Here is a 72089-nt window from a genome sequence, read left to right as displayed (position 1 = left end):
AATAAAAACATAATCAAAATCCTACCTCAATGTATCTCAGGGGAGGCTATTGCATATGCACAAGCCAATCTAGATTAGAACGATACAACATCACAAGCATACCAGATCACACATGCATCTCACAATCATAACAATAATTAGCTAACATGCATACACAATAACATATAGACAACTGACATGCATGCATAACAATCTACATTTACCACGAGGTCTAGTGCTACAAACTCCCTCTGATACCACCCTGTAACACCCCATCCCATATCTACTTGCTTTTACAAGTTCTCTAGGGTAAACATGAGTTGAGAGTTACTATGAAATGAATCAACATCCAAGTTCTAGTTATGGAAGTGGGGTCCACAAACCAAAAACATACGAAAACCTCCCAGAATCACCACATCACCCAGATACCAGACAACATCTGTTAATGACCTTGCCTGGAGTTGGAACTAACTTTTGCTTGACCCTACATCCAAACCGCACACATGCCAAGATATGCATGCTATTGGAAGGCTCCAAACACACACACATGCCTTAATATCTCAGTTCAAAGGGTGCATCTAGCAATCTAGATCCAAATTTTCAAGTCTAGCTATAGGCCAACTACCTAGAACAACCCACAATTTTCCAAAATTCAATCTAAGATGATGATAAGTCAGTATGATGAATACTAAGGATATGTATTGCTCAGAATTTATCAAACACATGCTAAATATTTCATTAAAGACATGGTAAACATCGTAACTACAGGTCATGGATGCATATATGTTCATTGTCTTCTTAACTTCATCATAGAACCATCAAGAAGGCTCAATGCCCTCTCAAACTAGCTGCAACAACACTTGTTAGCCCATGCATTCATATACCATCGAATAACTCACTAAGCCATAAGCAAGATCCATAACAAGAGCACATTATACAACAAGAATGTACCATGCCTATAACCAACATTTAACCAGAATAAATCCATGACAAACTAGTCATAAAATCAACATAATAACCCATACAAGTGCTCATTGATCTCAATAAGAAATAACACATAATAACATATGCAAAAGCCAACCAAGTTAGGTACTTCCATGTACCACCTGACCATAGATTGGGTTGAACCAAATCTCTTTTTCAACCAATCACCCCTGTTCCATATTCCAAGCATGAATGTGGGATCATATGGGTTAAACCAAAATAGAACCAACTAGGACTTCCAAAGGCCAAACTACCTCAACCCTCAACCACAATGATTTCACCCTAACTAGTCCAGAAATCACTAACACCAAACAAGCTTGGATGCCTCTGACTTTCTACACCATACCCAAATAAATTTTCATGTCTCCACCCATTCGTCAAGAGTTCCAAGAGAAATCCCATATCCACTCTCGACCCTTGAGAATTTTCCTGAGACCATCTTACCAGGATTTGAAGTCTCTTGTCCATCTAAAGTTTAAACACAATAGGGAACCCACTACACCATGGCTATCCAATAAATGGCAAGGAAATTTTTAAACCATTGTCAATCCATGAAAATCCCGTGCTAATGATAACAAAGCAATAAAATAACCAAATGCATGTACCATGCATTCAAATCTCAACAATGAAATCACACATGCAACCTGTTACCTACAATGTTCTCCTATTGTAGCTTCTTTCGCTGCCCATGAGTTCCTTAGCTTGTTTGATTTTGTCCAAGTGCTCTCTCTCTCCTTGTCCAAGTGAGAATGCCTTAAGGTCCAAGTGAATGCTAGAATGCTCCAAGAATTCTCTAAGTGTGTAAGAGTGTATGTGTGACTAAGAGTATCTAAAAATAACCAAGACTAACCAAGAGAGGCATAAAATGTTCTCTCTCTCCTTTTGTTTCCGTTTTCCTTTCTTTTTCCTTCATTTTCCTTCACTTTCCCTTGCATGCATATTTGTGTCTCTTCATCTCTTTTTTCTCCTATTTTCCTTTATTTCTCATATTAAATTGTCATTTATATGCCATTTTCCTTTGCTAATGCCATTTCCTATTTCCATAACCAATAACAAACCACAAGTGATACCCATTATAATTTTTTCCCCTCTATTCAGCTTGGAATATGTGTCCCATGACCTTGGTTTAATTTTACGTGGAAAATAAATCTAGGGTTGTTACAAATAACTTCATAGTGAGTGTCCATTTCTTTATATTTTTTTTATATAGTAATTGAAGGAAAGAGAGTAGAGAATAAGCCTCATCTTCTAGCTGGGTTTTCTCTCATTTTAGACTTCCTAGGATACATCTTGTGTTTATTGTGTGGAAGTTGTGTTGAATTGATTTTTTCTTTCATTTGGATTTCAGATATTTCATAAATTCAAGCATTGAGCTAGCAACAATTGATCTACAATCTAAGGAAATGGTTTGCATAATCTAAATTTTTTAGAATATTATAAGATTTGTTGTGATGAATTATTCTAATGGAATATCCACAATGGTTTCCAAATCATATTAGATTAATTGGTTTTCTTTGGCCTATTTATTGAAAGTCGCAAGATCTAGGAATTTCCTTAAGAAGGAATTCATAAAACCCTAGCCATGGAAAATGAGTCTATTTATAACAACCCTCATGTTGTAGCAGAAGAGATATTCTCAAGGTTGAAAGAATGAATTACCAATATCTCACAACATGGCCCTCCTCATGGCGACTATAGTAAAGAAGTTTGGAACTTTCATGGAGGTAATTGGTGGTTCCTTAGAAGTTATTCTAAATGAGAAAATCAATAAATAATGAATACCCAAAAATGGAGTAAAAAAAGGACTTGAGAAAGAGAAACTTTTTAGGCTATGGAATAACTCCACGAATGTATGTATTTCATTAACATGAGGCATACATAAATATGTTGAGGATATGAGAATTGGTTTTATCTTCCAAGATCTCTGGTGACTTTTGATATTCACTTATGACTCTTCAAATTCCTAATTTAATATTTATAACAATATTTAAAAACCACCTCAATCCCCAATGATTAGGTATCTAACACCAACCCCCCTTCCCTTAATTTGAAGGGTAGTTTGTGAATTGAAGAATCATTTTAAACTTTTCAAAATTTTCTCATTTAAGCACTTCGGTGAACATGTTTGCAACTTGTTCACTTGAGGAACAATGTCTCAAATGAATAGTCTTGGCCTCTACATGATATCAAATCAGATAATACTTTGTGTTTATGTGGTTTGTTTGATCATGGAATCTGGGATTCTTGGCTAACTTGATCGTAGGAGCATTGTTAACCAAAAGATAAGTGAAATTCACCTATCTCTCTTGCTAATCGTTAAGTATTTTTCTAAGCCATAAAACCTCCTTTGTTGCTTTTGCAACTAACACATATTTTGCCTTTATTTTGAAATCCTCTGAAACTGATTGTTTGTGTAATCTCCATGAGACAATTTTTAATCTAGGACTAATGAGATATCATGGTTTTCTTTATTCTAATCAAAGTTTGAAATATAATATTGAACTAGGTTGAAGTCATCTACCTTAGTGTTGGAAATAATACTGAGAGGGGGGGGGGGGGGTGAATCAGTATTATCTAATCAATAAAACTTTTTCATTTTCATACTCAGATTCATATACGCTACTTCAGTTAAGTATACCCGTGTATATACGCGACTGTGTCTATTGAAACTAGCGTATAACCATTAAACTCATGATTCAGTTATGTGATCTTCAATGGATGCATCAGAACATTATTAGCCATATTAACAGTCAACAGTAGTAGTAAAACAGATAGATCAACACACATAAGAAACACACATGAACACCATGATATAAGGTGGAAACCCAATGTGGGTGAAAACCACCTGCTACAATTCGTTTCTATCTTCCTTTATTAAGAAACTTCTTTTACAATGTACTGGTGCAGTCCTTTACCAGCACGCAGGCTACAACCTGCAGAAGGCTACAACCTTCTCTCGTTCTCCAGATTCTCCTAGAAGGGAGATCCAACCCCCTTTGCTCTTGTACTAGTTAAGATACTAGTACGTAGGCGCTTGCCTACAATCTTCTCTCCTTCGGGTACCACGTTTTATACATTTTCAGACTGGATACTCCTGAAGCACAACACTATAATCTGAAGGCCACGTTTCATCAAATTTTCATACTGGACCCATAACTATCATTGAAGCTCAAAACAATCACTACTAGCATCATCAATCTCTGAATCACTGAAACACTGAAACCTTGTCAATCAACACAGTCACAGAACTCTGCAAAATCAATCAGAACCAACTGTATCATCAAAATCATGCATCAGAGTGCATACGCTACTTGGAAGTGCTGAACCTGCGTGTATACGCAACTTCATCAAGGTGAACCAGCGTATATGTCATTAATTACTTATTCATAACTTCGCTGCACTTCCTGACTTCAGACATAACCAGATCATTACATATACAAGGATAATATATGTGTTAGCACCCAGATCTAGTCCATCATATCACATAAATATGAGTCATTATGATCCTGATCCATATTAGTTCTCATCCATCACTACACAATCAACCAACCAAGATATGCAGAATACTGACACCATTAAACTGTCATCAGAACCCTTCAACAACTAGAACCACCTGTAACCTCAAATATCATAGCTCAAAAGGTATACGCTACTACAATGAACTCAACCTGCGTACATACGCGCTTACGCCAAATCCAACCCGCGTACAGATCTATAAATATTCAATCATGACTTGCAGCGATTTCAAACTTAAGTTATACCTAGTTCAGATCATTACATGCGTCAGTATACAGATCTAGAATAAACATAGAGATAGTTCATTTCAAACCATTTGATCCCGATCTATCCTTAGATCTTGTTCTCCATCCACTGGTGAGATCCCTCCTTAGCTTAGATTAAGAAATGCATCATCAACCCATAACCTGCATACTGGATCTCATACTTCTTCTGATATTCAAGACTTTTTCAATTTTTGTTGCCTAATGATCTTCTTCTCCTTTTATAGTCTTAGGCCTTGCTCAATACCATGGTCCAAAACCATAACAAGCCAATACCATGGACCCAATACTTGGGATCAACACATCTGACGAGATACTATGGTCCAAAACCATAGGTTCAAATTCCGAGGACTAACTACCACGAACCAAAAGTAAGTTCTCCAACATATACATGTTTTTCCTTGCATGAAAGTGCGTGTATATGCATACGCACCTTGGAAACGTCTAACCCGCGTGTATACGTGGCTCGGTCACAATGAACCTGCGTATATGTATTTTCTCTTCATACTTGTAGTCTGATCATCAATTCCTTGCTGCTAACCTTCCACTCATCAATTCCTTGCTGCTGACCTTCTGCACTATGATTTGACATCTGTGTGATTTGCCATCAAGGACAACACTTGTCTCATAATGCCAACAATCTCCCCCTTTGGACTTGATGTCAAGGCTAACTTGTCACACTTAGAACTATCATCTGATTCCTTTGAGCAGTCCTGCATCCCATGCATTCAGTCACATCTGATATCTCTTCTGATGATTCATTAAGTGAGATGTTCTTCTATGAGTGGGTAGCCATCAAGTACAACTCATACATCATAATGCCAACACTTAGAATACTTGAGTTTAAAGACTTGAGATCCATTCAAGTGTTTTAAAACGCTTCTCATGGTAGACCAATTTCCTTCACAAGGTTTTTGCATGAACCTAGAAAGAATCTCAACAACAAATCAGATATCTAATCTAGTGGTAGTAAGGTAAATAATATTTCCCACAAGTTGTCTTTACTTTGTTGCATCCTCAAATTCATTCACTTCTTTTTATGGGACTATAAATTCTATTCCAATGGAGTAGAGAGAGGGTTACACTCAATGATGCCAAAATTGTTCAACAATTATTAAATGTACTTCATTTGGGAGATGAATATGTACTTTGGATTTTGAGTCACTTTAATACCCACATAGTAGTGAAGATGTCCCAAATTTGTCATCTTTGTCTTTCTTCAATTATTTTTTTTGGATGCAATATAACTTTCATTATTCCTTATTATCAACATATCATCTAAATATGTTACAATATATACAACGATTTCTCAAAATTTCTTGAAAAACAAAGTTGCAACATCAATATTAAAGAGCTTGAAATTCAATTTCATAAGATGTTCAATTAGCTTTTCATACTAGGCTCACAATGCCTATTTTGGAGCATATAAGTATTTTATTAGTTTACATACTTTCTATTATTGTCCCTTCACAAAGAAACCTTTTGACTGAGACATGAAGACATTCTCCTTTAGGTCTCCATTGAAGGAAGTAATATTCACATTTTAATAAAATTTCCATCCATTTTGTATTACTAAGGAAAATACAAATAGTAGCCCATTTTGTTGTGGGTGCAAAAGTTTCCTTGTAAAAGGCATTGATAAGTTGTGGATAATTGGTTATACGTGTGACAAAAATATAACCTATTTAGTTACTAAAATTAGGTATAAAGAAAATAAAAGACAAGAAGATTGCATGTAAGCATTAACTTTAACCTTTAACAATGTAAAAAAATTATAAAATCATTAAAATGTGGACTCAATACTTCAAATGAGATTCAAACGACAAATATTTATTAGAAATAACAATACATGATTTCTAGGGACAAATCATTAGTAATAATGGAACACTTGAAGATAGTTTGTGGTAGAAAGTGTGCTTCAAGCTTTATGTCAGAGGGTCCTTTTACCTCCTTGTATGCTCAATATGCAATTTGGATTTATGTAGTACAAACCACTACATGTTGCATTATTACAAGCTAAATCATAAAGGGAATGTTTGGTTTGCAAGGAAGATGTTATGCAATCTCTTGAGATAGGTGTTGGTAATACATGTTCCATGTCGTATAAAGGATACCACTAGTTTTATTGTTGCAAATGGATAGTTGTATAGGTAATAAAAAAAATTATTAAGTGTTTACATTTGCATCCCTTCAAATGAAAAGGAATCCCTTTGAAATTGTAAAGGCTTTTACAATTTCACACATATGAATATATAGATGGAACACATGAAATATATCAATGGTGTTAAATGAAATATTTATTTTCATTATCATATATTATTGATACTTATAGGGAATGTAAGGAACATTGTTCCTCCTTATTTAATCAAGGTTGTCTTTGAACTCAAGAGATTTATGGTATCACATTTTCTAGAGATGAGCTAAAAGATTCCAAGTATCAAAGTATATCAATACTTCAAATTCCAACCTATTGATGGGAATACCAATACACGTATTATATAAAGCTCCTATTAGAGATGAAGCACAATCGCCTCCTATCAATGTGTGGTGTTTTTTTCCCAATGATTATTTAAACTTACCTAGATGGAAACCTTAGATATCACACAAAGTAAAGAAATATTTAAGGATGGAGGAAATAAAGAAAGCAATAGGAACATATAATTTCTTTTGAAGAAAGGGTATTAACAAGGGAAGGAAATAATTTTAGCATCTAAAAACAACTTATTAGGAGAATGACTTAAAGGCCTTTTGCAAACCCTTTTCCATAATGAGTGCACAAGAAATAAGATATAGCCAAACACATGCAAGATTGGGCCATCAACATTAGTACACCACCTACACATGATTTCATGGAAGCATACTTGAGGGAAAATGTTCTATAGGGGATTGCCAAATTGGACATCTATGTAAGAAACATAGAAATAAATTCTCTTCAAAGGATGAAGTTGTTGGGGGGGAAATGATTATAGTACAATCTCAATCCCACATTGTGCAATACGGTTGAGGAAGTGTTTGCGAAGATTTGGATGCTATTGTTGAAACTTACAAGGTAGACGTTCAATGGTTGAAATCCACTACAACAACAACAGAATTGATGAGACGTACAAAAAGTGTTTCTAAAATGCTAAATAGTGAGTTGTTGGAAGACAAGGGATATGTTCATCTGTGTGAATAACATCATATAGACATGGTAAAAAAATGTGGGATGTGTAGGCCCATAAAAAAATAGATGGGATGGGATTTGCATTGATAGAGGGATAATGAGAATAACTAGAACCAAATAAAATGATTGTGAATGATTATGGATAAGACATTATTTTCTAGAAGAACTTTCATCCTTGTTATTTTAAATAAATTTTATCCCGTAAGAACTTTTAAATTAGCGGATTACTTAAAAGGCTAATTGCTCTACTCTCTCTTACCTGGAGATGTCATATTTTATAAGTATTTCTATGGTTATTGTGTTATATTGTTTGTAGATCAAGTAAAAAATGGAGTCATAATCATCTTTTTGTATATATGAATCCTTATTATACTTAATTTAAAAATTTATGAAATTGTATAACTGTTTAATGCAGTAATAACACTTGATTCTAATATACCTATCCTTAATATTCATACAATTAGAAATGTATCTCATATTGACATACACCAATATTGGAGTTCAATATATTATTCACATTGAAATCACTATATTGAAATCCAAATACCTTGTAATTTATTTCAATATTAACATGTTAGGGATAAAAATTAACACTTTTGAAAATTGAATTCATGCTTTCACGAATTTTGTGAATTTGATTTTTGCCCATTTAGATTTCATATTCATACTTTAAGAGTTTGACTTTGACACGTTGAAAATCTAATATATACATTTTCAAATTTAATATTCATATCTTGTAATCTGAATTCTAACTAATAAAATCAAATTTGATGAAATAAACATTTTTTGGTTGATTTCTTTTTAATAAAAATTATACAGATATAAGTCTTTCGGATTAATCACATCGTTAGGATTTGGTCGATGTTTCGAACCAACTAATTGTGGTTCATGTTTAGGACAAGGTGAGAAATCAATCGATCTGAAGGAATAAATAGCATGGATGCATCATTTCCTAGCGTTAGCCGTTGGTAAAATATTATTCCTTCAGATCGATTGATTTCTCACCTTGTTCTGAAGATGAACCACATCAGTTGGTTCGAAACGTCGACCAAATCCTAACAATGTGATTAATCCTAAAGACTTATATCTACATTATGGATCACAAAAGTCTTAGATCTAACAAAAACTATACAATCAAATTTAATGAAATAAACATTTTTCTATTGAAATTTTAAAATATATATATTTTTAATAAAACTCTAATTTACATGTCTCTGTTAGCCCTGAGATGCAGTGCTAATTTTTTTTAAGGATGAAGGAAAGGCTCGGTTTGTTTCGCTATTCTTAAAGGGGTCCCACATGGGCCATCATTCCCCTTCTTCTTTTACCTCGCTCACACTCTACCCGTCCCATTTCCTAAATTAACCTTCATACCCCGACAAAACCCTCTTTAACCTTAGCCCCAAGCGAATTAGCCAAAAAACCCCCCATAAAACCTTACCCATTCGCCATATGCGCCGTCAGCATAGCTCCCGAGGGCACCTCGTAATTCCACCTCCCTCCGCCGTTGATCTTTTCCCGCCGATCCAATGGCCCACATTCCTCCCGATCAATGCATCATGCCTGATCGTTCTCCACCGTTAGATCAACCCCACCAGATCTAACGGTCAGCGCCCATATCACGCAGACAACAAGCGCGAAAAGTACCCACTCGATGAGGGCGGTTTTTCTCTTTCCCCGCCGCTACGTGTCATCCATTGAATGGCATCGGGCGAGTTTTGACATTTTCTTCTTACTGCTTGATGCCCGCCCGATGAACACTGTTTCCACTTAAACTAAACCACCCCGCGTGTTACTGTCCGCACATCTCCGCCGCCCGATAACCGTCCGATCTGCCTGCCGCAAGATCCAACAACCCAGACCCGTTCCGCTCTCGCCGCGACCGCTAGCCTCCAAAAAATAATCCCCACCACACATCTCCCTTGATCCGACAACCACCATTCACGATCACTCACAATCGTTCATCTACCCATGCACTCCATACCCCACATCCTGTCTATTACACGAAGAAGAAGATGGTCGACTCTGTCAGTATGGCGATATTCTGACGATGAAACTGAATTAAAAGAAGAACATGGCCGGAGGAGAAAAGGACACAGCATGATTCAGCAACCGAATTAAATAGTCATGGAACTCCACTGCCATGATCAATCCGACCACCTGGAGGACAGCATGGTACCAGAACTGATCAGGTTTTCATAGTGGAGAAAGCAACTACATTCAAAGACGCTATCAGACAATTAATGGTAGTTGGTGGTCAATTAAGACCCCTCCATCCCTAAACGGATAAGGGCTATTGTAATGATAGATTAGAAATAGTCGAAAGAAAAATGTAATCAGGGTTGGCAACTGTGTTTCGATTCAACTTCTAGAGACTGTAGATATTCTGTAACTTGCAGCGTCTCATCTTCATTTTCAGAAATGCAAGCTTATTTTTCTGTTAATTGCTCAATGCCCATTTCTCCTCTGTTCTAAGCTTGTGCCTGAAGTGTTGTATTCATGATTTCTTCTATGTCTAATGCTAGATAACTGTCATCTTATCTCTGGATTAGACAATTGAATGTATCAGTGAGTAGGTCACTCAGGTTTCTTCTGTATCTAATGCAAGATAATTGTCATCTTATCTCTGCATTGATAGATTAGATTTGCAAGTTTCTTTACTAGTTGTAGCTGGCCATCATACATTTTGTATGCATCTGCTAGTGTGGTTAGTATTCTTCGTCTATTCACCTAATTCCCAAATTGTTGAGCATTGGTGGTCTAAAGCCTTGTAGTCTGAGGGTGTTCATGCATGTCTGGAGTGAAAACAGAGTAGAAGTGGTTATCTGGCTTGAACCAAACCATCACCCATCCCAATAAGTTCCTAGAACCATATTGAAGATTATATGTTACCAGGCATCTCCGAGCTACAACCTAGGAGAGTTTCCTGGAGCCCTAACATAATTGGTGCTGTTGCCGGGGAGAGGAGATTGAAGCTCAGCTTCCCTGGGAGACGACACAGATCCAGCTTTGATGATAGACAAAGTCTGGACACATTTTTGGTTGTAATCATCTATCTGGCGACTCTACTGGAGGCCGAAACTCTTGGCAACTCCACATCATAGTTCTGGCTCAGTTTGTGAGGCATACTCGGAGAAATCCTCAGAAGTCACCAGCTGACCCAGTACCTGACCCTGAAAAGATCATCAAAGGAAGAAAGATATCACAAAAGGGAGCATTAGGATCAGGTAAACCTAAACAAGCTTATGCATCTCTTCGAGAAAGGCTTGTAACAGAGCACATACATGTTGAGAATATAGCCTTTAGCACTAGCAGTGAAGAAAAATTTTCGGAGATTCATAAAGCTCCTTATTCTTTAGGTCCTCCTTTGGATTTCAGCCCAAAGGAAACCTCCCCTCCTGTCCATCATATTCCTTTAACCCTGTCAGTCATTTCTCAACTCCCTACCTTTCAGACTGCCAGCACTCTTTCATCTACCCCAGTCATGGCAGGCCCACAAGCACCCACCAAAATGGAAAGAATCATAGCTGCTAGGTATGGGCCCTTGGTATTGCCTACTCCTTTGAATGCCATGCTTGTAGGAGAATATCAGAAGTACATGCCTAAGTTCACTAGGACAGAAGGAGTCACAGCTGAAGAACACCTCGAGTCCTTTTATAGCTATGCAGATAATGTATACATTAGTGAAAATGATGTGTGGATGAGAGTTTTTGTCCAAAGCCTTCATGGAGAGGCAAGAAAATGGTTCATAGAATTGACCCCTAGATCTATAACATACATTGATGCCTTAGATGATGTGTTCCTAAAGCATTAGGGGGATAAGAAAGATCTGCTCTATTATCATACTGAGTTTGGCAACCTAAAAAGGGAAAATGGGGAGTCATTGTCTGATTTCAATAAAAGGTTCAATCGCATGTACAACAAGATACCAGCTGAAGTGAAACCTACTCCCACCTCTACCAAGCTCACCTATGCCAATGCCTTTGATTCTGACTTCTGCCTGCTATTGAGAGAAAGAAGATGTGCTTCTCTGGCTAAGATGTAGGATGCAGCCTTGGAGGTAGAATCTAATATCATGGCTGCAGAGAAACTCAAAGGACATGCTAATCGAAGGAGATAGAGGGGTGAATCTTCTTCATCTTCAGACCCCAAGATAGACAAAATGACCAAGATGATAGAGTCATTGGCCTTTGAAATCTCCAAGCTGAAGGTTGAGCAGCATTTGGGGAAAGGAAGGGGTCCTAATACATTTTCTCCTAGAAACCCAAATCCGTATAGGAGAGCAAATGAACAATTGCAGATCATGCAAAGGGGCAAAGAGGCCAGTGAAGAACAGAAGGTGAAGACTCCTTTCCAGAACGCAGTCATGGAGGAGGAGCAGTTCGATGAGGAGGATGAGATCCACTGCATGGAAGATGAAGGCAGTGCTTCCTTTTTGACATTAGTTTCCTATGAGGAGTCATTACTCAAGGACCAGACCAGCCAAGAGTGGGACGACGAGGCTGTTCTACAAACTGAAGATCAGAGAAGAAATAATCTGAGGTCAAAGATGTACAGTGCCAAGGAGACCCTTGTCCAAAACATTGTTGTTCCTGTAGAGTAGCAAGTTAACAAGCAGAAGCGACCAGCAGCTAATCCCAACATCCTCAAAGCACCAGCTCAAGAGGTAAGAGGTCTTGACAAGTCCCCTTCCCCTTTTAGTTTTGAATAAGAAGTTTAGAAGTTGAAAATATCTATACCTCTGATAGAACTAGTAAAGAATGAGGTCTTTAAGAAACCCATCCTTGAAGCCCTTGAGCTTAAGGCCACACAAGCATCAAACGACTATGTGAATTTACAAGATGACAAACCTGCAATTGTGCTTAGTACCATGACTGAGCCTGCTGATGACAATTCCCCATCATTTTATGTCTCCTTGACCATTCATGACAAAATCATTCACAATTTCCTACTGGACACAGGCGCCAGTCATAATCTAATGCCCAAGGCTGTCATGGACGAGTTAGGCCTTGATATCACCAGACCTTATCATGACTTGTTCTCTTTTGATTCCAGAAAGGTGAAATGTTTGGGGTTAATCAAAGACTTAGCCATCACCTTGTCTCAGCTACCCATGAAGAGCATGATGATGGATATTGTGGTAGCTGATGTGCCCCCAAAGTTTGGCATGCTTCTTTCCAGGGGGTGGATAAAAAGATTGGGTGGAACGTTACAAAATGATTTGTCTTATGCCACCGTTCCAGTTTTTGGAGGAGAAAGTAGGAGATTATACAAGGAAGCTCAGTTAGCTTATATTGTCAGTGATGAGAAGCATCCCACTAATCATCCCATCTATGTTGTTGATACTGACTTCAGAGCCTGTATTCTCCAAATAGAAGAATCTCAGTTGGCCTCCATGTAGCTCAGGAAACCAGTTTGTAAGGTCACAGAGGAAGAAGGTCCACAAGTTTGGGACATGTTCTTTGATGGAGCTTGCTATAGGGAAATTGCAGGAGCAGGTGTAGTTCTGATATCCCCCACGCAAGAATGCATATATTTATCTTTCAGGCTGACTTTCCAAGTCACAAATAATATAACAGAGTACAAGGCTTTGATCTTAGGCTTGAATGCTGCTAAAGAAATGGGAATCAGAGACATACAGGTGTTTGGAGATGCCGATCTCATCATTCAACAAGTAAACAAAATGTTCCAAGCAAAGCACCCCAGGCTGAAAGCATACAAAGATGAGGTATGGAGGCTCAAAGATTCTTTTCGTAGCTTTTGTATCTCGTATATTCCTAGAGTCAGAAATCAGCTTGTTTATTCCCTTGCTGTGTCTGCTAGCATGTTCATCCCTCCCATGCCCCCTAAATTGGCTTATGAAGTTCAGGTAAAATATAGACCATCTCTGCCTGATAATGTCAAATACTGGAAAGTTTTTAAGGATGATGATGAAGTCAATAGGTTTCTGCAAGTCATTGATGAATTCTCTGAAATGAAAATTGATCAAGAGAATGAAGCCATGGAGGAATGTCACCAGTCTCAGCTAAGAAACAAAATTGGCCAAGACAGCGTTGTACAATTTCCTAGTAACCATATACCTAAAGGGTTGGTGCCTCTAGAGAAGCTATTTGACCATAATGATGTACCCTATAAGACTGCCCAAAAAGAAAATAAGTTTGCAGTCCATAGGCATAACATAGGGAGCCCAGATCATCCAAAGTATATAAATCTATCCACCCACTTGTCTACTGCCCAAAGTTCTAAATACTACACCCTAATGAAGTAATTTGCTGATGTCTTTGCCTGGGAATACAATGACCTTAAGACTTATGACAAAAACATCATTCAGCATAAGATCCCACTGGAGAAAGACACCATCCCTTTCAAGCAGAAGCTAAGACCCATAAATCCTCTGCTACTCCCTTTGATTGAAAAGGAAATTAAGAAATTGTTGGCTACCAAGATCATAGTTCCCCTGAGGTATTCGAAGTGGGTAGACAACTTGGTAGTCATGAGGAAGAAAAGTGGGGAAATCAAGTTGTGTGTTGACTTTAGGAACCTGAATAAATGCTCTAAGAAAGACAAATATCCCCTGCCCAAGATGGAACATTTGCTGCAAAAGGTTTCAGGGGCTAGAGTCATGTCTTTCTTGGATGGATTTTCAGGGTACAACCAAGTTGCTGTACACCCAGAGGACCAAGAAAAGATTGCTTTCACCACTCCTTGGGGCACTTTTATGTACTCCAAGATGCCCTTTGGACTGATGAATGTTGGGGCTACCTTTCAGAGGGCCATGGATATAGCTTTTGTGGGAGAGAAGGACAAGTTTGTCTTGATTTACCTTGATGACATAACAATTTTTTCCAGCAGTCACCAGGATCATTTGCAGCATTTGAGGAAGGTGTTTCTGAAGTGCAGAAAGTTTGGGATTTTAGTAAATCCTAAGAAGTCATAGTTTGCTCTAGAAGAAGGCAAGCTTTTAGGACATATCGTTTCTGCTGCAGGTGTTAAGATTGATCCAGAAAGGGTTCAAGCAATACAGACATTGTCCATCCCAAGATCGAAAAAGGACATTCAATCTTTTATGGGAAAGATTAACTTTGTGAGGAGGTTCATTCCAAATTTTGCAGAACTAGTGAAGCACATCACCTCCATGTTAAAGAAGGGGTCAGAGATGAAATGGACAGAGGCTGCAAGGAGATCTTTTGAAGCCATCAAAAAAGCTATCATGGAAGCTCCCACCTTAGTTAGCCTAGACTATAACAAGGAGTTCCATATCTTCTCTTTTTCTTCTTGTGACACCCTTGCAGCAGTCTTGTTGCAGAAGGATGATGAAGGTACAGAGCACCCAGTGACCTTTTTCAGCAAAACTTTAAGGGATGCTGAATTGAGATATGACATTATTGAAAAGAAAGCCTATGCTCTCATAAAGTCTTTAAAGGCATTTCGAATTTACATTCTACACTCCAAGGTAGTTGCCTATGTACCTTCAGCTTCAGTAAAGGATATCTTAACGCAGCCAGATGTTGATGGAAGAAGGGCCAAATGGATTGCAAAACTCATAGAGTTCAACATAGAGGTAAAGCTCACCAAGCTTATCAAAGGCCAGGGCCTGGCTAAGCTTATGGCTGAGGAAAATTGCAGTCTGCTGGACATAAATTGCATAGGTGCACATTCAGAGGTTGAACAAGTAGAGGAGGCAAAAAAATAATGAAAGCAGAACCAATCTTTGGCGGAAAATCTGGCTTCTTGCGAATGGTATTCTAGAATAGCTCACTTCCTGTTGAAGCTAGAAGTTCCTCCGGGCCTTAGTTCAAGCTAAGCCAAGACCATTAAGCTCAAAGCAGCCAAGTTTTGCATCAATAAGAACCTGCTTTATTGGAGGGACCCATCCAGAATCCTCTTAAGATGTCTAGACAAAGAGAAATCTATGGAATTCATGCACCAGTTCCATTCTAGCATCTGTGGAGGACATCATTATTGGAAAACCACAACCCACAAGATCCTGAGAGCTGGGTATTATTGGCCCACTCTATTCTCTGATGTGTTTTCATTTGTGAAATCTTGTGACAAGTGCCAGAGGTTTGCAGGAAGGCAACAACTGAAATCTTTGCCCCTGAAGCCAATACATACCAGTGGCCCTTTCCAGCAGTGGGGTTTGGATTTCATAGGGGAGATTAATCCCCATTCCAGTGGCTAGCATAGATGGATTTTAGTGGCCACTGATTATTTTACCAAATGGATCGAGGCCATCCCCACTAAGAAAGCTGATCACCAGGTTGTCATGAAATTCTTGACAGAAAACATTTTCACCAAGTTTGGCTGCCCAAACAAATTGGTTACAGACAATGCAACAACTTTCAGGGTGAAAGAATTGGTGGACATGTGTGACTCAATGGGCATTAAACTAGTGCATTCCACCTCATATTATCCTCAAGGTAATGGCCTAGCATAATCATCCAATAAAAACCTAGTAAGGATAATCAAAAAGCTGTTGGAAGAGAACAAGCGGAGCTAGGATTCCAAACTAAAGTTTGCATTGTTGGCTGACAGGGTTACCACCAAGAAGTCCACAGGAAATTATCCATTCAAGTTGGTATATGGCAATGAGGCTGTTTTCCCAATCCAATTGATCCTCCCTATGGCCAAATTATTGCAAGAAGTGCAGAACGTGGAAAGTGACATGGCAAGGAGGATGAGTGACTTGGCTAAAGTTCATTAGATCAGGGATCAACTGATTGAGAGATCTACAATACATCAAAGGAAAATCAAGGAAGCTTTTGACAGAAAGGCAAAGATGGACAATCTTCAGGTTGGTGACTAGGTCCTCAAATGGGATGCATTGAAGGAAAAGAAAGGAAATCATGGTAAATTTGATGCTCTATGGACAAGACCATTTGTCATCTCTCAGGTCCAGGGAAACAATACTTTCATGCTGCAAAGTTTGGAGGGGGAAACTGTTTTTAGTGGTCCAGTCAATGGGCAGTTTTTGAAAGTTTATTTTGTTTAAGGCTTTCAGGCCTCAGTATTGTAAATATGTTATTTTTCAAAGTTTTAGTGTAGGCTTAGATAGACTCCATGCCCAATGGAATACTAGGTAATATTTCTAATCTTGTTTCTTATGTAAAAGGCAGTGGTCTACGGTTCTTGAAACCTCATAGGGAGGATTTCATCCCTAGAAGGAGCCAGTGTTAGCCTTGAGATGCAGTGCTGATTTTTTTTTAAGGATGAAGGAAAGGCTCGGTCTGCTTCGCTGTTCTTAAAGGGGTCCCACATGGGCCATCATTCCCCTTCTTCTTTTACCCCGCTCACACTCTACCCGTCCCATTTCCTAAATTAACCTTCATACCCCGACAAAACCCTCTTTAACCTTAGCCCCAAGCGAATTAACCAAAAAACCCCCCATAAAACCTTACCCATTTGCCATACGCGCCGTCAGCACAGCTCTCGAGGGCACCTCGTAATTCCACCTCCCTCCGCCGTTGATCTTTTCCCGCCAATCCAACGGCCCACATTCCTCCCGATCAATGCATCATGCCCGATCGTTCTCCACTGTTAGATCAACCCCACCAGATCTAACGGTCAGTGCCCATATCGTGCAGACAACAAGCGCAAAAAGTACCCACCCGATGAGGGCGGTTTTTCTCTTTCCCCGCTGCTATGTGTCATCCATTGAATGGCATTGGGCGAGTTCTGACATTTTCCACTTACCGCCCGATGCCCGCCTGATAAAAGTTGTTTCCACTTAAACTAAACCACCCCGCGTGTTACCGTCCGCGCATCTCTGCCACCCGATAACTGTCCGATCTGCCTGCCGGAAGATCCAACGGCCCAGACATGTTCCGCTCTCGCCATGACTGCTAGCCTCCAAAAAACAATCCCCACCACACATCTCCCTTGATCCGACGGCCACCATTCACGATCACTCACAACCGTTCATCTGCCCATGCACTCCATACCCCACGTCTTGTCTGTTACGTGAAGAAGAAGATGGCCGACTCTGTCAGTTTGGCGACAGTCTGACCATGAAACTGAATTAAAAGAAGAGCATGGTCGGAGGAGAAAAGGACACAGCATGACTCAGCAACCGAATTAAATAGTCATGGAACTCCACTGCCATGATCAATCCGACCACCTAGAGGACAGCACGGTACCAGAACTGATCAGGTTTTTGTAGTGGAGAAAACAACTATGTTCAAAGACGCTATCAAACAGTTAATGGTAGTTGGTGGTCAATTAAGACCCCTCCATCCCTAAATGGCTAAGGGCCATTGTAATGATAGATTATAAATAGCCGAAAGAAAGATGTAATCAGGGTTGGCAATTGTGTTTCGGTTCAACTTCTGGAGACTGTAGATATTCTGTAACTTGCAGCATCTCATCTTCATTTTCAGCAATGCAAGCTTCTTTTGTTGTTAATTGCTCAATGCCCATTTCTCCTCTGTTCTAAGCTTGTGCCTGAAGTGTTGTATTCATGATTTCTTCTATGTCTAATGCTAGATAACTGTCATCTTATCTCTAGATTAGACAATTGAATGTATCAGTGAGTAGGTCACTCAGGTTTCTTCTGTATCTAATGCAAGATAACTGTCATCTTATCTCTGCATTGATATATTAGATTTGCAAGTTTCTTTACTAGTTGCAGCTGGCCATCATACATTCTGTATGTATCTGCTGGTGTGGTTAGTATTCTTCGTCTATTCACCTGATTCCCAAATTGTTGAGAATTGGTGGTATAAAGCCTTGTAGTCTGAGGGTGTTCATGCATGTCTGGAGTGAAAATAGAGTAGAAGTGGTTATCTGGCTTGAACCAAACCATCACCCATCCCAATAAGTTCCTAGAACCATATTGAAGATTATATGTTACCAGGCATCTCCGAGCTACAACCTAGGAGAGTTTCCCGGAGCCCTAACAGTCTCAACAAATTTTATATAAATAATTTATTCATTAAATAAGTTAATTTAATTTTCTAAATTTATTTTTTCAATGCAATCTTAAAAGGATTGTAGATGTCTCTAATTATCTATTAAAATTAAACATTTCTTATTTTTATAAGAACATACATTAAGCTTGTTGTTGTTGTTATTTTTTTCTTTAATTTATTTATTGCGTCAAGAGGAGATGTGTAGGAGTAAATGTTTAACATTCAACATTTAAAAGTAATATAGAGCCAAGTATGGTGGAGATGTTATAGTTTAAAAATTCAATAATAATAAAGAGTTAAAAATAATAAAAATCATTTTGTTATATTGTAATTTTTTTGGTAGGGAAACTTAGCCCCTCCAACTCAAGTTAGAAATTATGCTCACAGAAAATTTGCTAAAATAATTAGAAATTAAATTGGTCAATATTAAATTAATAATGGTTGATAAACAATCATTAATAATGGTTGTTAAACAAATCATCCTATAGTCTTTGGTAGTAACTAATAAATTCAGAAGTGAAGTGGATAAGTTAATTGCTTGCTCAAGCATAAGAACTTGCATAAATTCTACACATTTACAATTTTACTCCTACATAAGTGCTCAAAAAAACATAAATAATGGTGGGGAGCAACTCCTGTAAGTATATTTTTTACATCTTATTAAATTGGTCAATGTTAAACTAATAATGGTTGTTAAACAAATCATCCTATAGTCTTTGGTAGTAACTAATAAATTCAGAAGTGAAGTGGATAAGTTAATTGCTTGCTCAAGCATAAGAACTTGCATAAATTCTACACATTTACAATTTTACTCCTACATAAGTGCTCAAAAAAACATAAATAATGGTGGGGAGCAACTCCCGTAAGTATATTTTTTACATCTTATTCCTATCAATTTTCTAGGCAAAGCCTTGCTTAAATTATGACAAATTATGGTGTGAATTAATTGATGGTAGATTTTATTTACTTGATAATAAGTTATTTTCAAGTATTTTATTTTTGGATGGTTTTCCTACAAATCTTAAGAATAAAAAATCACTACACAAATATCTAAAAATCATACATGAATATTGCAACTATATCGATACAAATCGTGCCTTGGCAATTAATGCCTTGGAAATGACTAATAACAATTCCATAACCATATTGAATTTTAAATAAATAAGTACATAAAAACTTAATACTTACAATAAACTTACAATATATCAAGTTTCTTAACCATGGATATCCACCCCCCACTCACTATGGATATTATTAACTTGTAAATAGGTTTTGTTACAATACCATGGGCCAAGTTTCTTAACCATGGATCGTGGATATTATTACCTTGTAAATAGGTTTTGATACAATACCATGGGCTAAGTTTATTAACAATGGATATCCACCCCCACTTTACCGTGGATATTATTAACTTGTAAATATGTTTTGTTACAATACCATGGGCCAATACATGACTTTTCAATGGCACATGTAGAAAAACCATCTCATTTCACAATTAAAAAAAAAGAAATTATGATGTGACATTACATATAACATTGATTACATAGAGTGAAAATTATCCATCATATGGAGGGGGGGTGAGGGTGGGGGTTTGAGAGAGAGAAGTTTAAGAGAGAGGGGGAGAGAGAGGAATGAAGAGAGAGAGGAGGGGAGGGAGAGGAGAGAGGGAGGGAGAGAGGGAGGGAGAGAGAGGGTGGAAGAACAAAGACAAGTGAGATAGAGATAGAGAGAGAGGGAGTGACATCAAAGAGATGGACAAAGAGGGAGAGAGGGGAGGAGGGAAGACAAAGAGAAGGATAGGGGAGAGAGGGACAAAAAGAGAAGATAGAGAGGGGGGAGAGAGATTGTGACAGAGTTAGAGGGTAGAGAGAGAGAGAGATGGGGGGGAGAGATACTAGGGAGGTGGGAAATAAAGGGAGAAAGAGGACAAAAGAGAGAGGAAGGAAGATATAGAGGACTTTGAGAGAGAGAAAACGAGAGGGAGAGAGGGAGAGTAGAGTAGGAGGGGAGAGAGAGAGAGAGGAAGAGATGGAAATGAGCCTAGATATGGTATGTGTGTATATAAAAACCAACTTAGATCCATCTTAACCTTAGATCTATCAAACGTCAAGAGAGATCAAATTTCTTTTCATTTAAAAAAAGATTTATATCTCAAAATATTTGATCCCTCTCAACACTTAAATCCAAAGTTAAAATAGATCTAAACCAGTTTATTATCTTTTAACAAATATAACATGTCTCTATCTTTATAATGATGTATTAGAAAAATTCACATTTATGAAACATAATACATTATTATATATATATATTATTAATAATATATTTTAAAATTATACTTTTTAATATATATATTTTTTTTCTCTGCAAATACTAACTTCTATTAACTGGAAAGCAAAATATTTTTACATATTGTCAAGGCGTGGTAGCACCCGACAGAACAGAATTGCCCCATTACATCCCTAAGCTGGGGAGACCAGTTACAAAGTGCAAGAAACTAGAAATCAGACATAGAGAAGGACCACTGTTGCCGAGGAGTAGAATTAAGCCGGCATAGAAAAACAAAAACAATGCAACCCAACATATAAGTGTCACCAGGAGTCCAACTGGGAGCCAAAAACAGTAGGAAAAACAACAAAGAAACTTGACCATGCGCCTGAAGCAGAAACCGAGACAAAAAGAAACAGTCCCAAGCGGTGCTACTTCTCCTGTGCTGGACCGCTGTCCTTCTTCTCATCTCGACCAATGTCACCAGTCTTCAAACCTTCATTGCTGCTTAAATCATCGTCAGGGATCAGCTTCGCCATGAATCCTGTCCTCAGTGTTCGGTCCTGTATCTTCCAGGGGAGGAAGACTGTTAAGACCAGCTTCCTGTTCAACTTTCTCTTTTTCCCAAATCTCCATACTGTCTTCGTCCGAACAATTCTCACTGTTTGGAGAAGGATTAGGGGCAGTGCAGGCCAGGGGGGTGACAAGATTTTCCTCTTCCGAGAGAATGAGAGTGATGTGGGCAGTGACCAGGGGGCGATGCAAATTACTTTGGAATTTAAAGTGCGTTGTTTGGAAAGCGCTATTCGGCAGAGGTTTACGACTAGAACCAACAGAGGGTCCAGCTTCATGGACGGGAGAGGGATTGAAAGGTTCCGGCGCCGTTTCCATGGCGTGACCAGCGGGAGGATGCAGGCTATTGTTACGACGCCCCTCAGGACAATGCCTCTTACCCGAGCGAACCATGGTGATGGACAGGGGATTGGACAGAGAAGGGATGTGGACGGGATGACCAACAGGCCGGGGGCGAATGAGGCAAAAGGAATGCCCAATAGAGCTTGCGACCGACACCACAGAATAACAGAGCTTGTAAATAGCCACAGTATTACAGAGCTTATAAACATCCACAGAACTTGCGGACAACAACAGAAAGCAGGAATTCAGAACAGGTGAGAAATTACCCTGGAGATAAATGGCTTGGAGCTCGTGGTCGTGAACGAAATTTAAACCCACACCCACAGCATCCTCAGACCAGAATCCATTATCGCGCAACTGAGCACCAAGCTTGGTGAGAAAGCAATGGAGCGTCATGATTATAACCGGAGGAATTTTGCGTCGATCCACGCAGAGCATTAATGCAAATCCGCCTCCCGATCGCACATTAAAACACTTCCCCTGCTCGCATGAGTTAACATCCCAGGAGGCCACGCTGCTTTGCAGCTGACAGTACTGGGCATTAACTGCTGGCATGGATAACTGTGGAAGCGGTTATGCCACCCGGATCCGGAATACTTTTTAATATATTAGAAATATATATTTTTAGAATAAAATTTAAATATTTTTATATTTTTTATAATAATAATAATAATAATTTATAACTTAACGAAAAACTACAAAAACAACCATCTTTTCTTATTTATTATCTTTTAATAAAAATATAAAAAATCTAATTTACACATCTCCACAAATTTTATATAAATAAAATTTATTTATTAAAAAAAAAAATTACCACACATTTTAATAAATGAAATTTATTTATTAAAAAAATTAAATTAATTTTTAACCCTTTGTTTTTAAATACAATCGAATTATCTTTTAAAATCAAATGTATCTATTAAAATTAAATGTTTCTTATTTTTCTAATAAGATACAACAACTTTGCTTTGCTTTAATTTTTCCATCTAATTTATTTATTTATTATTTTTTTAACAAATTTAACATATTCCTATCCTTATTAATGTTAATGAGGTAGGAAAGGATTTATATTTATAATGATGTAGGTATATATTTATTAATTTTTAACATGTTCTTATCTTTATAATGATATATTAAAAGATTTATATTTATAATGATGTATCAAAGAATTTATATTTATAAGGCATGCTATATTTATAAGGCAGAGGCATTTCGCCTTCAATGTACTTCTGAAACAATATATATTCTCTGGCTGTGGCATTTCGTCCCATTGTATTCATGATCTTTATATCTTCTTAATATAATACATACAGCTTTTTCTCTCCGAAAAAAGCATGCTACATTGTTGTATATATTTTATAGTTATTACTTTTAATACTTTTAAAATTATTTTATTTAATATATTAGAAATATATTTTTCAAAATACAATTTAAAAGCTTTTTATATTTCATACTGATAAAAATATTGACAATTTTTAATGGTTAGCCAGACACGTAATTACTAATCAATCTCTCTCGTCTCAGGTCTACGACTCGTCTTAAAATTATTGTGTAAATATCTTTAATTATCTTTTAAAATCAAATGTTTCTCATTTTTTTTTACTACAATCTTGATTATACATCGAGTCTGCTTGTTTTTTTTATTTTTTATTTTATTATAATTTTAACAAATTCAACATGTCCCTATCTTATCTTTATAACAATGTATTAGAAGAAGTCACATTCTATAACAATGTATTAGAAGAAGTCACATTCTATAGGGTATGATCTATTATTGTGTGTATTTTACAATTATGATGGTTAATAAATTTTAAACTTATATATTTTAATATATTAGAAATATTTTTTTAAAATTAAATAAGAATAAAATTTAAATGTTTTTATATATTTATAATAATAATGATGGTACGAGGGAGTTGAAAAAACGAAGGCAGGGGGAGCTCTGGAAGGGACTAGGGTTTGAAGGTTACGGCTTCAACTGCAACCTAAGTACTTACTCTGGAGGAGAACAGGGCCAGAGCGGCAGAGCTTCGCAGAAGGGGGAAAACTCTGACCCGACAGATGGAAAACGCGGGGTCCATTGGGACCCCATCATACAAACAGATAATGATGAACAAGAAGACAACACAGGACGGGGTGCAGATATCAGGGTATGAGAAGTTAGGTCAGGAGAATCCAACTAGCAAGGGGAAGAGGAATAATGAAGGTAAAAATACCAAGAAACTGAAAGAAAACTTTGAAAGCAAAAGCACAGCGTACAGAGATAGCATGAATCATTCTCAAGCATAGTTTTCACAAGGAAACAAGCCATAGAAGGAACAAGTAACGACAGAGGAAGAGGTTCTAAATCAAGACAAGGAGAAACAAAGGGGAACAATGTCAACAACCACTGGGAAAAAAATTCAGGGTCCGTGCAAGCCCAAAGCCACAGAAACCTTACGGGTAGTGATTTCTGATCCGGAACTTCAAGCGTACCGTGACCACATGGTTGAACATGCAGTGATCTGCAGGTTCATGGGGTTCTGGCCAACAGAGCAAGCACTGTGCATGTGGATAAAGCAACAATGGAAACCTAGAGGAGATGTAAGGCTACACTTAGGAGCCAAGGGTTTCTTTACAGTAGTTTTCTCCAATCTGGAAGACAAGGATCGAATATTTGATGGAGGGCCGTATTTCTTTGCCTCAACAGGTCTTTACATGAGGCCATGGAAACCCAACTTCGCACCGGAAAAGGAAACCTTCAAGCAGGTACCAGTATGGATACGCCTTTTCTCTCTTCCAATTGACTATTGGGGACATGCAGCACTGGAACAAATAGGCAACAAGTTAGGGACCTTCATCAAGGCCTCAAAAGCGACATTACAAAAAAGGTATACCTCTTGTGCTAGAATCTGTGTAGAGATGGATGTTTCAGGAGCATTACATGAGGGCCTATGGCTGGAATACAGAGACGAAGATTATTTCCAAGCCATAGACTATGAGCAAATCCCGTTCCGATGCAGAAAATGTCATGAGCATGGTCATTTAATCAGAGAATGCCCAATGAACAAAATGGCAGGGGAAAACAAGGAAAACAAAGGAGATAAGAACAAAGAAGTCTTTACAAGACCAAATGCCAAACAGAGAGCAAATAAAAAACGACAGACTAAAGCAAGCACTTCACATGGAAATACAAGCAATGCATTTGAAGTGTTAGAAACAGAAACGGAGTCAGAGGACAACAATAAAGAACAAGAAGCAACGAAAATAAGCAGACCTACAAAAACACCAGAAATAAACAAACCGGTGGCGAAACCTTCAAATATTACCCATCTCGTTCAAGAAACTACGGAAGGAATAAAAGAAGATGTAGAGATGTTCACCAATGAAATTGGGCTCGAAGATATGGAATTAAGCGACATGCTAGAGTAAGAGGGTATGGATCTACCAAATATGGTTGAAAACTAGAAAAAGAAAGGAATGGAACACATATCGGAAGAAGAGGTAAATAGAATAAATGACATATTCATAGCATGGCAGTAGGTAGAGCTAGAGCTGCAGAGTAAGTGCTTGTGAACAACAAAAGGGCTAGAGGTACGCATGCAGGGACTGCATCAAACATCTAACAACTCTAAGCACCAGAAAAAAAGAGGAAGAAGAACAAACAATGAGGCATTACAAGAACTAGGACATATGCTCTTAAATTCAGGTAAGATGAAAGCCCTTGAGGCGTTCTCACTAACCTCCTAAACTTTGTTTAAAATGAAAGTTCTTTCATGGAATTCTAGAGGGATAAATAGCAAAACAAAACAGCGTTTGTTAAAGAAGAAGGTCCAAAAGGAACAACCAAACATAGTGTTTTTGCAGGAAACTAAGTGTTCAAGCAACACGATGGTCAACATCAGAAAAACACTAGGTAAACATATGGAATACTTGGAAACAACAAGTAATGGATGGGAGGGAGGAATGGTCATTATGTGGAATCCAAAGATCATCTAGCTCATTTCCTCTGAAGCTGCCAAATCTTACATATCTATAGAAGTCCAAATAGTAGGGAATTCAGAAACATATCTGTGCAACAATGTCTAGGGCCCTTAGAAACTAGAGGCCAAACTTCTATTACTAAGAACACTATCCAACTTAAAGTTAAGATATCCTCAAGCAAAGGCGATCTTTGGAGGATATTTCAATATGATCACTTCACTCACGGAAAAAAGAGGAGGTATTAGAATGCTCAACAGGGACTCTAAAGCTTTCATAGACTTCATTAGATCGGCCAAACTGGTAGATGTCTTCCCCAAGAGCGGCGCTTTCACATGGAATAACAAAAGGGGAGGTGAAAGGCAAATAGCCTCTCGTTTGGACAGATTTTTAGTGACAGAAACTATTCTCCTGGAAGGGATCACTGTTGAATCGGACATTCTTCCCAATGGAGGGTCGGACCATTGGCCCATAACAATGACCGCAACAATCCAAGGTACACCCAGAAATAAACCTTTCAGATTTGAAAAGTTCTGGCTCACTCATCCCGAGTTCATTCAAAAAATTGAGCAATGGTGGAAAGAACCATTAGGCATAAGGGGAACCAAAATGTATCTTCTACAGGCTAAGCTGAAACACATCAAAGCTAGAATCAAAGTTTGGAATCATGAAGTCTTTGGTAATATATTTAAGGAAAAAAAGAAACTGGAGGGGCAAATGGAACAAATTCATGAAGGATGGATTCAAGGTAACATAGACCAAGAAACTATGAATAGAGAACATAAGATAATGTAGGACTGGCAGTTACGCTACCAACAGGAGGAAACACTTTGGAAGCAAAAGTCCCAAATTCAATGACTTAAGGAAGGCGAACAGAACACGAAATTCTTTCATAGATCTACCATTGACCACAGAGGGGCTAACAAAATTCTAAGCCTTAAAGATCAACAGGGTACCTCTATATAGACGCATCAAGAAATCTCGAGCCTTCTTACAACCCATTTCAGCAGGATTGCTTGGGAACCGGAGATCGACAGAGAGGAGGCTATTGAGGAACTTATAACTTCCATCCCCAAGCTAATCATGGAGGAGCAAAACATAGCTTTAAATCGAGAAATCTCCTTGGAAGAGGTGGAAGAGGCCGTGAAAGATATGCCAAATGGTAAAGCACCTGGGCTAGATGGATTTACCATCGACTTTTACAAAGCTTGTTGGGAGACAGTCAAGATAGAAGTATGGGAAGCAGTGGAGGATTCACGGCGCTCCTCTTCAATCCTCAAGTCCCTCAGCTCTACTTTCCTTGCCCTTATTCCAAAGGAGGAGGAAGCTAACACACCATCAAAGTTTCATCCTATTGCGTTATGCAATGTCGTGTACAAGATTATTTCTAAAGTCATAGCCAATCGAATGAAACCTATTCTTCTAGGTATTATTTCAGAAGAGAAATCAGGCTATGTAGAGGGGAGACAGATTTTGGACAATATCTTTCTAGCACAAGAGATGATTCACACTCTTCAAACACAGAAGAAAGCAGGTATGATGATACAATTAGACCTATCAAACGCTTATGATAAGGTAAACTGGCACTATCTGAAAGCTATTTTAGAAGCCTTCGGTTTTGCTAAACAATGGATAATATGGATCCTAGTCTTCATCAAATCCACAAGATTTTCTATACTGGTTAATGGAACCCCAACTACCCAGTTCTCTCCTTCACGTGGTTTGAGGCAGGGTGATCCCTTATCCCCCTTCCTTTTCGTGATTTTAATGGAAGGTTTAAGCAGACTAATCAGAAAAGCCAAAGAGGAAGGAATCATTGAAAGACTACAACCCTTTCCCTCTAGCCCTGTAACAGCTCATCAACAGTTTGTAGATGACACTATGCTGCATGGCACGCCCTCGGTTAAAGAAGCTATGGGATACAGAAATATTCTCAATCTCTTCAGCAAAGCCTCAGGTATGGAGCTTAATGTAACAAAATCCTCTATTTTCTTTTTCAATACGCACCTAGCAGTTCAGAAAAATCTATCAACCATCTTAGGCTTCAAAAGATGCAACCTCCCCTCAAGATACCTCGACGTTCCACTGACTGACAAGCCCTAGCAAAAATTGCATTGGGAAAAACTTTTAGCTAGCCTGGAAAAAAGATGTCATCATTGGACACACAGAACCCTTAACTTCGTAGGTCGCCTTGTCCTCACCAAAGTTGTCCTCCAGGACATTTCGCATTACATGCTTTCAATTCTCCCAGCTCCTAAAGGGGTTCTTCAGAAGATAAGGGTCATCCAAAGAGATTTTTTCTGGTCGGATAATTCAGGGAAGAAGAAATGGTCTCTAATGGCGTGGGATAAGCTTTGCAAACCCAAACATTTGGGAGGGTTGAAACTGCAGGACCCATTCACTATTAACCGTGCCTGTGGAGCAAAATTATGGTGGAGGTGGCTGAAGGAACCCAAATTACCATGGGCCAAACATTGGAAAGAGAAGTATGCTCACAATCACAGACTACAGAACATAATCCGAATGCAAGAAACTCCAGAGGGCTCACCAATTTGGAACCTAGCGAGAACTAACCGGCATATAATTCAAGAGCAGAGTTTTTGGGAAATTCGAGATGGAAAGACTGCCCTTTTCTAGGAAGATGTGTGGCAACAACTCCCTAAGCTGGAAAGTCCTGAATTCTTAGATATCCAAAGAAGAAACCAGGAGCTAGGGAGAACAACAATGATCCAATACTAGAAACCTAATGAAAATGACCAAGCATAGAGAATGTGGATATTCAGTGAGACAGAACCTTTGGTAGAAGAAAACAAAAGTTTAATGGAATTAAGAACAGAGCTGGCCAAAAGAAGGATAAGGTGTGTAGGGGATAATGACCAATTACGCTGGGGTAAGCTTGAGGGGGGCAACTTCACACTTAAAGAAGCAAGAATCTATATAGAAGGTATTGAGCATGAAGAAAAAGTCAATTGGCACAACAAAGTGTGGGACGCTCAACTATGGCCAAAGATTTAAACATTCCTTTGGCTCCTGATGCATCGAAGAACACTTACATGGGAGAATCTCAGGAAAAAAGGTTTCATAGGCCCATCTCGCTGCCCCATCTGTGGAATTGAGGAGGAAACCATGAATCACCTCCTCAATACTTGTGAATGGGAAGACAACCTATGGAATTGGATGGAAACCATTCTTAATAGGACGGATAGGGTAAGGAATTCAATTCAAGAAACCATAGAGAATTGGAAAGGTAATTTCTCCAATACCCAATTGGTTAATACAATCTGGAAACTAATCCCAGGGCTTATAGCATGGACGATTTGGAAAGAAAGAAAAGGCGAGTATTCCTAAATGAAACAAGAGGCATAAACTTTACAAAAGATACAATTCTACAAAACATCAAACAAACAGTTCTCTCCAAAGGGAAAGTAGAACAGGACAAGGGCATCTCACTCTCGAACTTATAGATTCTGAAAGCATTTGATATTGACATGGGAACCATCATGTTTTCATCCAATCACCGACACCAATAAAGCACCAACGTGAATACCTTGATTCCTCCACCAACAGGCTTCCTTAAACTCAATTTTGACGGGTCCTCCAGGGGAAATCCGGGACCTGCAGGTATTGGCGGTGTTCTCAGGGACAACAAAGGTGAAATTCAACATATTTATAGTCAATCACTGGGTGAAGGGACTAATAACGAAATGGAATTTGCAGCGCTTGAGCAAGGATTGAGAATTCTCAGACGACTGAAAGCTGGAGCCACTGTGGTGGAAGGGGATTCTCAACTGGTGATCACGACAGTAAGAAGAATGTATTCAGGAGCCAAACCAAGTAAGGTCACGAAGCACTGGAGGCTTGCAAAGGTTATGGAACTCATCACGGATCACCTAGCATGCCTAGACGAGTTAATTCTTCATACAGTGAGAAGAAAGGCAAATGTAGTGGTAGATCATTTGGCAAATTACGGAATTGATAATCCCTCAGCCTACCTGGACACCTGTTGGCTTGAGGTCACATGCACCGAACTTCGGAACAGGTGCACTCTTCTTTCGAGGCAAGACATAATTTAACGGAAGAAGTGGCACAGGGGTATGAAGGATTTCCCCTTAATAGGTGAATGAAGACAACAAATCGAAGGGACAAAAGGAGAAGTGGGTGGCAGACCCAGGAAGTACAAGAGAAGAAGTGGGAATTAATTCACAAGGACAAAGTGCGAGTACCAAGGAGCACATCGAACAAAAAAAATGAGAAGCATCGACGTCAAATCACAAAGGAAGACACTTGACAGTCCACAAATTGGCTCAAGCATGGCAGAGTTAATAATAAGGATTTGAATCATGAACAGAAATGTGGAAATTGGAGCAGCAGTTATTATGGCTGGACATGCGCTCATCAGACGACGAAGTGGGAAGCCTTTGGCCAATCAAGGTTACCATCTACTATAACTAAGGCCTCCCGCCAGAAGTGCAATACTCTGCTTTCCCATGGCTTGCAACACAACTTTAGTTGTAATTTCAGTAGTCTCAGAGTTTCTGTGCTCTGCAATAGCAGTATGGCTTGTGAGGGAAGCCGAAATGCCTCAGTTAATAGAGACCTTCAGAAGGCTCGGGACTCCTATGAAACCAGGAGCTCCCTAAAAGAAAAGCGCAAGATAGAGGAGCTAGAAGCTATCGTGGCAGAGGAGGAAGAGCATCTGGAGGAGCAGGATTTGGAGAAGGAGGTGGAGTGGATTCAAGATCCGGGAACTGCAACCACCCGGGCAACTCAATTTGTGCGCACTCAGGCTGAGATGTGGAGAATGAAAACGATGCTAGCTAAGGATTTTAGCATGCAGGGGGAATACATCAATCAAGCTCATCAAGCTATCTCCATTATTTCTACAGAGCACACGACGAAACTGGATGCCTTAGATTTCAAGCTTAGTGCCCTGGTTCAGCAAGTAGACACTCTCTCACAAAAAATGAGTGTTCTTATCTATCTCCTCAGGCACACCATTCATTAGGATCCCTCAGCTGCAGGGGAGGTCTCGGAGGAAGCTACAGGTACCAGTAAGGGGAAACGAACCACACAACGCTCTCTTCAGCCTGGGACCTCGATGGTTCCAGCCAACCCTGGTGCTCCTACCAAAGACTATGTCATCCTTAAGCTGTAATGGCTTGCCAGCTTTAGTTTTCTATTCTTGTTATGACTTGTTTTGTCTATGATCTCAAGGTTACTGGTCGATTTTCCTGTTTTGACTTGTTTTTGTCTCTGATGTCCCTCTGGCTTTATTTTTGTCTTTCTATCCAATCGCCGGAAAGGGCACATTGTTTTGCAGTCTCTATCCCTTCTGTGTGCTGCCTTGCGTGGTATGCCTTGGGTTGATAGATAGGTTTTTAGCGGCTCATAAGCGCTATAAACGGGCAAGGAAGCTTCTCTGTAGTCTGTGCGAGAAAACCATTTTGTACCTTATGTATTATATGATTTAATATAAAAATGCTGATTTACACAAAAAAATAATGATGGTATAAAGAATTTATTAGAAAATGCTGATTTACCTTATGTATTAATGTGTAGTATTTGTTTCCCAATAATTGTTTAAGCTTACTTAAATAGAAAATTTAGATACCACACTAAGTAAAGAAGCCTTTAAATATGGAAGTAATAAAGAAAGCAGTAGTAATATATAGTTTTTTTTTTGTTAAGAAAGGGTATTAATAAGGGAGGAGAATAATTTTAACATCCAAAATTAATTTATTATGAGAATGCTTTAAAGGTCTTTTGTAAGCCCTTTTTCATAATGAATACACAAGAAATAAGATATAGTCAACCATAATGCAAGCTTGAGTCATCAACATCAGTATACCACGTACACATGATTTCATGGAGCATACTATCACTAATTTGGAAATCTATGTAGGAAACATAGAAATAAATTATTTTCAAAGGATGTTGTTGTTGAGGGGAAAATGCTAATAGTACAATCTCAATCCCACATTATGCAATATGGGTTGGGAAGTGTTTGCGAAGATTTGAATGTTATTGTTGAAACTTTCAAGGCAGAGGTTCATTGATAGAAAACCACTCTAACAACAACATAAATGCTAATATGTAGAAAATAAGTTTCTAAAAAGCTCAATAGTGAGTTGTTGGAAGACAAAGGATATGTTAATCAATGTGAATAATATCATATGGACTTGGTAAAAAAGTTGGGATGCATAGGCTTGTAAAAAATAAATGGGATGCTATTTGCATTGATTGAGGCATAATGAGAATAGCTAGAACCAAATGGAGAGATTGAGAATGATTATGTACAAGACATAATGTGAATAATATCATATGGACGTGGTAAAAGAAGGTGGGATGGGATTTGCATTGATTGAGGCATAATGAGAATAGATAGAACCAAATGGAGAGATTGAGAATGATTATGTACAAGACATAATGTGAATAATATCATATGGACGTGGTAAAAAAAGGTGGGATGCATAGACCCGTAAAAAATAAATGGGATGGGATTTGCATTGATTGAGGCATAATGAGAATAGACAGAACCAAATGGAGAGATTGAAAATGATTATGTACCAGACATTATTTTATAGAAGAACTTCCATACTTTTTATTTTGAATAAATTTTATCATTTGATAAATTTTAAATTAGTGGATTGCTTCAAAAGCTAATTGCTCTACTCTCTCTTACTTGTAGATACCAACTTTTATAGGTATTTTTATGGTTATTTTGTTATATTGTTTGTCGATTGAGGAAAAGAGGAAATCATAATCATTAATTTGTATGTATGAGTCCTTATTATACCTAATTTAAATATTTATAAAATTGTATAACTCTTCAATAATAATAACACTTATTCTAATATACCTATTTTTAATTTTCATAAAATTAGCAATGTAACTCATCTTGGCATACATCAATATTGGAGTTCAATATCTTATTCACATTGGAATATAAAATCTCAATATTAAAATCCCAATACCTCAGAATTCATTTTAATATTAACATGTTAGAAATAAAAATTAACATTTTTGAAAATCAAATTTATTCTTTCACAAATTTTGTGAATTTGATTTGTGCTCATTTGGATTTGATTTTCATGCTTTAATAGTTTGATGTTCACACTTTGGAAATACAATATTTAAGCTTTCAAAGTTAATATTCATACCTTGTAATATGGCTTTTAAATAATAAAATCATATCTAATGGAATAAACATTTTTTTATTGAATATATATATATATATATATATATATATATATATATATATATAAACTCTAATTTATTTACTTGAATTAATTTTATATAAATAATTTATTTATTAAAATATTTATTTAATTTTCTATGTTTTATTTTTAAATGCAATCTTAAAATTAATGTAGATGTCTCAAATTATTTATTAAAATTAAATGTCTCTTATTTTTGGAATAACATACTTCAACCTTGTTTTTGTTTTTTCCATTTATTTTAATTAATTTATTATCTTTTAACAAATTTAACATGTCATTGTCTTTATAATAATGTATAAGCATATTCACATTTATGAGGCATGATACATTACTGTTTATATTTTATAATTATTATTCTCAATATTTTTTAAATTTATACTTTTTAATATTTTGAAAATCAAATTCATGCTTTCACAAATTTTTGTGAATTTGATTTTTGTTCATATAAATTTGATATCATGCATGCTTTAAGAGTTTAATGTTCACACTATGAAAATCCATTATTTGGACTTTCAAATTTAATATTTATACCTTGTAATATGAATCCTAAATAATAAAATCAAAATTAATAGAAGATATATATACTAATTTACTTGTTGAACAAATTTTATATAAATAATTTATTTATTAAAAAAATAATTTAATTTTTTAATGCAATCTTAATAGTATTATAAATGTCTCAAATTATCTATTAGAATGATATTTTTATTTTTATTTTTGTAATAACATACATCAACCTTGCTTTGACTTTTTTTTTTAATTAATTAATTTATTATCTTTTAACAAATTTATTATAAAAATAATTCACATTTATAAAGCATGATACATTATTATATATATTTTAAAGTTAATATATCTTTTTTATAATGATATTTTAAAATAATTCACATTAATGAAGCATGAAACATTATTGTATATATATTTTATAATTATTATTGTGAATATTTTTAATATATTACAAATATATATTTTTAAAACAAAATTTAAATACTTTTATATATTTCATAATAATAAAAATATAAAAAATTTATAACTTAATTGCAACAATATTTTATTTATTTATTATTTTTTAATAATAATATAAAAACTCTAATTTACACACTTCCACAAATTTTATATAACTACAATTTATTTATTAAAAAAAATTCTACACTTTATTTTTTAATACAATCTTAAAATTATTGCAAATGTTTCCAATTATTTTTTAAAATCAAATGTTTGTTATTTTTGTAATAATATAACATATAATGAAACATACTCTTGATTATACATCAATTCTTTTTGGATTTTTATCTTTTATTATTTATTATTTTTAACCAATTCAACCTGTCCCTATCTTTATAACAATGTATTAACATACTCTTGATTATACATCAACTCTTTTTGGATTTTTATCTTTTATTATTTATTATTTTTAACAAATTCAACATGTCCCTATCATTATAACAATGCATGAGCAGAAGTCGCATTTTATAAGACATGATCCATAAGTGTGTATATTCTAGTATTATTTTTAATAAGTTTTAAAATGATATTTAATTAAATAAGAATAAAATTCAAATGTTGTTATATATTTTTATTATACCGATATATTAAAAATATAATTTATAGAGTTAAATAAAAATATTTATTTATTTAATAATAACAATATTTATATAAAGTCTTTTTTAAAGATGAAGAACGATTACTTCTTACTAAGGTACTTTTTTAAAGATGAAGAACGATTACTTCTTACTAAGGTGCGAACAATGTCCGGAGTTTGTTTTTTAATGATTGTTTAAATTTATATAGATGGAAATTTTAGATATCTTGCACTAAGTTAAGAAACCTTCAAAGATGGAAGAAATAAAGAAAGCAATCCTATATAGTTTTTTTTTGAAAAATGGTATTAACAAGGAAGAGAAATAATTTTAGCATCTAAAAATAGTTTATTAGGGGAAGCTTATGTCAAGTGCAATGCATCCACAATGAGTGCACAAGAAATAAGATATAGTCAACCAAAGTGAACGCTGGTGTCATCAACATCAAAACACCACTTACACATGATTTCATGGAATATACTTGAGGGAATATGTTTTATACGAGATCACTAAATTGGAAATCTATGTAAGAAACATAGAAATAAATTCTCTTCAAAGAGTGATGTTGTTGAGGGGAAAATGCTTACAGTACAATCTCAACTCCACATTGTGCAATATGGTTAAGGAAGTGTTTGCAAATATTTAGATGCTATTGTTGAAACTTACAAGATAGAGGTTCAATGATTGAAACCCACTAGAACAACAACATAAGTGATGAGGTGTACAAAAAGAGTTTCTAAAAAGCTCAATAGTGAGTTGTTGGAAGACAAAGAATATGTTCATCAATGTGAATAACAATATATGGACATGGTCAAAAAAATGTGGGATGCATAGACCCATAAAAAATACATGGGATGATATTTACATTGATTGAGGCATAATGAGAATAGATAAAACCAAATGGAAAGATTGAGAATGATTATGGACAAGGAAATATTTGATAGAAAAACTTTAATACTTATTATTTTCAATACATTTTGTCATGTAATAACTTTTAAATTAGTGGATTGCTTGAAAGGCTAATCGTGATACTCTCTCTTATGTGGAGATACTAGCTTTTCTAAGTATTTTTATGGTTATTTTGTTATATTGTTTGTAAATCAAGTAAACACTAAATCATTCATTTTTTTTGTATTTAGGAATCCTTATTATACCTACTTTCAACATTTATGAAATTCCATAATTCTTCAATGCAACGATAACACTTGATTCTAATATACCTATCTTTAATCTTCATACAATTAGCAATGTATCTCATACATACATCAATATTGGACTTTAATATATTATTCACATAGGAATATAAAATCACAATATTGAAATCGAAATACCTCCTAATTTATTTTATTATTAAGATGTTAAGAATAAAAATTAACACTTTTGAAAATAGAATTCATGCTTTCACAAATTTTATGAATTTGAATTTGATATTCATGTTTTAAGAGTTTGATATTCACACTTTGGAAATCCTTTACTTACACTTTCAAATGTAATATTCATACTTTGTAATTTAGATTTTAAATAATAAAATAAAATTTAATTAAATAAACATATATATATATATATATAAACTCTCATTGGCCTCCACAAATTTTATATAAATAATTTATTTTTCTACTCAATCTTAAAGGTAGTTTAGATGTCTCTAACTATCTATTAAAATTAAATGTTTCTTAATAACATACCTCAAGCTTGCTTTTACTTTTTTTCCATTTTAATTAATTAATTTATTATCTTTTAATAAATTTGACATGTCATATAAAAAAACTCACATTTATTAGGCATAATACATTATTGTATATATTTTATAGTTATTATTGTTAATATGTTTTCAAATTATACTTTTTAATCTCTTTTTTCTTCTTCTTCTTTTTTAATCCTAGAGGAACCCAACAACCTCTTGACAAGTAGTTATTAGTAAATTAGTGGGGGTCTATGACTTGTCCTCCACAATTAAGGAATTTAAACTTGCGATCTCTCAATTTTCACAAATTTCACATTACTTTGATCACTAATTAAACTATCCTAAAACACACTTTTTAATATCTTAAAATATATATATTTTTAAATTTAAATGCTTTTATATAATAATAATAATAATAAAAATAAGAATAATTATAAAAACAATTTATAATTTAATCTTAAATAAGATTACAACAATATTTTCTTATTTATTATTTTTTAATAATAATATAAAAAATCTAATTTATACACTTCCACTTATTTTAAATTTATTTATTAAAAAAATTAATTTCATTTTCTATAGTTTGTTTTTTATGCCATCTTAAAATTCCTTATAGATGTCTCTAATTATCTTTTAAAATCAAATGTGTTTTATTTAACATGTTAGGAAACATACTCTTGATTATATGTCAACTCTACTCCTTTTTTTCATTTTTTATTTCTTAACAAATTCAACATATTTTTTATTTCTTAACAAATTCAACATGGCCATGTCCTTATAACAATGCATTCGAAGAAGTCACATGCTCTATTATTGTGTATCTTTTATAGCTATTATTATTAATAGGTTTGGTTTTTTTGTTTTTTTTGTTTTTTTTAATTTTTTTAGTTACATAAAAACAAAATTTAAATGTTTATATATATATATATATATTGATTGTAAGTATGGTGAGACTATATCTTTATCATGTCTAATATATCACCTCAATTGAGGTGGGAAATTGAAGCTATGACTTCATATCAAGAAGGAGTAGCGGATCACCCTCTATCGAAAACTTTGTGGACATTAAAATATAGTTTTTAGAGTCAAATGAAAATAAAATTCAAATGCTTTTATATATTTTATAATAATTATCATTATATAAAGCTCCTATTAGAGATGAAGAACAATCACCTCCTTCAAATGCTTTTATATATTTTATAATAATTATCATTATATAAAGCTCCTATTAGAGATGAAGAACAATCACCTCCTATCAGTGTGTGGTGTTCGTTTCTCAATAATTGTTTAAACGTACACATATGGAAACCTATCAATGTGTGGTGTTTGTTTCTCAATAATTGTTTAAACGTACACATATGGAAACCTATCAATGTGTGATGTTTGTTTCTCAATAATTGTTGTGGTGTTTGTTTCTCAATAATTGTTTAAACTTACGCAAATGGAAACCTTAGATATGACACTAAGTAAAGAACCTTCAAAGATGAAAGAAATAAAGAAAGCAATAGGAAAATATAGTTTTTTCTAAAGAAAGGGTATTTGGGGAATAATTTTAGCATCCAAAAATAGCTTATTAGGAGAATGCCTTAAAGACCTTTTGCAAGCCCTTTTCCATAATGAGTGCACAAGAAATCAAATATAGCCGACCATAGTGCAAGATTGAGTCGCCAACTTCAGTACACCACCTACACTTGATTTCATGGAAGCATACTTGAGGGAAAATGTTCTATAGGGAATCCCTTACTTGGACATCTATGTAAGAAACATAGAAATAAATTATCTTCAAAGGATGATGTTGTTGAAGGGAAAATGCTTATAGTACAATCTCAATCCCACATTATGCAATATGGTTGGCGAGGTTTTTGCAAAGATTTGGATGCTATTGTTGAAACTTTCAAGGTAGAGGTTTAATGATTGAAACCCAATTCAACAACAACACAAATGATGAGATGTACAAAAGGAGCTTCTAAAAGTCTCAATAGTGAGTTGTTGGAAGACCAGGGATATGTTCATCAATGTGAATAACATCATATGGACATGGTCAAAAAAAGATAGGATGCATAGGCCCATAAAAAATAGATGGGATGAGAATTGCATTGATTGAGGCATAATGAGAATAGCTGGAACCAAATGGAAAGATTGAGAATAATTATGAACAAGACACTATTTGATAGAAGAATGTACAAACTTATTTTATCATGTAATAAATTTAAAATTAGTGGATTGCTTCAAAGGCTAATTTATCTACTCTCTTACCTAAAGATGCCAACTTTTCTAAATATTTATTTGGTTATTTTTTTATATTATTTACCCATCAAACAAAAGACAAAAACATAATCATCTTTCTATATATGAACCTTTATTATGCCTAATTTAAACATTTATAAAATTATATAACTCTTCATTGCAATAATAACACTTGATTCTAATATACCTATTTTTGATCTTCGTACATTTAGAATAGACACACCAATGTATCTCATGTAGACACACCAATATTAGAGTTCGTTTCACATTCGAATAGAAAATCAGATATATTGAAATTCAAATACCTCGTACTTTATTTTAATATTAACATGTTACGGATACAAATTTACACTTTTGAAAATAAAATTCATGCTTTCACTAATTTTGTGAATTTGATTTTTGCTCGTTTGGATTTGATATTCATGCTTTATAATATTCCCATGAAATCCAATATTTAAGCTTTCAAATTTAATATTCATATTGTGTAATGTGAATTTTAAATAATAAAATCAAATTTAATGAAATAAACATTTCTTTTTATTGAAATATAAATATATATATATATCAACCAATTTTATATAAATAATTTATTTATTAAAAATTTAATTTAATTTCCTATACTTTATTTTTAATGCAATCTTAAAAATTTTGTAAATGTCTCTAACGAACCATTAAAATTAAATGTTTTCTATTTTTCTAATAACATACATCAAGCTTGCTTTTGCTTCTTCTTTTTACCCTTTAATTAATTTAGTTATTATCATTTAACATGTCCCTATTTTTTTAATGATGTGTTGTAATAATTCACATCTATGATGCATATACATTAGTGTATATATTTTATAGTTAATATTGTTAATATGTTTTAAAATTATATAGTTTTTCTAAGGAAATATCTACGAAGATTTATCTAGAGGGATCACTTCTAGCTTATTAGTAGAACCTAACCCCGTGGGCGTCGAGGAGAATTGACCCTGTGACCTTCCATTAGTGAGGTGCTTTAGTAACGGAAACTCATCCAATTGAGCTAACCCTTGGGGCTAGTTTTAAAATTATACTTTTTAATATATAAGAATGTGACAACCCCCAACCATGTTTCTCTCATAAAATGCAAATGTAAATATTTTTACAAAAAATATTAAATGTGGCTGAGTCAAGGGACACAGATTCTAGAGGTTGGGTGGTTGCTTGGTTGGGATGTTAAGTTTCCTTGCTGCAGGGAAAAATTTGAACTGGTTAGGACAACCATTGAAGGTTGGTTGTTGTTCTTTTAATAACACTGATGCTCTTAACTTATGGGTTGGAAAAATGAGTACATAGGCCGATGCTTCTTAGGGAAAGAGATGAAGCAGTGAAGACACATAAATTAATGACAATAGACAGGCAAAACAAGCCAGAAAAGAGGCTAGTAAAGGAAAGAAAAAAAAAAAAAAGAGCAGAGGGAGAGGGAGAACAGTTTTGGGGTTCAAGGAATTCTCTCGACCAACATTCAACAAGCAGAAGGTGTTCGACTCTCATTCAACACTAGAACATAACAGGAAAAGAGAAGACCGATGTAGTGGAAACATAAGAAAGGAGGTACTTTCGGTTTTATCCAGGGCTCCAAGGGGAGGACGGTTGATTTTCTAGTTGAGCAACAAGGTATGGGAGGAGCTTCTCCAGGTGAAGGTAAACCTTAAGACATTTATCAGACTGGAGGGTGGAGATGGGTCTTCTCTAGAATCCCTTGAAAATTTGGGTAGAGGTTTAGCCCTTGGATTCTTGGTAGGAATTTTTAGAGTCCTCTTTGTTTGTTGATTGTTGACAGTGGGTTTTAGATTCCCTTAGTGGGTGGAACCACTTTGTCTCAGGGTGGAGGTAAAGCTTATGGATTCCTTGTGTGTTGTGATTAGCGACCATTAGATAGTTGGAGGTTGGAGGTTGTTGGCCTATGGTTTCCTTGTACCTTTGGTAACTATTGAGTAGCTGGTGGGTGGAGGAAAAAGGCCTCTGGAGCCCTGTTTCAACTGCAGTTGGTGTTTTTCATCCTTTGAGAAAGACAATCTTAGTCTCTGGATTCTGGCTTAGGGGTGATAGCTAGAAGATAGATCTAGTTGCATCTATCTACAGTTGGCTTGAGAATCATAGTCCTTCAAACAGTTGCCTTGAAATTTTACAAGATAAGTTCTCTTTCATATTTTCTTAAATGATGATGACTGTATGTTGCATTTTTGGTTTGAAATGGTGTTGCAGAACAAGGTTCATGACTACATTTTGACATTATAACCATTATGTTGTGCAATGCTCTTGCATGATAAATATAAAAATTGATTGTGTTGCATTTCTGGCTGATCTGGTGTGTTGTATGAAATGCTTGATTGTATTGTTAATAACACACTAACTAATGACACACTGTACAAAGTTTAAATGCATTGAAAATATCTATAAGAATTTGAACTAAGTAGAGACAACGATTAACATAAGGATTTATTCTATTACAATATGATGGTTGCATGGAGGATAATCATGTGTAAACATGGTCTACAAGTAGTGTGCTGAAGATGTTGGTTGTAGGCCCTTGATGTTGCTACATTGCATTGCAATAATGTTGAGTAGTTCCCTCTTACTTAACTTAATGACTTGTGATCTTACATAAGGGGCTTATATAGCCTGCTACAGTGATAAATTCCTTGGTGTTGGGATACATTGCTGACTTGACTAAGATTTGGTTCTAGGATCTATGTGCACTCTTTAGCAAGGCACCGCCTCGTAAAAGGGATTTAATTGTCTTATATTCTTGTATTTTCGGCAAGATGCCTTTCATCCCTAGTTGCAATAATGTTGAACCTTCTTAGGTGGGTAGCCATCTCCTGTATAACATCTTGGCACTGAGATGTTGTGGTAGCTACTTGTTTGAATGGCTGGTAATAACCATGGCGTTTGAAGTGATAGTATCTCGACGAAGCAAGATGAGTTGCAGGCCACTACTAATAGCCAAATTCCCATGAGACCCTTAATAAGTGTAGTATTGCTTGTAAGGGTGTTGTGAACTACATGGTGCTCTCTAGCATGTGGTAGGAGAGTTGGAGGCCCTTCAAGAGTTCACAACGTGTTATTAGTAGGGGGCGGCTAGAAGGTCACTTGAGTGGGCATGCCTGAAATTCCCTATCCCAAAAATGGGAATGCTTGAAGGCCAGGTACTTATCCATTATATGCCTATCCATAAGGCACATGCTTGCATGTGAACCCTCAAAAGGATTTCCCCATCCCTTCGAGGAATTCAAATCTTGTGTGGCCCTTTTGGTATCTTGTGAATCCTGTGGACTCAGGAAGACTGGATTTGTTATAAGCTCAGGAGGGATAACACCAGTGGGTGCTTTAGTAAGCCTTTAGGCCCATATCTGAATGTTGGCGCAGATCCAGACATTTGTAGAGCCATTGTAGCCAAGTCATGGTCGAAGTGGCTAGTGAATGGCGTTAGGTGAAAAATGGGAGAAAACTCTTGTGAAAACCACCAGGTTCAAGATTGAGCTTATTTCTCATGATCTGGTAAGACCCCGCTAATCGAGCCATGCCGAAGTTCAAAACTTAGCTACATTGCTGCAATCTCAAGTATGGGCATAACCTTATAGCCTTAAATGAATAATCCTTATCCATAAGTGTGAGGAAACCCTCGTTGTGGAAGCCTTGGATTGGACGCCCAATTTTTCCTTATCGCGATTGGGAAGATGGAGGTGTGATGTGGCCCAGAGGGCATATCCTAAAAGTTTGTTTTAGCAGGGCAAAGGATGGATAGGGTTTATGGGGCATCGAGCCAACTATGCATATGATGCAGAGGCGAGGAGTGTTCTAATTTGTTGAAAGTGAAACCCATTTTATTGCTCATTCCAAAGGTTCCACCGTAGAGGTTTACTGGGGAACAGTAGCAAGGAGTCGTTGGGATGCCAGGACCGGGGTGACGTGTCCTAGAGGGTCCCACCCCTGATGATTAAAAAGGAACAATTGCAAGGAAGGGTTAGGAGGCTGTGACTGGGGTGACGTATCTCGGAGAGTCCCATCCTAGATGATTAAAAATGAGTATTCATAAGGAGGTTTCAGTAGACCAAGACCATATTGATGTGTCTCGGAGGGTCCCACCCTAGATGGTTAAAAATGGGTAGTCGAGAGGAGTCACCGATATGGTAGGGACCAGGATGATGTGTATTAGATATCCCACCCTGGAGGTCAAATAGAGAGGAATGGAGGTGAAGCACAGGGATGATTGGGCTCCAATCCGGTGTAGTGGTGGATCAATTTCTTATTGGTCGAGATGGAGCCACATTACAACTCATCCTGATAACAATTTTCCATAAATATTGCAGGTGATATCATTTTGAATGAGTGGAATGACATAGGTCTGGACTGTGTTAGCGGACACGTGAGCCGATAGTCCCGCCATTAGTTAAAAGGTGGACCCACCTAAGAGGTCAACCTGACATATTAGCCCTGGAGCGTTTCAAGTGTGTATGCAATGGGGTAGTAGAGTGATAAAGAAACAGGTTGCAGTGGCATTTGAGTCAGAGTGATGTGTCTCGAGCAAGGAAAAAGGGTTTCATATTAGTTACAGGACTAGGGTCCCACCTCAATTGTGTTGGGTTGTGTTATATTCTTTCCATGACTAGCCCATGTAGTTAACCAGCGAGTTAGATGGGGCGGAGACCCCCCTTCGTTGCACTAATTGCGTAGCAGATGCATTATAAGGGGTTTGAGGGGTGCAGGTAACCCCCCTCTATGGGGTCGGGGGCAATGCCCCAGAAAATTTTGGTTTTGGACCCTATATTAGGTTGGGCGGACCTATGTATGGTTTTGTGCATGGTTTTCGCACATGGTTTTGGACACGATGGTTTTTGGTCCATGGTATTGGATGCTTCGACATGTATAAATATGTATTGTAACATTGAAAGGAACATAATTAAAAATCAAGCTGGTAGTCCCGGTTTTGGGATCCAGGGGAAAATCTCTGTGTGTATGTGTTTTATGTGTTCATTGTTTATTTTCTGTGTTTTTAGAATTCGTATGCAGGTAATTTCTATACGAGGTTAAAACCTACATTCGGTAATAGAGCTGTTTTGGCTTCAAGGGGACACCTTTGTTGCTGAGGGGTTTCGCTTGGGCCTGTTGTAGACCCTGTTCAGTGGGAGATCTGTGGGATTGATTCTGGTGGTGAAAAAGGACGACGAGTAGTGGAAAGATAGAGATCGAGAAATTTAATGGTCATAGTTTTTCGTTATGGAAACTCAAGATGGAGGATCTGTTGGTGGATAAAGATCAGTGTGTCACAGTAGATCTAGGTACTAAATCAACAGGAGTGTCTGATGAAGAATGGAAGTAGTTGGATCAGAAGGCTAGGAGCACAATACGATTGTGTGTCTCAGATTCAGTATTGCTGAATGTATCAGGGGAAGCTAGGGTGAAGGCTTTGTGGGACAAGTTAGGGACTTTGTACCAATCTAAGTGTATGGTGAATAAACCATTCCTACTGAAAAAGCTGTATAACTTGAGGATGAAAGATGGAGACTCGGTGACAGAACATCTGAACGCATTTAATATTGCAGTAAGTCAGTTATAATCTGTTATTAAAATTTCAGATGAAGATAAGTGCATCAGTTTGTTGTGTTCTCTACCAGATTTGTGGGATAGTTTGGTTATTGCAATAGGTAGCAATGTAACTGCCTTGCAGTTTAATGAAATAGTCTCATCCTTGCTGATGGAGGAGATGAGATGGAAAAATATGGAGAGCTAGAATGGTGATGCCTTATCTGTACGAGGACAGTCCCAAAATAGAAACAAAAATAAGTCATTGAATGGGAGATCTAAATCTAGAGGGAGATCTAAATCTCCAGGAAAACCTGTAAAGGTGGTGTGATGGAAATGTGGAAAGGAAGGGCACTACAAAAGGGACTGTAAATCTAAAGCTCCTGATAAAGGAAAGGGATTTGATGATGCTCCTTCTACAGAGGAAAAAATCACCTTAGATGAAGGTGGCGATGTGTACTTGGCTTCTTTAAGTACACATGTAGATCATGAGGCATGGTAGATTGACTCAGGTGCATCCTTTCACTTCACTCCCCATAGAGATTGGTTCTGCGAGCATGAGAAATATGATGGTGGTGATGTCTTCTTGGGGGATGACAGGAAGGCTAGAATCATTGGTCGTGGAAAAGTAAAGTTGAAGTTGAAAGGTAGAAGGGTTAGAACACTTCCGGGTGTTCTGCATATTCCTACATTATCCAAAAATCTGATTTCTGTAAGCAAGTTGGATGATGCAGGTGTAAAAGCAGTGTTCGAGAAGGATACCTGCAAGATGGTTCAGGGGGCATTGGTATTGATGTGGGGAGTTCGAATTGGAACCCTATACAAGCCAGAAGGTAACACTGTTGTTGATGGGTGCAATAGTTCTGTGGTTCCTGAAAGTGGAGCAGAAAATATAGTGGTCTCTGGAGAGAAGACCATGTTGTGGCATCAAAGGCTTGGACATATTGGAGAGAAGGACCTTCATATACTTCATGGTAAAGGTATGGTAAAAGGTATGATTAATAGCTCTCTGGATTTTGATTTCTGTGAAAATTGTGTATATGGGAAGTAGAATCGGGTGAGTTTCCCCTCTGGTGGTAAAAAGGCGAAACATATATTAGAAATTGTGCACAATGATGTGTTTGGACCTGTGAAGGTTCTATCACTGGGTAAGTATGTGTACTATGTATCATTTATAGATGACTTCTTAAGGAATACATGGATATATTTCCTTAAGAATAAATCTGAAGTCTTTGACAGGTTTAAAGAATTTAAGGCTTTGGTGGAAAACCAAACAGAGAAGAAGATAAAGGTGTTGAGGACAAATAACGGTGGAGATTTTTGCAGTAAGGAATTTGAATAATTTTGTAAGAAGTGTGGTATAGCATGGAAAAAGACTACTCCATACACACCTAAGCAAAATGGAGTTGCAGAAAGAATGAACAAGACGTTGATGGAAAGGGCAAGAAGCATGCTCAGTGGTGCCGGGTTAGGATAGGAATTCTGGGCAGAGGTGGTGGAGACATCATGTTACCTGGTCAATGGATCACCTTCATCAGCGTTGGAGGATAAGACTCCACAAGAGGTATGGACTGGTAAGAAACCCTCTCTTTCACATCTAAGGGTATTTGGATGTGACGCATATGTACATGTTCCAAAGGAGAAAAGAACCAAGTTGGATAGTAAATTTGAAAAGTGCATCTTTATTGAGTATAAGGATGGTTTAAAGGGTTATAAGCTTTGGAACCTAGTAACAAGGAAGGTTGTGTACAATCAAGATGTTGTGTTCAGAGAGGTGAAAGATGTTATTAAACATGAAGTCCAACCAAAGGAACCTAAGAAGATAGAGTTTGAGCTCAAGGAGGAAGAATAAGACTCTACAACAAATGAGGAATCAGAAGATGAAGAGCCACAAACTCCGGGCGTGAGAAGATCAGTTCGAGAAAGAAGGCAGCCGGAAAGGTATAGTCCATCTGCTTTTTGTTCAAATTTTTCTTTATCTGTTACTAATGATGATCCCAGCTGTGAAGGAAGCAGTAGATTCAGAGGATGGCAAACTCTGGAAAGAGGCAATGGTTAATGAAATGGCATCTTTGCACAAAAATGAGGCTTGGGATCTGGTGGAGTTGCTGGCTGGAAGGAAACCCATTGGCAGCAAATGGGTGTTCAAGAAGAAGACAAATGAAGAAGGAAATGTGGATAAATACAAAGCTCGGTTGGTATCAAAAGTTTATTCCCAGGTGCCAGGAATTGATTTTGATGATATCTTTTCTCCTGTTACCAAGGTAGCTTCTATTAGATTACTTTTATCTGTTGTTGTTGCTTTTGATTTTGAGGTAGAATAGATGGATGTGAAGACAACATTTCTTCACGGGGATCTAGAAGAGGAGATCTATATGAAGCAACCTGAAGGTTTTGCAGTGAAGAGTAAGAAACAAATGGTATGCAAGTTAAAGAAGTCTCTGTATGGGTTAAAACAGTCACCAAGGATGTGGTATCAGAAATTTGATACATTTATACAGGGACTTGGCTTCACCAGAAGCAAAGCAGATCATTGTGTGTATTTTAAATTAATTGGTGACTATGTTATTTATCTGGTCTTGTATGTGGATGATATGTTGCTGGTTGGAAATGACAAAGAAATTATCTAGGATTTGAAGACCCAATTGTCCTCCAAATTCGACATGAATGGTTTTGGTGCTGCAAACTATATTTTGGGCATGGAAATAAAAAGAGATTGGGAAAAGAGGAAGATTTGGTTAAACCATAGGAAGTATGCCGAGACAATACTACAGAGGTTTAATATGCAAGATAGTAAACCGGTGAAGGTTCCTATTCCTGTAGGTGTGAGGTTATCTGGAGAACAGTGTCCCAAGACATAAGAAGAGGAAGAGGACATGTCCCATGTTCCATATGCAAGTACAGTCGGTAGCCTGATGTACGCAATGGTCTGTACTAGACCAGACATTGCACATGTAGTGGGAGTATTGAGTAGGTTTATGTCAAAACCAGGGAAGGAGCACTGGACAACAGTGAAACGGGTTTTTAGGTATTTGCGTGGCACTAGTGATTATGGTTTGTGCTACCAAAGAAGACTGGGATTAGACAGAGTGTTGGATATTCATGACTTTGTTGATGCAGACTCGGCTGGAGATCTGGATCAGAGAAGATCTACAAGTGGGTATGTGTTTAACCTATTTGGAGGTGCAGTCAGTTGGATGAGTAAGAAACAATCTGTAGTGGCACTATCAACTACAGAGGAAAAATACATGGCAGCCACTCATGCAAGCAAGGAAGCAGTTTGGTTGCAGAGATTGTGTTCAAGTATGGGGTTAGTACAGGGAGCTATAAGGATAGACTGTGACAGCCAAAGTGCAATTTTCTTGGCAAAGAACCCTGCATATCATTCAAAGACAAAGCACATTGATGTTCAGTATCACTTTGTGAGGGATATGATAGAAGACAAAAAGGTGTTGTTGGTAAAGGTGGACACTTTGAAGAATACTGCAGATGCATTGAAAAAATATGTGAGCTCTGAGAAGTTCTCTTGGTGTAGAGAAACAATGGGCGTTGCATGGTTGCATAAATGACTAAGCTCTCTTGTGGCCCCCTGTGGAAAGAAAACAACAAGTGGGAGAATGTTGGGTTGTGTTATATTCTTTCCACGACTAGCCCACATAGTTAACCGGGGGGTTAGAGGGGGGCAGAGCCCCCCCTTCGTTGCGCCGATTGTGTAGCGGGTGGGTCCCAGGGGGTTTGAGGGGTGCAAGTAACCCCCTCTATGGGTTCCAGGAAAATTTTGGTTTTGGACCCTATATTAGGTTGTGCAGACCTACCTATGGTTTTGTGCATGATTTTTTCACATTGTTTTGGACGCGATGGTTTTCGGTCCATGGTATTGGATGCTTCGGCATGTATAAATATGTATTGTAACATTGAAAGGAACATAATGAAAAATAAAGCTGGTAGTCCCAGTTTTGGGATCCAAGGGAAAATCTCTGTCTGTATGTGTTTTATGTGTTATGCTCTCGCATTATTTATTTTCTGTGTTTTTAGAATTCATATGCAGGTACTTTCTGTACGAGGTTAAAACCTACAAATTGGAGGGTGAAGATCTCTATCAGGATTCAGATAGAAGAGGTGGTATTGCGACACCTCCTGTGACATCAACAGGGAGGAAGGGGTGGTCGTGCAATTGCTATGGATCGTTGGATGGGTTGAGGCATTGTGGACCTTCAGATGGGGACCATGGAACCTGTAGTTGGTACCACAATCGTGATGCGGTGATTACTTATTAACAAATGAGCATGTCGACCCGTCGCAATTGTTCGTTGACCACTGAGCTCCCTGCTCTAATTGTGACAATCATTTCTAGTTGGTGACCGCCAAGGTGTAGCAGTGGGGTGTGACACACACACACACACACACATATATATATATATATCTGTGTGTGTGTGTGCGTGTGTGCGTTATATATACATACATATATATATATATATATATATATATATATATATATATATATATATATATATATATATATATATATATATCTGTGTCTGTGCGTGTGTGTGTGTGTGTGTTTGTGTGTGTAAGAAAAAATTTATCCCATTCTTCTAACAAGATAAGAGGAATTGGATTAATAGTAGCCACCCCATAGGGGTGAAGTGGTGGGCTATGGTTACAGGTGTTATCAGAGCATCCAAGTTCAACACTTGGATTCGATGGGCTCTATCATGAGAAAGCAAGGACAAAAATACCCTTAAGAGAATTTTACATTGATTTTAATAATATTCACTAAATAAATGTTAAGGTGTTAGACACCAGTTTAAACAAACTAACTGTAGGCCTGAATGGTGTATTGACTTTGTGATTTACCGAAGTAACATAAAGCTAAAAAAATGATATATTTCACTCTCATATGTAGATTAATAGCTGTAATTAACAATTAAAAAAGTTATTGAATTCTATAGGCTCGTATATTTCAGCTAATGAATTGTAACTTGATAAACATGTGCTTATGTGGATTATTTTGTTACAGACATTCCATTACAACAACCCTGTAAGAGCAGTACCATAAGCATAATTTTGTTTTTTATTTACTAATGATGCACTAATAACTAATTTTGCTTGATATATGATTGATGCATATGAAATATTGAACATCAGGGACATACTAACATGGTTGTTTTGTCACAACAGAGACAACCATGGTAGCTCCATGAATGCAAGGTTCGTGATCATGATTGTGTTTATTTATTTACCACATGAAGTAGCTAACAATGTGTGTGATTGACAACACGTCACAAGAAGTGTAAGATAGAGGAAAACACATAAATGAGGATTAGAATGGTGCAGTGTCATTCTGATCAGTACCAGCATGGAAGTGAAGAGGTCAAGGCTAATGAAGAAGAAAGATTAGGGCTAACCCTCTAGATTTGATGGATACTCTTAGAAACCTAAGGGCCGAAGTTAGAAGCCTCAAGGAAAATAATGAGAGGCTGGTAAGAGATCAAGAGAAACAATATGAGATAAATGTAGTCATTTTGCAAAGTCTCTCATATTTATAGAGACAGAGGCAACTTGAGGTGATAACATAGGAGGAGCCTTAGGGAGTCAGAAGAGAAAACAAATGGGGCATATGGTAGCAAGTCCAAGAAGAGGCATATGAAGGAGAGTGAGGATACTATTTGGGGAAATGCACCATTGAGCACCCAATAGGAAGAATCATCACTCTAACAGACCATCTAGTTCTACTACTAGGAGGCACGACCATCACTCACATCATCACCATCATCATCATCAAGAAAGAAAGAAAAAGAATCACATTCCTAAGGAATTCAAGAAATCCAAGCCACCCACATTTTATGGGGATATGAAGAAACCATAAGAGGCAGAAGCTTGGTTGCTTGACATGAAGAATTTTTTCAAAATTCATGATTATTATAAATATAAGAAAGCTAAGATTTCCACTTATAGTTTGAAAGGAAAAGTAGACATATGGTGGGAAGATTTGAAAAATGTTAGAGGCATTGTTTATGGAGTATTGACTTGGAATGCATTTGTATATCTCTTCAAAGATAAATATTTGTATGAGCACTACTATGATGGCAAGGCAAAGGAGTTCTATGAACTCAAGATGGGACAAATGAAAAACGATCAATAAGTCATGAAGTTCCTGGAACTATTGAGGTATGTGCCATATCTCAAATATGAGAAGGCCAAGATTCAAAGATTCATTAGTGGGATGCCTATCACATTCAAAGACAAAAATGAATTTTTGGAACCCCAAACTTTGGAGGATGCCATTAAGAAGTTGAAGCACTGCTATGAGCAGGAAAAACACATACAAGAAATTAAGACTGATTGGAAGGAAATGCACATAATTGGAAATAAGAAGAATTGGCCCAAGAAAATTTTTGAAAGGAGGGAAGGTAAGCACCCAGCTACTACGAAGAGGTCCTAGTAGAAAACCAAATTAACTGCTAAGTGAAATATGCAATAACCAATATCAAAGCATCAGAAGATTGAAGGTAGCAAGCAATTAAAGTGCTAAACATGTAGTGAAAATCACATGAAAAGAGATTGTCCACACTAGAGAAATGTTGGACCAAAGATTTATAACGTCGAGGAGGCTCACATAGTGGGTGATATAGCCTAGAGTTTTCCCAGAATTTATGCAGTTGTAGATAACTACTAGGCATCCATTAGTGAGATGGAAAGTAAGTTTTGTAATCAAATTATTTTTGTTCTAATTGATCCAAGTTCTACTTACAACTATATCATCCTAGAGCTTATTGAAATATGTAATTTGGCCAAGGAATTACATGAAGAACCATGGTTTGTTCAATTAGAAACCAAAAAAAAATATTAATCAGTGGGTGAGATCATCTGCATTTGATCTCAGTGGAATGCCCACAAAAACACATTTAAATTTATTGCCATTAGGTGAATATATCATATTATTGGGCATGGATTTGTTGTATTTTCACAGGACTAAATTGGATTGCTATGAAAAATCAATTGAATTGCTGGATGAAGCTAGAGAAAGAAGAGTTTTGTAGGGCATGAGAAAGCATACTTCCATAAGGATGGTCACGATTATGAAAGCCAAGGGCAACAAAAAGAAAGGATGCATGTTGTTTATAGTGCAAATCTAAAGTGATGTGAAGGTTGACAGTGATGCTGGGAATGAGGAAAATGAACTGCTGAAAAGGTACCCAATTCTGCAGCAATATGCATATGTGTTTCCAGTGAAGGTTCTTGGATTACCTCCTCACTAAGAGATAGATTTCTCTATTGATTTGGTACCTGGAGCAGCTCCAGTATCCAAGGCACCATACATGATGAGTACCCCTGAGTTAGTTGAGCTAAAACTGTAGCTAAAGGAGATATTGGACATGGGCTACATAATGCCAAGAGTGTCACCGTGGGGAGCTTCAGTACTCTTTGTAAAGAAGAAGGATGGAACCTTTATATTATGCATTGATTACAAATAATTAAACAAGGTGACCATAAAGAAAGGTACCCATTTCCAAGGATTGATTATCTCTTTGATCGGACGAGGGGAGCAACGATCTTCTCCAAGATTGACTTGAGGTCAGGATATCATCAAGTAAGGATCAAGGAGGAAGACATTCATAAGGCTACTTTCCAGACAAGATATGAACCCTATGAGTTTATAGTGGTACCCTTTGGGCTTAATAATGCCCCTGCCACCTTCATGTGTTTAATGAACAATGTGTTGCATCCTTATTTGGACAAGTTTATCATTGTATTTGTCAATGACATATTAGTGTACTCAAAGACTGAGGAAGAGCATGAAAATAATTTGGATGCAGTACTATAGTTACTGAGGGAACAAAATCTCTATGCAAATCTCAACAAGTGTGATTTCTTCCAATCACAAATACACTATTTGGGGCATATTGTCTCCAAGGAAGGGATATCATTTTATTCAGAGAAGATCAAGGCCATAATGGAATGGCCAACCCAGAAGAATGTGAGTAAGATCAGATCATTCATGGGATTGGTAGGTTCTTACAGGAGATTTATAAGAAATTTCTCCAAGATAGGCCATGCTTTCACATCCTTGTAGAGAAAAGGGAAGAAATTTGAGTGGAAAAACTCAGTTTGCAACAAGCTTTGAGAAATTGAAATAACTACTCACAAATGCACCAGTCTTGAGGATTGCAAATCCTGACAAGGATTTTGTGGTGTGCACAAATGCCTGCAAAGAAGGGATCAGTGGAGTCTTGATGTAGGAAGGGTAAGTAGTTTGTTATGAGTCCACGAAGTTGAATGAACAACATGAGGTGAATTATGTGACCCTTGATCTAGAGTTAGTTATCATAATTCATGCATTGAAGAAGTGAAGGCATTACCTCCTTGGCAAGAAATTCACTCTTATGATAGACAATAGTGGGCTCAAGTATTTATTTGAGCAACCCAAGTTGAACACAATAAATTCTAGATGGCTGGCCATACTTAGCGAGTTCGACTTTGAGATAAAGTACATCAAAGATAAGGAGAATAGGGTTGTTGTTGCACTTAGTAAAAGAATTCAAGTAAATCGTTAAATGAGAGAAAAGTTACTACAAGATGATGAGGATGAAGAATATCATCTCATTGATGATAGCCTAATTAGGTTCAGGAACATAATTTATGTGCCAAATAATGATGAATTGAAGAGGCTCATATTGAAAGGGTTTCATGTCAAGCCATATTCAGGCCACCTAGGGTATCAGAAGACCCTCACAACCATTAAAAAGTTCTATTATGGGCCAAATTTAAAGAAAGGAGTGGCTAGTTTTGTGGTTTAATGCATAGAATGTTAGCAAGTGAAGGTTGAATGCAAGCATCCAACAAGATTATTGTAGCCCATTCCCATTATGGAATGGAAATGGGAGGTTATCTCCATGGATTTATTACAGGTTTACGAAGAATATCCAAACAACATGATGCAATTATGGAGGTGATTGACAGGTTGAGCAAGGTAGCTCATTTTATAGCAGTCAAGTCCACTAACTCGGCTAGTGAGGTGGCACAAATATTCATAAAGGAGATTGTGAGACTACATGGAGTCCCCAAGAAAATTATTTCAGACAAAGATATTAAGTTCACTTCAATATTTTGGAAGGAAATGTTTGCAAGTTTGGGGAGAGAGTTAGCATTCAATATAACATATCATCCACATACAAATGGGAAAATAGAGAGGAAAAATAGAATCCTTGAGGACATGTTGAGAATGTATGTGAAGTATCAACCTAAGAAGTGGGAAGAGTATCTTCCACTTGTAGACTTTGGATACAACAATGGATACCAAGAATACATAAAGATGAGCCTATTTGAGGCACTATATGGGAGGAGTTGCAATATTCCTATAAGCTAGAGTGATCCGTGAACAAGGTCCTTATTGGGCCTAACATGCTCAAGGAAATGGAGCACAAATTTAGATAATCAAGTAGAATTTGAAGATGGCATAGGATAGGCAAAAAATATATGTAGATCAACATAGGGAACATAAATATTTCCAAGTTGGGGAACATGTTTACTTGAGAATAAAACCCAAGAATATGTCCTTGAAGATTGAGTCATATGTAAAATTGGCACCACGGTATTATGGACCTTTTGAGATCCTTGAAAGGATTTGATTAGTGAATTATAGGCTGTATTTACCACCTTTAGTTAGATTTCATGATGTTTTCCATGTTTCTTTGCTTAAAAGATATGTACAAGATTCTGATCATGTGATTGATTGGTTTGTGCTACGAGTGGAATCCAAGGGAGAGTTTTAGCAAGAGACATTGTGCATTCTAGACCAGAGGAGTCTCATGCTCTGGAATTGAGCCATAAAGCAAGTCAAAGTATAGTGTGTTGATTTTTGTAGCTTGGGAGGTAGTCCAAGCCCTAGGGATCAAGTTTTGGAGGGAAAATTGCCACAAGAGTCACTTGTGGACTTGGAACCCAAGGGTGGGGTTTTTTACCCATCGTGATTTGGTCCAAAACCATGGGCACATTTTGACATGTGATGGATGAGGATGATAACTCTCGTCAAGACAAATTCGACGCAATGAAGATCATCTGATTATGAGTTGTAGAAATGGAGATATGAATTTTTGAATTATATGGTTGGGTTTGCACAAGAGAAATCTAAGTTGGCTTGAATATAAAAAGCCATATGAGAATTGTACATGCCCTAAAATGATGTTTTGAGGAGCCCTTATATAGGTGTATAAATAGAAGGTGAGGAGAGTGTCATTTCACTCATCCAAGTGTAAACAATCTAAGGATTCATCTCTAAAATTGGGCCGCAGTCAAGGAGCAAGAACAACAGGAGTTTAGGAAGTCATTTTAGGTGGAATAAGGGTTGTTTTGCCACTGCATGGAGGCCGAGTTCTATTGAATGGAAGCTGAGTAAACTGTAGTGAGTTTGGGGTTGTGTGGGCATGTTTTGAGAGGTGTATTTTGTTACATGTAAGGCCACAAGATTTTTTGAAGCAACAACAAAGGTGTTGCCCCTGTTTGAGGAGGCTGAGAGGTGGAACAACCTCATGTGAAGAGGCCACATTCAAAGGAAGGGACAACACAGTTTTTGGGCCAAGTCTAGATCATAACACAGGAGGTTACAACAATGTTTAGGGTTTTTGAAGAAGCCCTAACAAGGACTCTCATCTCAACATTATAATGCACAATTATCATGGTCAAGGAGGGGTATGATTAGTCCCTTCTTGTTGTTAGTGTTTGCTAAGTGGATGAAGAAAGTTACAACCTGTGGAAGCCATAAGTTAAATTTGACTCGGGTGATACAAGACTTCAACAGGGAGTAGATTTCACAGTGAAGAGTTGGGTATCATTGGTTTGTTGGATGGCAACGTGTTGATAGCCCAAAGTATCCCTAGAGAAACATACAAGAAGGACGACGGTTGTTGTGTGATTGGGCGAAGTTTGGAGCCTAATGTGCAACACTTTGATGGAAAAAAGTGACTTCTAGATTGGCAGATTGGAGCTCAGGTATTCGCCAGCCTAAAGAGAAGATTGGATCAGCCTGTGTTCATTACAGTAGAAGCGACTTGCATCAGTGATAGGTGGTAGTCGTCCTGGAGATTCTATGTGTTGTCCTTTGATGGACTAAGGGGCATCTAGAAAGAATAATAAGAGAAAATGTCTGATAAGATGAGATTGGTTTAATAGATTGTTGTATTATTCAGGTTGGTTAATATAACAAAGATTGGGTTGTACATTATTGTAAAATATTTGTTAAAAAATGTGTATACGTGTGCATATGTGATTTACTGGTTTGTATTTTCCATTGTGAGAAGTAGTTCTTGTTGAGATTCTTGGTTTGGTAGCATCATAGATTCTAACCTAGACCCAAGATCATGGAAATTCAACATGGTATCAGAGATTGTATGAGCTACTTTGGAAGTTAGTGAATTAGATTTGTGCACAACGAAGTACATGTTAAGAGGGATTTGGTCACATTGTAGGTGACAATGTCGCAGTTGCAGTCTAGTATTCGGTATGAGGACAAGTTGGAGGGATTGTCTAACTATAGTCCATGGAAGGAAAGGATGAAGTTGGCCTTTCAGGTCAACAGGGTCTGTGAATTCACCGAGAAAGTCATAAAGAGGCCAACTGACCCAAACGAGTTGGAAGTGTACGAGGATTTGGATACAAGGGTGAGATTGATCATCCTTGATGGTGTGAAGGATCCCTTAATACCTCATTTATCGGGGAATAACACTGCACATGAGATGTGGATGGCTCTTTATAATTTGTTCCAGAATAAGAACGAGAACCAGGTATTGGTATTGTAGGATAAGTTGAAGTCCACCAAGATGATATAGGGTGAAGGAGTGACTTCATATTTGATGAGATTGTCTCAGGTCAAAGGTGATCTTGATGCTGTCAGTGTGACTATTTCAGAGAATGATATGGTGAGGATCATCTTGAAAGGTTTTGTTAGTGTCAGTGTCTTCACACTGCCATCAGTGATCAAAATTTCTCTTTTTGCATGCATGTTAGGTGTCTCATTCAATCAGCTGCATTCCATTAGGTCATGGGTCATCTGATGGTAGAGGTTTTATTTCAGTTTCCCTCATGTCATATACCTGCTCACTTGTTCAAACATATTTTCAGTTGTTCATAATCAGTTCCATTTCATTTTTAACCAATCCTAGAGTTTAGTTTTGTTAGGTCTTAGGGTTTGTCATCATGGTCATTCAGAATAAATAAAAGGTCTGCAGGCACATGAGGAATATAAAAAGGTTCATAGAGTCATAAGTTTACTTATGTTATGCTAAATAAAGCTCTTTTACCTCAAAACTCTATTTTGAGGTGAAATTGAGCATTTACAGTTAATGAATCACTTGATGTAATTTTATGTAATTTTATTGTCCTAATATGTAATTGAATTTCTCTTGGTGACCTGGTGACAAAGTCAACTCCTGCCACTACAAAAAGTCAATGTATAAGTCCACCTGCAAAAAGGCAAAAGTCAGATGTAAGTGAAACAAAGCATTTTGAAAAAGCTGACAAAACATTAGAAAAGTGGGTTTTGGTTAATGAAAAATTAAAGGAGAAGGGATATAAAAGCCAATTCATGTGTTTCATGTCTTCATTGTTGAATTGAAAGAGCCAAAGGGAGAAAAATCATGATTTTGAGTAAACAAGGAAAAACAGGGGAAAAAATCGAAGCATCTTCCTGGCGCTACGCACCTATTAGAGAAGCCAGAATCGCCTCAAATCACCTCCAAACTTCCTAAAAAACCAATTGATGCATGTTCCAAGTAAGTATATCACTTCTCCTTGCTAAGAAGAGTTATGCTTGGTTGCTTGAGTGTGTTTGGCTTCCTTTAGAGCAAACCCTAGCTAAATGGTAAACACAAACCCTAACTAATTGCTAAATCACCTCTCACAAGTTATCAAAGATATTTGCTATTCTCTCTTACTCCATTCATATTGAGTTTTCCCAGTCACATTCCCTATCCCCTAAATCATCAAAGTTCACTCCCCAAACCCCACTCTCATTTACCAAACCCTAACCCTATTACACTATTCTCAAACCCTTATTCCACATCCATAACACCATTCACTCCCCTCATTGTCCAAAAGAAACCCAAATTCCTATTCCCCCAAGCATTCACTTCCTCATTACACATTTCTTGCTTCATATTTCAAAATCTCTTCATACTCATCTGCTTTCACTTCAAATTTCATCACCCATCATATTAAAAAAAGCATGGAGACAGATTCAGATTATGAGAGGGAAGAGGGAACTCTCAGTGATTCTTTGAGAGAAGCTCATGTGCCAAGAAAGCCACACAAAGGGGGAAGATCATCCGGGAGGAGCCCACCACTCTTACAGAATTGCTTGCTTGCCCTCTTGCTATAGCTAGCTTTAAACATCGGTCTTGTTATCAGTTTTGTGAAATGGTAGAGAGGGTAAAATTTCATCAAGAGCTTGCTAGGTTGTTTGTTATCCATCTCCACAATGGCCAGGTGAACCTTGCTGGTGTCTCTTTCACCTTGACACCTGCCACCATTTCAGTAGCAAAAGGCATCCCTAATGTAGGTGAACAGTGGAATAAGGGGCAGTATGTGGGCAAAGAACATTATGAGCCTTACATTAAGGCTGGATATCACAGTCAAATCAGCAGGGTTTTTCCTTTCAAATACTTGCAGAACATTTATGCTCCTCTCATGAAACTCATCATCAAGTATTTCACCTGTGAAGGAAGGTTTTCCCACCTATATACATATCATATCAAGTTGTTGATGCATTTCACAAGAGTAAGGGTGATGAACCTCCCTTACTTTATATGCAGGAATATTGAGAAGATGGCTCACTATGTGGAAAGGAAACCTTTTCCTCAACAACTCAACAACATTTATCACTTCTCACTGATTAAAATTATTGTCTTACATCAGCTAAGCTTGCTGAATATACCATGGGATACCTTTATTGCCCATGAGATTTTCAAAGGCCCTCAGGTGATTCCATCAGTGCCTCAGGAGGAAGGAGGGCCATCAGGATAGCCAGATGTTCATGAAACCGAGACTACAAGTGTGCCGGTGTTTGTTACCTATGAGAGAGGCACAAGGAGGCTTTTTGTTGCTGCCAAGCAAGTACTATCTCCACCAGAGGTGGAAGGGGTCTCGTTTTCTTCACCATACCACAAGCAAATTTTATCTTCACTAGGGGTGAAAGGGGCTTTGCCTTCTTCTCTAGCTAAACAGGTACAAGTTGGGCAGGAAAAAAAATGGCAGAGATAAAGGGAAACAAAATATGCATGAAAAGAGCCCTCCTGAAGGGGAAGACAGAGAGTTTATTTTGATTGAGGAGGATGTTACTGATTTGGGCTCAAAAAGCTTAAGACTCAAGGATATGATTATCAAAGAGAAGGAGGCTGAAATTCAAGCCTTATCACTTAACCTTGAGAGGGCCAAATGGATCATCAACTTTCTTGAGCAGGAAAACAAACAGTTGACAGATAAGCAAGCTATTATGGAGCTGCAAATGATTAGAGAAAATAGGCAAGAGGCAAAGAAAATAAAGATCAAGATGACCTCCCTTGAGCAAGAAATTGAGGATGACCGAGAGTCATGGTTGGAGAGGGTAAAAATTCACCTTGAGAATATGCTTGAGCAAGCCAACAAAGAGAAGAAAATGTTGCACCATATGCCCTATCACTAGCTAACCCGGAACAAGATTTGCAAAACAAGGGTAAAGAGGCTAAAAGCCAAGCTAAAAAGATCTTTGAGGAGAAAAAAAGAGCTTTGAGGAGCAAAAAAGAGCAAGATAAACTCAAGATCTTGGCTGAAGCATCATTGGCTCATCAAAGCACTTAACAGGGATCATTCATGCCAAATTTCAAGAAATTTGGAGAAATTTTTTACATTTTTGAATTTTTGAAATTGAAAAATAGGGTTTTCCGCGTTGCGTTTTTGTTGGGGACATATTCATGCAAAATGGTTTACATTTTTTGAATCAGCATGGGAAAATATGAAAGCTCAGAAATAGTGAGGAATTTTGGACAAGTTCTAGGTCTCCAAAAGGGCAAAAAACACCCAAAAAGTGCCATCTTTGCTACTTTTTTGTCACACAGGAAGTAGTCTTGGTAGAATCAATTTTTGGAGGGGCAAATGGACTCCAAATTCATAAATTCAAGTTGTTCCAGAAAGTAGACTTGACAATATTTCCAATGAGCTATACTGCACCTAATTTGGACTCCGCGAAGGCTTCCAAAATTTGCCTAGAAAAAGTACTGCGCATTAAACTGATTTTGCCAATTTTGCCTGATTTTCCAGATTTTTCCTAGTTTTCTTGGGAGATCACTTTTTCCTCATTTCTTGGTAAATGTAAGCATGGTAAATGATTAATTCAATGTAAATATGGTTGAAAATCACTTCATAGGGTAGATACATCAAGTTCCAAGTGGTTTTGAGCTGTAGTGAATTGGTTTCCTTAGTTTTAGAGGCAAGTTGTTCCACTGCCTATATTCCTGTTCTTAGTTTAGACATGATTGAAACCACACCTCTTCTCATGGATTCGTCCTTGATAGCTAGCATAAGTGGTTTCCTTGCCTATATTATGTAATTTCTTAGTCATTTGTAAAGGTTGGACTTTGGTGGAAGTGGTGGCACTCATTGAACATTTGTATCAGCAGTTTGGCAAGGAATAAAACCAGGTTTCACAGCTATTTTTGTGGGATTATTGTGACAGTGAGTTTATGTATTGTTTCTTCTTTGTAATGAGTTTTTCTTATGTTTTATATGTATCCAAATCTATCTTTCTCTTCTAAAACTAAATGAATCAAGGTGAATGGACAAAATACACTATTGTGCTTTGTCTTGGGAATGCATTTGGTTTTCAATGTTTTCAACTGTTTGAAGAGGATTCATAGTTTCTTTATGCCCTCCTCAACTCCTCAGTTGTCTTAATCTACCATCTCAATCCATTTTGAGTACATAAACCCTTGTCTACCTCGCCCCACAGAACATGACTGTATCCCTGAGTTGATTTCCCGGACCCATCTTCCTTCTCCAATTGATCCAGCAACCAAAACCTAAAAAAATCAAACCAGAAACCCTAGAGCTACTATACCTAGCCTAAAATCTAATTTCAATTCAGTCATCTCAAGCTACAAATGCAGTCATCTTAACTGAGATTGACAAGGAGAGAGCCCTCTCCCGACCTAGTAGGGCTATCTACCAGGTTAAGCATGGTTTGTGGTTATCCTAGGATTGCCTCCCTTCAGCCTGAGGTTGGTCTAGGCTCTAACAGGGTTCACCAAGGAATGGAAGCCCTTCATCAAAGGGATCGTTGCTAGAGAGAAGTTTCTAGAATGGAATATGCTATGGGAAAACCTCATTCCGGAGGAGTCACAAGACGTGGATATTCATCTGAAGAAGAGGCCTTCAGAGGATGACATGGCACTTGTAGCGTGAATGAAGGGTAAGAAAAAGAAGGACTTGAGTAAATTCAATTGTGGCGAGATGGGTGATTTTTCGTCGAGATGTCCAATGAAGATGAAGGGAGATGACGAGAAGAAGAAAGGAAAGTAGGTCATTGGTGTTTCCACTTCTACTGAGATAGATGCTCTCACCAGGAGATTGGAGGAGGAGGACTTTGTTATGATCTCTCATTTATCGTAGGGTACTATTAATGAGGATGGATTCTACGTGGACAATGGTGCATCGAAACATATGATAGGGTCATAGGAGGCCTTTTAGACTCTAGCTAAATGGGACTCAAAGTTACACATGGTGTTGGGTGACAAGAGTCAGAAGGAGATCCAAGGAACAGAAGCTATGCCATTTAGGATGGAGACGGGACATGAGATGTGGGTCCAAGATGTGTTGTTTTGTACGAGGACTTAGATATAGCGTGATATCTATCTCGATTATCGAGAATAAGGGGTTTGAGGTCTTGTTCCAGGATGGGAAGGAAAGAATCAAGCCTAGAGGCTTTAGCTCCAATGGGATTGTGCTTGGAGTTAGCGAGCATGGTCTATATAGGCCGATGGGATAGCCTATGGAACATCGGAAGAAGAAGGAGTATCTACAAGTTCCAGAGAAGAATTTGTAGGTGCAGGCTTCAAAGGATAAGGTATAGGTTCCTGAGAAGAAGGTCCAGGTTCCAGAGACTCAGAGGGAGTCGAGTTGTAGATTTAGAGGGAGGTCACTTTGCAGCCCAAGAAAAGTGCGTGGTTAGTGGGGAGAAAAGGTGCTTCCACATATGGAAATAAGGAATCATGGATGGATTGGAAAGCAATACAAGAAAAGAATAAGAAGCAAGATGTTTCTAGTGACAACGACACTTCCGAGAGAGGCGTAGTTCATGCTACAGGGATCGTTGCAGTGGTGAGAACCAAGAGTTAGGCGAGTGTTGCGAGTAGTGATGATGATGATGAGTTACTTCCTAGTCTTAGAAGTACCTCCCTCGCTAAGAGGGAGTGTTGATTTTTGAGTAGCTTGGGAGGTACTCCAAGCCCTAGGGTTTAGGGTTTGAAGGGAAAAGCATCACAAGGGTCACTTGTGGGCTTGGAACCCAAGGATGGGTTTTTGTACCCATTGTGATTTGGGACAAAACTAGAGGCACATCTCGACATGTGATGGATGAGGATGATAGCTCTTGTCGAGACGAATCTAACACAATGAAGATCATCTAATTCCAAGTTGTAGAAATAGAGATATGAATTTTTGAAGTATATGGTTGGGTTTGAACAAGAGAATTCTAGGTTGGCTTGAAGATAATAATCCATATGATAGTTGTACATGCCCTAGAATGACATTTTGAGGAGCCCTTATATAGGTGTGTAAATAAAATGTAAGGAGAGTGTCATTTCACTCATTCAAGTGCAAACAAGCCAAGGGTTCATCTCTAAAATTGGGCTGAAGTCAAGGATCAAGAACAATATGACTTTAGGAAGACGTTTTGGGTGGAATAAGGGTTGTTTTTCCATTGCATGGATGTCGATTTCTGTTGAAGGGAGGTCGAGTAAATTTGAGTGAGTTTGGACATTACGTGGGCATGTTTTGACGACTGTGTTTTGTTACAGGTAGGGTCATAGGCTATTCTGAAGCAACAACAAAGGTGCTTCCCCTATTTGAGGAGACCAAGAGGTGGAACAACCTCATGTGAGGAGGTCGCATTCAAAGGAAGGGACAACACAATTTTTGGGCCAGTTCTAAACCATAACACAGGAGGTTACAACATTGTTTTGGGTTGTTGAAGAAGCCCCAACCAAAAATTTCATCTCAACATTATATAGCATAGTTCCCGTGGTCACGAAGGGGTATGATTAGTCCCTTCTTATTGGCAGTGTTTTCCAAGTGGATGATAGAAGTTGTAGCCTATGGAAGCCATGAGTTGAAGTTGACTTGGGTGATAGAAGACTTCAACAAGGAGCAAATTTCACAGTGAATAATTGGGCATCATTGGATTGTTGGAGGGAAATGTGTTGATAGCCCAAAGTAGCCCTAGAGAATCATACAAGAAGGATGTTGGTTGTTGCGTGATTGGGTGAAGTTTGGAGCCTAATGTGCAACACTTTGATGGAAAAAAGTGACTCCTATATTGACGAATTGGAGCTCAGGTATTGGCTAGCCTAGAGAGCAGATTGGATCAAATTGTGTTCATTACAACAGAAGTGACTTGCAGTGGTGTTAGGTGGAAACCCTCTTGGAGACTCTATGTGTTGTCCTTTGATGGACTAAGGGGAAGTTAGAGAGAAGAATGGGAGAAAAGGACTGACATGACAAGATACGACATAGAGTCTACAACATGATTATCATATTATCTTGTATTCCATAGGCTGTTGTATTATTTAGATTGGTTTAATATAATAAATATTGGGTTGTGCATTATTGTACAATATTTGTTAAAAATTGTGTATACTTGTGCATATGTGATTTAATGCTTTATATTTTCCATTGTGCAAAGTAGTTCTTATTGAGATTCTTGGTTTGGTAGCATCAAAGATTCTAAGGTTCTAACCTATACCCAAGATTGTGGAAATTCAACACAGTGGAAGCACTTTGGGCCTGAGGAAGCCGCTTGGGAAATGGATGATGCCATGAAGTCTATTTATCCACTTTTCATTGTTGATTGAAGCAAATATATATATATATATATATATATATATATCTGTGTGTGTGTGTGTGTGTGTAAATCTTGTATAGATTTGTACATATAAAGCTCCATTGTAATACCCTCCTCCCACATCTACCCAAGAAACCAACCAGCAGGGATAAACATGCGATGGGAGGCCACTATGATATGATTCGACCTCCTAAGTCACGCTAAGGAAGTGGAACCGACGGAAACACACCATACAAACATTCAACATCAGCTTCAGGACCCTCATGAACCAATCCAATACTTTAGACAACTTGCCCTTGGGTCCCACTGAACTTTTGGACAACTTAAGCCTCAGTCGCTCTCATGTTATAGGCATGACAGTGTCCAAAAACCAAAAGTCACTCTCACAGGCTTTCCTGCCAGCATCCAGAGACTAAATTTGGCAGTGCTAGGCCAACGTCCCTGAGATTTGAGCCACTTTTCAGGCCCAGAGCCCAAGTCACTACCTAGAATTTCATTACACCTTCAGAATAGTAAAATAACATGGAAATGATAGTACTAAAGAAAATACTTGTTTAAGACCTTGACTAGACCCCTACTAGCCATGACATGAATTTCATCAAACATATCACGAATATGTAATATACAACTATAAATAATAGTTCTGAGCATAGGGGTCTCATACTTAGTTGAGAATCGCTAAGAATCATTGATGTCTCAACACATCAACTGCCATTCCATCCATTAGGTCATAGATACATTGATCATTCAATTACAATAAAAACATTATGAAATCCATACATTCCTACTGTCATAAAACATGTCATACATAACCAACATAATAGCATAAAAAATACTCATGAAATTACATGCATATAGACCACATATAATCCATCAAAATACTCATAGAAATACAAGGATAAACAACCTTTCACTAATGATGCAAAATGCAAACCTGGGATGGGACTTCCACGTTCCACCTGACCGTAGAATGTTTGAGCCAAATCTCTCTTCAGCCATTCACCCCTGTCCCATATTCTAAGCATGAATGTGGGATATCATTAAACACATCAGTCAAAACTCATCCAAGGATTCTAGAGGCCATCCACCTCAACCCATCAAACAATGATCCCACCACCCAGTCGGACATCACCAAAACCATCATCATATTGGTCTCCATCCAAGCCTTCCAAGGCATTTGTCCAACAAAGGCTTCCAAGGCTAGTAACTCAACCCACAACTCATACAGGGCTTCCAGGACTAGTAACTCAACCCACCAAGGACTTCTAGGGCGTTTGTCCAACGAAGGCTTCCAGGACTAGTAACTCGACCCAAGATATTACAGGGCTTCTAGAGAATTTGTCCAACTAGGGATTTTAGGACTAGTAACTCAACCAAAGCTAAGGAAACATGAGAACCAACCAAAAAAAATAATGAAATTAAACCCAAAATCACCATGGCTATCCAGGAAATGGCAAGGCTAGGCAATCCACTGTCAACCCTGGCCATCCTACATTCCAATGACAGATCACAACAAAAAAACCACATGCATGCCAAAACTAGTGAAGAAAACATGCATGCAACTCGATACCTACAAGAAAAATATGATGTAGCTGCTGATCCTGATGCCCTCTTGCACTTTCTTACTCTTCCTTTGCCTTCTTGCTCCAAAAATTCAAGTATGCCACTCCCACCAAGAGTGCTCCAAGAAAACTCTAAGTCTCCAAGAATATGAGAGAGAGAGAATAATGAGAAAGCTCCAAAACTAAAATGACAAAAGGTTACCAACTGATCCTCATAATCCTTTTTATGAATGAGGTCTCTATTTCCTTCAGTTTCAATCATTTTCCTTCAATATCCTCCTCACATGCAACCTGTGACCTTTCACCTCCCTTTTGTCCTAATTTCCATTATTTTCATAAATAAATGTGCAAAAATTCCATTTTGCCTTTCCAAAGCCTTAGCCATTTCCTTTTCCAATTTCCTTAGCCATAAACAATCACAAGTGATCCCCATCACTAGGATTTTACCCAACATTTGGCTTGGAATAAGTGACCCGTCATCCATGGTTATTATTTTTCCTTTATTTTCTTTTATTACATGGAATTTTCACTAGGGTTGTTACAAGAACCTACCCTTTTGGGGAACACCATCCTCGGTGTTCAACAACACCTATAACCACTAAACTGTTGTAAGCAAAATATACAGCCAATTGAGCTTTATAACTTAACTCGATGCAGTATTTACAATGATCAACCTGCTGAAAAGAAAACCATCACGAAAACATAACAACATAACATCATAATGACATGACACCCATACTTCTTATTGGAGCTTTATAACATAGCTCATGGTGGTATTTACATCCATATACATATGTACATAAACCAACATCATCAAAACATATACCACATCATATACTAAAAACCAGACCAAAACTCCAAGCCAAAACTTCTTTGCCTCAACCGACAAACAAGGAAGGATACATAGCCCGCATCTGATCCACCATCCACCATGTAGCTTCATCAGGCCCAAAGTGCTTCCATTGCACGTTAAATTTCTCAATTGCTCGATTCCAAAGCATGAGCGCCTTTTTCTGCAAAATACACCGAGGCTCTGGCTGGAATTATCCATCTTGTTCCACCTGCAATCCAGACCATTCAATCACATGATCAACATCCTTAACATAATTCTTAAGCAATGATAATTGGAAAACATCATGGACTTTCACTTTTAGAGGTAGTGCAAGTCGATAGGCTACTGGCCCAATCCTCTCAATAATGCTGAAGGGTCCACAAAACCATGGTTCCAACTTGGCACATGATGCAATTTGAAAGGATCTATTCTTCGGTTTGATGCACAAGTACACATGTTCCCCAACCTGGAACTCCTTGAAAAACCTGTTATGATCTGCATCGCTCTTCTACCTATCTTGTGCTGCCTTTAGATTCTTATTGATCAGCTGCATTTCCTGTTCCATGTCTACCAACATACATGGTCCAATCAACACCCTGTTCATTGGATCACTCCAGTCGATGGGAGTATTGCAACTCTTCCCATACAATGCCTCAAAAGGACTCATCCTTAATGATTGCCGATGCCCATTGTTGTACATGAAATCTAACAGTGGAAGATACTCTTCCCACTTTCAGTGTTGATGCATCACATACATCATGAACATGTCCTTCGATATCCTGTTGAACCTCTCTATTCATCCATTTGTCTGCGGATGATAAAATGTATTGAAGGCCAACTCTATGCCCAAACCTTCAAACAACTCCTTCCAAAACTTGGAAGTGAACCTCACATCCCTATCTGAAACAATCTTCTTCGGATCACCATGTAGTCTTATCACATCTCTAATGGACACCTATGCTATATCGCTAGCTGAGAAAGTAGACTTCACTGGAATGAAGTGTGCAGACTTTGTCAACCTGTCCACAATAACCATGATGGAATCATGATGCCCCACTGTCTTCGGCAAACCTATAATGAAGTCCATGGAAATGACCTTCCATTTCCACTCTAGAATCATAATCGGTTGTAATAGTGTTTATACTCTGCCTTCACACGCTAAAAATCAAAACATCTAGCCACAAACGCTGCTACATCCCTCTTCAAATTCGACCAATAGTAAAATATCTTGATTGGTGTTAGTATATTCTGATTACCTGGGTGACTTGAATATAGTTTCACATGAAACTCTCTCAAGATCACCTTCTGGAGCTCGCTGCTATTTGACACATATACCCTTTCTCTGAATCAAACCAATCCATTTGTCGTAAGACAATTGTAAGACAATTATCCATATCCTGTGCACTTGTACCTATACCTGTACCTATATCTGTACCTATACTTGTACCTATACCTATACCATCACATGTATATGTACCTGTACTATCACCTGTACTTGTGCTCTCTGCTGCAATCTATGCACAATATCCATATATCTGACATCCTGTTGACCTGCCAGCAAGATCATATCCTATAGATTTGTCCCATAGGAGCTCATAACTGCTAAATGATTTACCTGTACCCACCTGCTAAGAGCATCTACCACTCTGTTCTCTTTACCTTTGATATATCAGATTTCAAAATCAAACTCACTGATCCTAGCCAATCATCGAGCCCGCCTACCATTCAAATTCAATTGGTCAAATAGATATCGCAAACCACTATGATCACTCATCAATGTAAATCTCCTGCACAAAAGATAACATCTCCACATCTTCAATACATGTATAATCGTCGCTAACTCAAGATCATGCATGGGATAATTCTTCTCATGTTCATTCAGTTTCCATCACTCATAACATACCACTTGTACATCCTGCATAAGGACTCCACCAAGTCCTCTCTTGCAAGCGTATTTCCATACTACAAACTCTTTGTCCAGATCTGCAATCTTTAACAATGGTGCATGTGTGAACAACTGCTTGAGCTTCTCAAAACTAGCTTCACACTCCTCTGTCCATTCGAATTTCTTACCTTTCCTTTGAAATGATGTAATAGGATCAGCAATCTGCGAGAAGTTCCTGATGAACCTCCTATAGTAGCCTTCCAAACCCATGAAGCATCTCACCTCATCCACATTCTTAGGAGTTACCCACTCCATGATGGCTCTTATCTTTTCTAGATCTAATGCAATGCCTTCCTTGGAGACAACATGCCCCAAGTAGTGTACCTTAGTCTGAAATAAACTACACTTGGTGAGATTAGCATACAACTGATGCTCTCTCAACAACACTTATGCTAAATGCTCAACATACTCTTCCTCATTTTTAGAATATACCAATATATCATCAATGAACAAAATAACTAACTTATCCAATTACAGACACAACACAATACTCATCAAACACATACATATAGTTGGAGCATTAGATAAGCCAAATGGAACTACAACAAACTCATAATGCTCATACCTGGTCTTGAATGCGGTCTTCTAAATGTCCTCCTCTTTGATGTGTACCTGATGATATATGGATCTCAAGTCGATCTTAGAGAACATTGCTTCACCCTTCAGCTAATTAAACAAGTCATCAATCCACGACAACGGATACCTATTCTTAATGGTCACTTTGTTCAACTTCCTATAGTCAATGCATAATCTGAGAGTACGATCATTCTGCTTTACAAAAAATACCAGTGTGCCCCATGGTGATACACTTGGCTTAATGTACCCCTTGTCTGACATTTTCTTCAACTATAGCTTCAACTCAACCAACTCAAGTGTGCTCATCATGTAAAGTGATTTTGATGCTAGAGCTTCCCCTAGCACTAACTCATTATAAAAGTCTACCTCCCTGTGAGGTGGAAACTCTAAAATTTCCTCAGGAAGCACATCCTTGAACTACCGCAAAACTAGGTACCTTCTCAACACATCCATATCCTCAACTTCCTTACCCTTATCACTAGAAATGTGCATTGCAAATAACCTACACCCTTTTCTGCGACTATGCTTTGCTTACATAGCTGTCACCATCCTAACTGATGTAGCTTTATTCTTACCCTGTAAAACTCTTGGTTCTCCATTGTCATCAACAAACTCAATGGCTTTTTCATAACAATCTACCTTGGTTCTATGAAGATACAACCAGTCCATTCCCAACAACATATTGTATGACCCCAATAGTAATACATTCAAATGTGTTGCGGTAGGCATACCATTCAAATCAAATGCACAAGCTCTTACCCAATAATGAACTCGCTTCTTTGTACCTGTAGTCAACTGCACTAACCAAGATTATGCATGCAATTCCTTACTCAAACCACACTTATCCACCAAGTTAGGACTAACATAGCTATAATTAGATCCAGGGCCAATCAAAATAGAAATAACTTTAGCACAAATGTTATCATCTATCTCAATCATAGACACCTGATAATTTGCTTATTTGTTATCCAATGCTGCATAGATACGTGGAATAATCTAACCAACATCACCAACAGTCTTTGTCTCCTACGCACTGTATATATGAGGTCTACCACCCTGATTCTGTGGACAATCTCTCCTGCGGTGATCCTTGCCACAAATCCAACACTCTATGGGCTTCTAGCCTATCTCCTTGTTATGTTCCCCTGATCGAAATCCTTGTCCTCTATTTGATGTATTGAACTTCTTAAGTGGCACAAAATTCTCCTTATTACCTATATCATGTGGTCTTACTCGCTTCTTGTCCCATTTTCCTTTTTTCTTTGCATTACCTCTCTAGTCTGTCTTAGTCTCAGTTCTATGCTTTGATTGTTCATAGCAATGCTTCAGCTTCCTGATGGCCTCATCTAATGATCTAGGCTCATCGAACTCGATCCTATATTTGAATGCAACCAGTAATCCACTAACGAATCTCTGAATATTAGCCTTCTCCTCCTTAAGGTAAGGCACATACCTCAGCAACTCCAAGAATATGTTAGTGTACTCATCATCTGTCATGGATCCCATCTTTAGCTCATAAAATTCCTTTTCTCTATCATCAAAGTATCTCTCTGATAGGTACTTCTTCTTGAATAGCCACTCAAACTCACTCCAAGTCAAGTCTTCCTCATTTATACCTCTGACATTCTTCACGTTTTCCCACCAAATGTCTGCTTTTCATTTGAGACTGAATGTAGCCACTCTAGGTTTCATGTTCTCTAAATAGTCATGCAATCTGAAGAACTTCTTCATGCTTAGCAACCATGCCTCTGCATATTGTGATTTATTTACCTCTCCATAAAAATTAGGTGGCTTTTCTTTCTTAAACTCATATGGAAAATAGCCCTTATTACTCCCCCTATAAGGATGATACCAATGACAATCATATTGCTTATTTGAATTAGAACTAGAATCATACATGTGTATATCCCCTCTCCTATCTGGAGTTTCCAACAATCTGACATCTTTGATTGTGTCATCTCTATCTGATCGGTGACCACCATGTGATCTACTACCATATTCCCCATTAGTTCTATCCTCATGCTCATGGATAATTCAAAGCGGTCCATGTCACTGCAAATTTGACAAGATCTGAAGTATGTCTGCATTTACCTCTTCTAACTTTTCCTGTGCCTGTATGATTCTGTCATTATCTTCCTTACAAATACGTATTTCTTCCTTTAAACTTCTTAGTGTCACTACCAAGTCGGAAGAGTTCCCAACACCATATTTCTCTTTTGATTCATAGGGAGAGTCTTTGTAGTCAGACATCTTGCTAGCCATTTGATATTTCTTCCTGCAAGGTATATCATGTTAGCTAAATCAAATCAAAATAAACTAATGTACCTTTGTATAGCTCAGGAAGGATACCTTGTTTGCAAGATCAACAAACATGATACATGTATAACATAATCATGACAACATATAGAAACATAAAACATAAGCATATGACCATGCAACTGTCATTCTAGCTAGGGTCCAGTCATCAATGCATGACCTCAACAACAACACACACCATGACCTCATGCATGACAACCACCATCATTACGTCACTATACACTTGACCACATGCAAACATGAACATGCATAAGCGATGCATAACCATCCACACATATGCATAAACACATATGATCAAGCATGAATGAACAATACTTGAAATCAAACCTGCAATAATGATACATGCAACCAAGCATACAAGAATGTAACCAAGAATAGTACAATGATACATGTAAGTGACATAAGTCGTCATGTAACCAGTCATACACTCACTATGCTGCATCACACAACAACAACTTCAAGTTTCACATGACGACATCACTCCAACAATGATCAACATCATGCAAATGCAACAAACACATGGAATTCAAGTGTGAGAGACACACATGAAACTCACGTGAAACATGACCAACACATAGCCCATCCAGTCCGAGGGGTGAAGCATTCTCTGATGCCACTCTATAACACCCTCCTCCCACATCTACCCAATCAACCAACCAGCCGGGGTAAACATGCGCTGAGAGGCCACTATGATATGATTCTACCTCCTAAGTCACGTTAAGGAAGTTGAACTGACATAAACACGCCACACATACATTCAACATCAGCTTCAAGATCCATAGGAACCAATCCAATACTTTAGACAACTTGCCCTTGGGTCTCACTAAACTTTTGGACAACTTAAGCTTCAGTCACTCTCATGCTATAGGAATGACAGCATCCAAAAACCCAAATTCTCTCTCACAGGCTTGCCTACCTGCGTTCAAAGACTAAATTTGTGAGTACCATGCCAGTGTCCCTGGGATTTGAGCCACTTTTTCAGGCCCAGAGCCCAAGTCACTGCCAGAATTTCATGACACCTTCATAATAGTAAAATAACATGGAAATGACAGTACTAAAGCAAATACTTGTTTAAGACCTTGATTGGACCCCTACTAGCCATGACAAGCATTTTGTCAAACATATCATGAATATGTAATTTACAAGTGTAAATAACAGTTCTTAGCATAGGGGTCTCATACTTAGCTGAGAATCGCTAAGAACCATTGATGTCTCAACACATCAACTGCCATTCCATCCATTAGATCATAGATACATTGATCATTCAATTATAAGTAAAAAAATGATGAAAGACATACATGGTTGCTGTCATAAAACACATACATAACCAACATAATAGTAGCAAAAATACTCATGAAAGTATAGCCATATAGATCACATATAATCCATCGAAATACTCATAGAAATACAACGAGAAATAATCTTTCATTAATGATGCAAAATCCAAACCCGGGATGGCACTTCCACGTTCCACTAGACCGTAGAATGGCTTAGCCAAATCTCTCTTCATCCATTCATCCCTATCCCATATTCCA

This window comes from Pinus tabuliformis, chromosome 3_1 (genome assembly GCF_031772625.1).
Source record: "Pinus tabuliformis cultivar Carrire ecotype Pingquan chromosome 3_1, CPIR1, whole genome shotgun sequence".
Lineage (NCBI taxonomy): Eukaryota > Viridiplantae > Streptophyta > Pinopsida > Pinales > Pinaceae > Pinus > Pinus tabuliformis.
The sequence above is the reverse complement of the archived record's forward strand: the minus strand, read 5'-3'. Positions refer to the sequence as shown.